Below are 60,448 nucleotides of genomic sequence, written 5' to 3' on the forward strand. Positions count from 1 at the left end.
TCTATCGCAGCTGATTTTGGGTGAGAGGTGGGACGCTCTCTGTCTGGACTGGTTACAAGTCAATCACAGGCCACTTACAGACAAATGACTGTTCACACTCACAATGTACAGACCACATACCATGCATATGTGTACACTACTCACAAATAGTTGGATGTATTCATCTTTCAAGTGGAATTTTAGGATGAACATAAAATGCATTCTAACCTTTACAGGTGGAATACACTCTAAAAACAGTTGGGTCAAAAGTAACCCAATTATGGATCATAAATGGACCGATCCACTTTATGGGTCAATCTGAGTTGTTTCAGACCAAATGACCCAATTTATTTTGCCCAAAGTTGGGTCAAATAGACCCAAATAGAAGATCCAGCTCATATTTATGAGTTGTTTTACACTAAAAGACCAATTTCTTGACTCAAAGTTGGGTCAAATAGACCCAAATAGAGGATCGGCCCATTTTTGACCCATAGTTGGGTTATTTTTGACCCAACTGTTTTTAGAGTGTAAACTTTTTTTTTTTGTAACTGGAGAACCCACGGGGTCAAATTTGGCCCCTATAAATTCTGCTACTCAAATAACAAAGACCTTTTTTTTTTTCCAGCAGTGATTTTGTCCCTGTGTTCTTGTTTCCATTGGCCAAAGTGTGTTTGTACATTCAAAATCCAGTTCTAAAATGCAACAAATAAAACAAATAAATGATATTGTTCAATGTAGCCCTGTATTTGATTGATTATTTTTCTTAAATTCTAAATAGGTTACTGACAGTTTTTATTATTCTGATTTTTCGAAATGATACCCCTAAATCTCAAAGGGTCAAATTTCACCCTAATCCTAAATTAGGGAATAAATGGTTAAAATTGAAAAAACATATATTTTGGTGTTCAGTGAATTTATAGCAGTCATTTAATGTATAATTCATAATTTTCCAAAGAAGAAAAGGGTTCTTGGGTTCTCCAGGGTTAAACTTTCAGTCCTTTTTTGGGGGCACATACATTTTTTCATCCATGACAATTTCCACAAATCTCCACTTCTATGCCTTTCTGTGAATCTCCAGTCTCTTGGTATCTATATTACAACTTGCTGCGGACACGCTATGATACTCAAGCTCAATGGTCACTTCCCTATGATAGCGTGAATAGAAAAAAATTACAACAGGTGTATAATTCATCAATCTAAAAAAACTGTTGTGACCCCCCCCCCCCCCCTCCTATAGTTCTTGTTAGAAAACAACAAGTTATGCGAAAGGACTTGTTACTGTTTGCATTGTTACGTACTGTTTATGACTTGCTTAGCTGTGAGGTTCATCACCAATGAGCATATGACGAACGCATACAGTTGCTCATCGATGTCAGAAGCCCCTCCTTCCACTTCCTTTCACGGTGATAACACGCAAGGTTATGACTGTATGTGAGAGAAAGTGCAGAAACAGAAGCCAAGTGTTTTACTTCCCTCGGGTTGCAGATGCCAAAGTCTCGTGACTGACATTTTCCGGTGGTGCTCCCATTGGGAGACATCATTTGGGGGTCTGCGTGCCTGCTGGGCTGCAGCACTGGCGGAGTGCAGCGAAGTGGAGAGACCCTTGCGAGGGTATATGATTTCCAGACCAGGATGCAGACACACTGATGAGAGAGAAAAAAAAAAACAATACAGTAATTTCTCTTTCATTTGTTTCCATTTTGTAAGGTATAACTTAATTAATGTTGTTTTGGCAGACTGCAATTTAGCTTAAATGTATATAATGATCTCATATGTTCTGTCTGTGAGCGGGGTGAAGTGATGCAAATGGAATTTTCTAACCGTCAAAGGTAAACCAGAAGCAGTGAAATGTATCATTATTATTTTTTAACAAAAACACCAATTCATCCATTTTCTTTCTTTTCCAATCACAAAATTGGCCCAGCAATTTTTAAGGTGAAGATAACTATTCTACAAATAAAAATATAACTTTAACACATTATTTGGCAAGGGTATGAATAAGTGCGGGTCCAGTTGCATAGTTGTGTATATATCTGTAAAGGCCTCCATTTTGGTGGTGATCCAAACAGTGGGAAGTACCTTGTCAACGTTTCTATTCATTTACTTGTTTTTGCAGTTTTTAGGGCACAAGCTTCCTTCCTCACCTTGAGATCCTGGCACACCAGCCAATTAAAAGTCAATGTATTGTGAAATTGACCCCATATGGCTCATTCACACCAATCCTGCAATAACAATAGCAAAAGAGTCCAATTAGTTGCCATAAATCACTGCAACGGCACTACATTTTTATTTCACTGTTTTCATCAGATTTATGTTAACTTACAAGCTGCAGAAACAATCTGAAGGCCAGTTGTGTCGAGATAATAAATGGGTCACTACACGTGAAGAAACAGTGGAACGTGACCTAGATTGAGAATGACCCTGAAATGACCTTTTAACAAGATCTTTTTACAGGGCCATGTGCTTGTCTTTCAGCTAATGATGCTCATTAACTGACAGGTATGCGAGCTAAGCGACTGAACATGCAGAGTGTTCCATCAATAGCTTTTGGATTTAAGGTTGAGATGTTTTCGTTTGATCTCTGTACATAAAACGTTGACATCTTGAGACGACACCTTCAACAACACAGGGACGACAATCACTCCAGGCTGTATCCCGCCTCTTGGCCAAAGCGATCTTGTATGAATAAATAAATAAATAAAATTACGTTACATCATATTTAACATTTTAATTGAATATAAATAGTATATGAATATAGTGTGAAGGTTATCGAGTGTGTTTGACGGAGGGCAGTTTCTTTTTTGTTTTGTTTTTTTTAAATCTCCGCCGGCTGAAGGATTTATTAGAATCACTCTTTCCATGTGAGGGACTCTCGACTTTCAAGGCCATGGCTGCAGCCTCCGTTGCCTTATTTTTGCACACCTGCCACTGAAACACAACCATTCACACATTCATGCCTATGGATAATCCAGAGTCTTCAATTTACTCAACGTGAGTACTTTGGAACATGGCAGAAAGTTGAAGTAACTGGGGAGAACCCACACAAGCACATGGAGAACACACAAACTCCACACAGGAGATTACAAACCAAGAACCTCTGAAATGTGCAGCAGGCAGTTTAATAAGTAGGTCACCGTGCTGCACGAGGAATTTATTGGCATTTTATTCATACCAATTAAAACATAATGATTTTGCATAATAATTATCCGGGTAGGGAACAGGTAAACATTAATAGCAGCACTTTCATTCATATAAATGTTTAAACAAGGTTAAAATAATGCCAACATTTAAAAAAAAAAAAAAGTTAAAATAATACACCAACGTGTCTGTCAGAGTGATCTGGGATCTACTTGTTTGGCCTGGTGGTGATTGATTGATCATACCTGTGGAGCTCCAACAGCAGGGAGCTATTTCACGCCAATCACTCTCACAGAAGCTACGATGACAAAACATGTCAAAACACATTTATTGATATTTGTCACTTCAGGTATGTGTTGTACAATCATTTTATTGTATGTATTTTTTTTTGTGAGTGAATGTACTGTAGGTCAGCAGCCAGCATATGTCGCGTCGTTAGCATTCGGCTAATTAGCTGGTTTACGGTCGAGGCAGCTAAAAGTATCACTGCGCATGTGTGTGTTCAGTTAGCCCTTATGAAATTGCCCCAAATCGTACAATAATAATTTAATGATATAGAAAATGCTTGTTGTGGGGGGCCAAAATCATAATTGTTACATTTCCTTCTTAGTTTACATAGCAAATGTTAATGTTGTGTAACCGGCCACTGAATGAACTGAAAGGATTTTTTGACAACTTGCAGTTAGTTTAGTAAATATTTTTGCTGCAGTCGGAGGGAAGACAGCCTCACTGTCGTTTTCCGTGATTATTGCCAAGCTAAACTCCCTCCGCCCCCATTCACCCTACATGTCTTGTTCTATTATGTAAGTTTTGGAAGCCTTACCATAGTGTATAACTTAAAGTGAATACCGGGGACATAGACATGATGGGCATGTTTCTCCATGAGCAATTTATAGTCAAATGTAAGCAGTTATCAAATGGGAATGTAGTTTTCCAACTACTCTTTCTTGGCTTATTTTGGCTTACAACGGTATCATAATGTCAAGGATGTGGTTTACGATTGTGTCTTTTATGCATGCAGCATTGTCAGTTTGGTAGTAGGGTTATTCCGTATAAAAACAAATAAGAATTTCCCCTTCACATCTCAGATTTTCTTAAAATTTTAAGTGTGGTTGGAAATTGGATTGCTGGTTGACCAATGTTTTATGTGATGACTCTTTTCTCAGATTTTTTTTTACAGTGCCCGTCACAATATCTACAGAAGAAGAAGTTCCACATACTGAAGTACAGTATCTATCATATTTTGAAAAAAATATGTTAGTTTAGATAAAATAAGAGGGAAGTGGTTGATGTAGATGAGAATCGGCACGTCCAAATTTGAGACCATGGTCCTCAGTCAGGAAAGATTCAAGTATGGCAGACATGTTCATGTAGTTTGCATTTGTTGATGAAACTTTCACTACAGCTTGTCATTGGTGTAGTCCTTGTAAATACATTTTTATTTACTTATTGAATAAGTGGTTCAGAAAATGGATGGATGGATATAACAAAAGGGAGACTATAATGACAATTTTTCATGCACAAAATTTACACTCATTGATAAATTCACTAAATTAGCCAAAAGTTTTTTAGCCTGGTGCGTCAAAAAAGTTCCAGGACGGGTGTCACAAAAGATCATTATTCCTGGAAGTCCTGGAACTTTTCTGACAACGCTCAATAAGATGTTTTGATGCTCTAGTCTTTTCATTCCATCTCCAACCACACCTCAAAATTGAAAAAAAAAAAATCTGATAGGTGAAGGGAAAACTCTAGGTTTATTTTACATGGAATAACCCAGCATGGATCTTCGTCCACGGCCCCTCACACCTGCGCTGACCAGATGAAGTATCAACAAAGTTTTTGCCTGAGGGATGAGAGAGGAGGTCAAAGTCTTTGACAATCTTAACGTGTGAAGAACTTGACTTGTGCCCATCACCTGTCAGCTAAAAATGCTCACATTGCTTCGGGGGCAAATGTATCAGCAGGTGAGTTCTTCTTCCTCATATCGTTTGTCTAATAGCACATTATGCCCAAGTCTATTTGAACGTTTTTGGAAAACAAGAAGAAAAAAACCCCCCAATAAATTCAATAAACAACCACATGAACGTTTTTAAAATACACCTAAAGCAATATATTCAATGAAATAGTTTTGCCAGGGTGATTTGGTACTATAATGTGATCAGTGACCCTGTGTGGACCTCAAGGCACGTGGATCACCACGTTTGTATATTTTTTGAAGTTTCGAATGTTAATCTAATTTCGTTTTTTTTGCACAGGGTTCAGGCAGCAGCCGCTCATAATTGATGCTGATTGTATCACTTTCGCACATCTGCCTCCCTGTGCACATGTAGTGCACGTGCGGCCAACGACACGAGTGGGGGAAAACCTATGAGGGTGTGCGAGCTCTCCATGTGCCTGTGACAAGGTAAGACATGATTATTTTTGAGATTTTATATCTTTTTGAAAACATCCCGGTTAGTGGCTATTGAGGTTTTTTATTTTTTTATTTTTAATTTTTTTTGTTGCTATCACTCATAAAGCTGTCTACGAGCTAAAAATCAGTTGCATGTGTCTGAGTATTAGTCATGTCTGTAAGTCATGGCTTCTTACAGTTTGCTTGCCAAAAGGTTATATAGCTCATACATCTGATCAGAGAGCTGGGATGGTTTGCTTATGTAATGGGGGAAATGAACATACTGTACTCAAATAATCGGTGAATTGCTATTTTTACGTGGGATTTTACACTGTTAATTAAACAGGATAGTAGAATCTGAATATTCCTAACTCCTGCTTTGACGAAGGTGTTGAATTGTATTATATACAGTCAACTCTCGGTCCATGAACTCAATTTGTTCTGAGACAAAAAATTCTCGTTGATTATGAAAATAAAATTAATCTGTTCTCGCCCCAGAACCAAATTATGTTTACCTTATTTTTATGGGTTTAGTTCAAAATAAATGCCATTTATAGCCCCTTTGATCTTTAAAAAAAAAAAAAAAGTACTGATGGTATATTTTGCCTAACCAGATTATGTGTAGCAAGATGGAAAACATCTACACCATTTTCATGTTTAGCTATTATTTCTTAAAAAAAAAAATCAATCAATCATAGCACTATGACTTCATTAGCCATATAGCATAATTTCCTTGCTCACTCTTCGGAATGATAATGGCTAGGATCAAACCCAAAACCTTCTAGGTGCAAGATCACCTGAGCCAAGCCACCCCCCCCTGTTCAAGTACAGTCCCGAAACGTCAGGAATTCATATGACGTAAATTCCCACGTATAGCTTCAGTAGAATGAGTCGAAAAAGGCTAGCAGCCGATGATATACAAAGTATGTCTGGAACAGCTGGACGTGAGGATGTATTGAAAGCAGATGTAGCCTGGAATGTCCACCACATGGAAAAGCTGATTGTAGCTATACCTCAGCACTAATAGGGCAACTAACAGCCAAAAGTATACTCAACAGAGTTGACCCTCTCCACCCCCGCCCCCGCCCCAGAAAAGCCTTCTGGAAAATTGAGGGATTAACACGAAGGAATCTGCCTCCTGTATGGAGCTCTTTTTTTATTTTCGTGTGTGGATGTTGGATCTTTTGGACCCCCTTGGTAGGATTTTTGAAATGGGGTAAAAATATGATGTTGGATTATAAAACGAGAACCTGCAAAATCACATAAAAAAAAAAATTATGTTGTGGGCTTGTTGGATGGCAGCCCCTCAAACATAAATCCATATGCTGTCTGTCTGGTCTGCAAATTATCTGCCGCTCAAAGAATGTCAGGACCGCAGTGAGTTGCTTTCAAAGTGAGTTTCCGTCTTTGGAATGATGAACACCTTTAACATGGGGGGAGAAGACCTGTCTGTGGAATGAAATGAAAACATGGAGACACCACGGACAAAGAATACAAATGTAAACAACACCTGGGATTCGGCAAGTCTACCCTCTTTTCAAGGAAACAACTCTGCTTGATGTGAACTCTGCTGTAGACTGGACGTCACGTAAATTATCATGAAAGGACGTGCCAGGGTGTTCTTTCAAAACTCTCGCACTGTATATCCAGAAATGACAAATGCTGGAGGTCAGAGACCCCAATTTCCTTCCTCCAGTGGTGTGAGCTTCACTCATATTTTACATTTGACGCAACTTGCCGGACTCTGAATGTTAATTGCATCTGGCGGGGCAACATAACATTTTACCTTAGGCTCAGTCGCTCAACAGCCAGGAATATTTATTGTGATTTGAACATGCAATCATGGAAAACTTGCAAGCATACCTTTTGCACAAACCTCTCTGTAGACATTAGCCATCCAAGTCGCCTCTGCTAAATCACTTAGCGCTTTGGTAGCTTCACCGACTTTGCATTGATCTCACTCTGGAGACGCGGAAAAGAAGGTATCCGCGCCACAAACGGGTATCAGACTGTTAATGGTTTTGACTTGACTTTGGCTCTGCGGTCCTGTTAATATATCCAGCATAAGTTTTTCACCAGGCTAGAAAAGCTCTCGTGACCGCCGCCTCACTCCCCGAATACCCCCGAGCTGACAACTGTCGTCCGTGACGGCGAAATCTTAGATGACATTACAACGTGATCCGCGGGGAAGCGTAACGCTGTAAACCGACGGGCCTGAGAGGTTTATAGAATTAGATCATGTCTTTTAGAGCACCGGGCGACATATTTGCGGTGAGTCTGACAGGCACATTAATAAAGATTCAAAGGCCCCCTCAATGGTGGCGTCATCTACCGTACCTCAGCTCCGAGATCTACAGACAAAATCCAATTTGCCCAGATCTTCGTTTAAATTAAGACGTGCCAAAATCGGTATGGCGATGCCTCCAAAACATCGCACGAGACAAAAGGGAAAATGTGTGATGCATTGCGCTGACACCTTATCAGTTACTCAGCTTGTCAAAGAAAAACTCATATGTTTTACCAATCTCCTCATCCAGAGAGTGTTTTTCTAGTTTAGCCCAAAAAAATGACATGCAATATTGGTAAGGTAATGCTCCATTCCATCCATCCATTAGCAAAACCAGCCAGTGAGCCAGATGTTTACTATATTTTGTCATTTTATACTATTATATTACTCATTTATGCCTATTTTATTAGGGTGAGTGAATAATAAGACTTTGGTTTGGAAGCAGAAGTCGTCCAACAGCTGAATCATTGCGGGAATATTTTGCATCATTGTTACCTCATCACTCAAGTCTTCTGAAGTCACAAGATCTTCATTGCCGTGTCTACAGTTTTATCTCTACATCCTGATAATGATTATCTGATGTATGACGATGATTTTTTTGGGGTTGTTTAAATTTTTAAATTTACATGAAATAACTAAGTTTGCGAAGCTAGCGAATGTTGATTTCTCATTGGGGTTCGTTCAAGGTTGTAACGCTAAACATTCTTTAAGCATTCGCCTAATCTCTTAATATTTTTCTTGTTTCTTTGAATATGTTAAAAAAAAATTAGCAGCTGCATTGGGATAGAAGCAGAAACATACAGGGCATTTTTTGTTTTGACGATTTGCGAGGTACCTTCAAGGACACTGACTGAATCGGAATTACATAAATATATTGTGACATGTTTTACAGCAACACATTTTATTCATGGACCTGAATGTTTCTCAGGAAGGGATGAGTACAGTAGCCTATTTTGTTGGCCTTTGCTTAGAGTATGACTGCATTCATGATGCTGTAGACAATTAAAGGCAGGGAAGTTTGAATTGTATTAAATGTTCCACTCATCAACAGGGAAATAATGTGCTTCCTTGTTAAAGAGACTCGTTGTAAACCGTGTCAGCGGGGATGCAAATGACACAACCGCAGAAGCTTCATTATTCTCCTACACGTGAAGACTTTCCACCACTTTTCACCATGAAGAACTGTAATAAAATTTCTCCAATTAGATGTCTGGAGTTAGAAATACCAAATACCAGCGAACCAAAATGTATGGAACTTTCAACCAAATGTTCTGGTAAATATGCCTCAAAGGTGGTACAAAAATGTGGTCGTAATTTCTTTCCAAAACTCATATGACGCACGAAGTACGACATATTAAACGGGCAGAAGGAGAATTATTGTGTACCTTATTACCATACCATATTAAGACATGTGTCCCACTGTACGCTATTTCCCGTCTCTTGACATCAGCAAATTTTTCGTCTTTGCCATCACTAGTACAGAGAGATCAGACAGATGAAAAAATAATACTGGACAAATTGCCCTGCAGAGCCCAATGCAGGAAAAAAAGGAGATGCAATATATTTTATTTAAATATCCACAGTAATTACATGGGCCATGAGCAGAATAAACACATTTAGTCAGCGTTACGAAGCTTTGGTTGCCACTATAAGTGTCATCAATGGGGTCCGCCCTTACGAGACACTGAACATACGCAGCAAACCAAAACATTATTCTCCAAATTTCGCTCCGCTTTTTATACCCGCAGATATTTTTGTGCACCAAATAAACGTGTTGCCTTACAGAAATAAAAATGTCATGGATGAGGTTCCATCAGTGCGCCGCATGATTATGGACCTTCCACAGCCAAAATAAAGTCTGTATTAGGCTTCTGAATACGTCTATTCAGTAGCTGAGTGCATTACCGTATTCTCAGAGGGCTTAAAAGTGATTTCGTGGACATTAACGTACATATTTGAAAGCATTTTTTTTTTATAAAATGTGAGTTTCATACAAATGTCCACCTAAAAGAATTGTTTTATCTTGTTTGTAGTTTATGCAATATTTGCCACATTTTTGCTTTGTCATGTCACTGTCAAACAGTTAAATGTAACATGTACTTTACTATGTCAACATTTTAATATCAATAATGTTATGTGAATATCTTTTTATATGCATCAGCAAGCATGTTCAGGTTAGCATTGCAGACAGCTAGCACAACCGTTCCTTATCAAGTATAGCATAGCTAGCATACTGGCTTTCAGACAACACAACTTTTACAAATATGCCACACACCAGGAATTAAAACCACATCCAAACAGATGTAATTTAACCATCACCAGTGAATCACCATTGCCATGAATCTGCACTGTCTGCCCTTTCTTACATCTGAGCTGGAACAAAATGTTACAATCTGTCCAGTTTTTCATTAGTAACTGTGATTAGAGCATTTCCTTCATCCAAACACAAGCCATTTTCGGAATCGCCCCACGTTTGGGATGTCTGAGAAGGAATAGTCATCTGGACCATTGGAATCATTATTTAGGTGTCTGCTCACAGTAGGAACAGTAACTGTGACGGGAACGCTGTGGCGAACCACAACTATGACTGGAGTGGAGCTACACATAAACACAGTTGACTTGTTTGATTCCACATTTGTTACGTTTTAAAGAAGTCAACTCTGGGTACTATATACGGAATATCCTCAGACCGATTAGAAGGATTTGAGTCAACTGTCTTAGCTTTCCAAAGTTAGAATTTCAGTGCACATACAGTACAATACCCTTTTCCCAGACTTAAACCCCCCCCCCACCCCCACCCCACCCCATCTCTATTCATTTAGTTGGAATTTTTCTGACGTTCTTAATCAGTCAACCTAGGCCTTACAAGGACTTAATTTAACGGGGCAGCAACATCTACCAAGTCTTCTGGTTCGCAGACTCACCAGAGAAGAAATAAGTTGCTGTGTTCCTCACTCATTATTACACTGCTCAGGGTGCAAACATCCCTTTTAATAAATAGAAATTGAATATTCTCCCCAACCCAAAAAAATGTCCCGGTACAGCTGAGCGAATTTTCAATTTGTTCCATTAAATACTAAGTATTGTAAGCCAGGTAGAAAATACTGAGAATTCGTTGATATAATCAGGCTTATTTTGTCCAATTATTGTTTTGCACATTTATCTCACAGCACTGTCCCCCCCCCCCCCCCTCCAATACGTAACCATGTAATGATGTCAATCCTGTCACTACTTCTAAAGGATAACACGCTGAGTTTTAAGGGCTTAGAAAGTGAAACAAACGATAAACACTTAGTGAAACATTTGCACTTCCCTGGGCAAATTCCCAGAGAGTGAGCTAGCCAATAAAATGACTCAATGTTTTAAGGCTCTTCTGAAATTCTACATCTGTGCAGGAACAAAATGCATTAGTTCTTGTTGGATGTAGAATTTCCCTTAAGTTTTAAAACCCATTTTCCGGTTCTATTTTTCCATTGGTATAGTTCATTTTATGATCCAATGTAAATGCTTTTTCATTTTATTAAACACAGGAATAATGTCCTTAACTGTCTGTTTTACAAAAATAGTTAATGTAGTTCGCTGCACAGCAACCAAGTCTTTCTTGTACAGGACACATGGATTCCTTGCAGTATTAGCCATATGGTATATGGTTAATATGTAGCACATGTGTGATAAGAAATGGCTAGATAGGGAAATTAATTACAGTATTTTTATTGGTACCACAGAATCAAAACCGTCATCCAAAAAGTTCTAACGTATTCTTTGGACTCAATATCAGTTGTACCATACTGTTGGTCAAGACGTGGGTGTCCCAAGGGTCTATCAACAATGAGGGGGTTCATAATGAAAACCAGACATTTGATTGAGAATCTCTGAGTCATATCTGTTACAGTAAAAACATAATCAGATAATCAAGATTTAAAGGGCCTCTGGGGCCTTACTGGACGGGTGGGAAAAAAACTCATTTTGACTCATTCAAAAGCCCAGTCTGCTGATTGTTGACTCTTCTTTACGGAATGAATTCTGGCATCAATTGTGCATGGTCTATTAGTGTTTTTGTATATTTACAGACAGGTGGCAAGTGAATGGAAAGAAATAAGTAGCCAAACATGATATGATGACAGTGTGCTGGGCACAAAGGGTCATAATGGTTAGATTAGTAAGAATGTAATGTCAGTGATTAATACCCACTGGATTTCAACCTTTTTATAGACCCCAATTCAGCCCCACCATTATCAAAATATGCACTCTTAACCCGATTGGCTAAATTTTAATTTACATAATTTTAAAACATTGGTTACAATAGCCAAATGTTAAAATGTCCTTCTAATATTTGGCTTGACAGTCTTTTGGTCATTTATTTTCATTGGTATTTAATTATCAATTAGATAGCAGCTTTGAGAGCTAAAGTAACTATCTTTGCACTACCGACAAACAGTTTACAACTACCGGGTTGTTAATGATGAACTCGGAATGAACACTTTTACTATTACTGGAGTCCACACAAAGCTTCTGGATTAGTCTCATCGCTTGAAGACTCTTTGTTAGTTTAAGAAGCCTTTTCATTTTCAGTGATATGTTACACAACGTGACATAAGTAATCTACATTGTTTGATTTCAAGATATCTTTCCAAAGATGCTTCAGATTATTTTGATTAAGCATCGTTTTAAAAGTTTTAGCGCTCTATGGGGTATACTTTGTTACTCTTTCCACCTTGCTACTCAGTAATTGCCTTTATAACGAATACACACTGTCATCTGCAACAGTTTTTCCAGTTTTGATTTGCACATCAAGGCCTCCATATTTTCCCCCTGACGACAAAAGCAAGGCGCTAGTAGAGTTTTATATTTGATTTTAGCACATAATGTTGGCTGACTGGTTTTCCTTCAATTTTTAGCCAATCTGTTGATTCATTCATACGTCCTTGCATAATTTGGCTGCAAAACCCCAATGATTATTTTCACCCAACTATAAAGGGTTTTGTTTGTTCCCAGCTGGATTAACAAACAACAGATTGTTCTGGTCCGTGTTCTCGTGGTGCCGCCAGGCCATGCAGACATTCCAGCCACCACCATTGACAAATCCTATGAGGCTCAATGTTTAAGCTTTTAGCATACACACGTCGTCACTGCCAAAACTGTTACGTAATTGAAAGCATGCTCTTTCTTGGACTTCCACAGTGGCTAACCCCCTTCAGCAGGACAAAATATGAGGACCGCCGCTGCCATATAAAGGCAAAGCGCCAGTGTCATCACAGAACTTCCCATAATCTTCTGAAGACGTCCCACCCCCTAGACTGGTGGTATGTACATGGAAAAAATGACTGCGATTGTTTTCAGCTATCTTTTATCAAAGGTGGCATGTTGTGTGTCTGTGCTGTTTGGCTGTTCTGCAGCTGTGTTCTCGCAATATTTATAGTTTAGGGCAGCAAACCTGCACTTTGGTGTAGTAGCCTTCTAGTTTGGGTTATAGTCTCTTTTACCTGGAATGGTGATAATGTTGGTGTGTGGGGAAAAGTACAATTTTGAAATTTATGTGAGGACATAGTAGCCTGAATCATATTGCTTGTGGTAGCTACCGAGCTACACTTTTAGATTATATTGATTTCATCTAATGATGATGACGTCTGAGTGTCTGTCCTCAGAAGCAGTAAAAAATAACAGATGGGCTGGTTTTTAATGTTGAACAAACACAGTCGCAAGTATGCATTCCGGACTGTTATCTTTTGGAACCGTCTTCAGAGTTCACGCACGCTTACACATAGGCATTCACCAGACTCTCAGCTGTGACTTAGAGCAGTAAAACTAACATCTGTGACAAACGGCATCACCGCGGAATGCAGATTTGTGTATGACTTCATTATGCGAACATTACAGTATCTCTCAATGTGTAAATGTTTTTTTTTAATGTGTTAAAGATTGGCGGGTGGGCTATAGAGGACGAGTACTTGCAGTCTGAAATCTGGATTGTGAGCTCAAATGTGCACTTAAATCAGGTAGACTTTAACTTTTGCCTTGCTGAGTAGTGAGTGGCTAAGAATTCAACCTGTGACCACATGACCTTAGACACGACCTTCTAAACAGGCATAGGGACAAAGGACAGTGTACACTTGTGTTTACCACTTGCGCTGTGATGGATTGTGTTCAGAACTTTCATGAGTATGTGATTATCTGTGGTTATTGTCTTGTCATCCATTTTGCAACATTTGAGGCACGGGAGCGGAGAAAGCACAAATAACGACGACGCCTGCATTCCAGTCAGGTGATCCAGTTTCACCAAATCAAGGCAACATATCAACATCCTGTTTGACTCAATGAACACTGGAGCAGAAAGTATGGAGATCAGTTTTGTTTTTTGGTGCCAGATTACCCGGTGTCAGTCAAATTTCTAGTTCGGGATTGTAAAACGGCTACAAGAGGGGAGCCGGTCGTGAGTACCAATGGAATCGATACTCACCTATCCCTAAAATAAGCTCATGCCCACTGATGGAAAGTTTTAGCAGTTTTGAAATTGTGACTGTAACTGGGATAGGTTCCAGCTCACCCACAGACAAGCGGTTTAGAAAATGACTAGATGATTGTTAACCTTCCCTGGAAAATCTTGTGAAATGCTCATCCCAAGTAGCTATTTGGTTGAGGTCAGGCTGGGTGTTAAATGTAATCTGCAGAATCTTGTAATTGATTCTGAATGGCTTGTTTGGGGAAACGAGAGCAGAGGTAATGTTTGACCTATGGATGTTTCTGGTTAGAATTACAGCAAGAGCATTTGGGACTAATTGTAAATGGTTCAGAGGAGATTTGCTGAGGCACGTATGGTGCGAGTCCCAGTCGTTTAGCTTTTAGAAAATGTGTGGAGGTCAGCAGCCTAGACATACATCAGCAAATATTTTTTTAATGATCGTCAAAGTACATCATGATATTATGCCTCAAAGTTTTTTAAGGTGTCAACAGTTAATTTATTAGATAATTAAAATCTTCTGCTTCTCAGCAGATTTAAAGATCAAATTGGAACTTGATTAAACAAGGCTTGAAAGAACAACCTGTAATAAATTCTGGTCAAACTCCCCGTTAAAGGGGAAGTCAACCCATTTTTATTTTTATTTTTATTTTTGACTGTTCTATGCAGCCCCACTAGTCTAAATAGTTCTCAGGTCACAACCAATCACAGCACAGCAACAGGGTTAGGTTAGGTGAGCTGTGATTGGTCGTTGCCTGAGCCCTGAGCAACTGTGATGTCATCTTCAGTCGACATCAAGTGGCAAAATGGCCGCCCCCCTGCGATGGATAAAAATGGCTGGATCTTGCTTCATAACTGTCAGTAAGGTGGGGGCTTTAGGACCCAGATGCGGGAAGGCAGAGCAAGGAGGCAGAGGTGCAGTCCAAAAAGAGGTTTTAATATCTAATCAAAAAAAGCTAACTTCAAAATACAAAATAAACTGAACTAACAAAACATGAAGCTAAACATGACAAAACAACTAAGGCGAGACTAACAACATGACATGGATTCTGATCAGGCAAAGAGGTCAGCGTGACGTGGCGAAAGACTTACGACCGTGGCAACAGCAAAAATGAACCGACACAGACAGGGGGGAGACAACCGACTAAATACACCAACACTAATGACATAACAAGACACACCTGGCTGAGGGCATTGGGTGACACATGAGGGTAATGGGGACACAGGTGGAAACAATCAGGAGTCAGGGTTGACACACACACCACACGAGGAAGGGCAAGTGACCAGAAACGAGAGGAGTCAGACTTTTCACAATAAAACAGGAAATGACAAGACAAGGGGAAAACACAAGGAAAACATGACAGGGAGTAAACAAGACTGAAAATAAACATGACAATAACTCTTATTCCATAAATGTAATATTAATCAGAATGTCATGTTTAGACTAGTGAAGTCACATATAACATATTATTGTGAAGAAATGTTTAAGGTTGACTTCCACTTAAAAGCAAAAACAAATGTATAAATTAATTTGTTTCTGAAGTGTGAAAGTAGCAATGGAGTTGGCGGCGTCTGCTCTTTAAGAGCTGATTTCCCACCCTCACTTTCTCTGCTTTTCCCTGTTGAGGTAAAAATGAGTCACTGAGTCAGCAGCTGGTCTCCATCATGCGATATCACCCAGGACTCTCCACACAACACCAGCTGCCCGATCATTATAAAGTGACAACATCACTTCCCCTTTGCCCTTTTATGGATACTTTCAGGAAAGAAACCTGCAATATTGGAAATGAGGGACCCAAAATGGCAACTTACTAGCACATTTGTATTTAATATTGCTCAATATAGTTGATATAAAATTCCAAAACAATTCTGACATGTTTTTTTTTTTTTTTCTTTCTTGCCAGGATATACTAAATAAACTTATTAAATGTCTGTTATCAGCTGCACACGCTGTTCTTTAATCTGGCACAACAAACATTTACATTAAGAAAAATCCTGCATTATTTGTTGCATTAATTAAGGTATTTTACCCCAACTTTGCTAATTCAAAAATATATAAATGTTATCATTTTTATATATATTTCTATTTAATTATTTCATTAAATAATGGATTGGTTGATTGATTAAAATAACAAAATTAGTCAAATTAACTATTTTTCATTAACTTTACATTTACATTTGTGTTTTGTTAAATTTGGTTTTATTCTAATTTGATTAATTATAAATGCAATTTAAAAATACAAATTAACTAAAATTGCCAATGATTGAATGAATGAAAGAACTTTTGTTTTGTTTTTTTAAACAACAAATGTGCTTGCTTATCTGTCTGTTTAAAAAATAAAATAAATGTGGTCTTAGATTACAAATATTTACCCACCCCTCCATTAAAGGCTTGATGTGTCACAATTACATGGTACAGTATTTATATTTGCTGATTGATTATTGATTCTGATGATTCAGAAAAACATCTTTATTTGAGCTCAGCTTTTTTTTAACCCAGATTTAAAAGCGGGAATTCAATGCAGATGGCGGAGAGTGCGCAAGCCGCCACTCTGCTTGCGCAGGAACGCTAATTTAAAATGTAAATAATTTCACTCTTCCTTGCTTATTTGATTTAATATTTATATTCATTTCAATTGACTCTTTCTTTTTGACTTGAAATGTAGAATTAATTGTAATACTTTGTTTGAATAAAACTGCATTGAAGGTGAATTTTGATCCAAGTTTTGGCACCCCCTAAAGGCCACGCACGCACACGTCGTATCTGGCAATCTCGGGGAGCCGATTCGAATAATAACTTTGGCGTATTATCCCAGTGTTGTAAACCATTTTAAATGATGCACAATAGGATCTAACTTATTAAACACTGACTTCTGACAAACATGCACTTCTTGTTGACTTCTGTTATGAGTAGGGGAATACCATAACACTCAATATAAAATATATTCTACTCTGGTTGCCAAACATTTAGGCTCAGTCACAGCATATGAGCAGTCAAACATCTTTTTTGAGTATATTCCAATTTATAGTTTAAGTATTGCTTAGTCATTAGTAAGCAAAATCAACATTCCTACATTTCCTGTTTTATTTTTACTTTGTGACATTATATACTGTTATAGATTGTTAGAACAAAACTTTTATTCAGGATTATTTGAGGATGAGTTCATTAGTTTTGGCAGTCATAATATTTGAATAAACTCAAAAAAGTTGAACTGTCAACTCAAGCCAGCTGCACTTTGTCATGTGGTGGACTTTTGTTTTGCCCAAATAGCAGGAACTCCAAGCAAAATGCTTGTTGTATTTTTAATTTATTGGATAGTTGATAAATGTTTAATGAAAACAAAAGGGAGTCTGCGTTTTTGTCAAGCCAGTGAATCCCACACGAGTGGATTCCGTTATTGAATGTTCAAAACCGCGGTGTTTATTTTTCCCATTCCATTCGCCGAAAGATCAGGCAGCTCTCTGTCTTGGTCCATCTCTCCTTCCTTCCACTTTCCCTTCTAAAGAAGCTCCTTTTGCCTCGTGCAGCCTATTAGTGGGCTTCCAGTGGAATCTCCTGTCCCTTCTGTTTGCTCGGTTGCAGGCGTGGCGGCGCAGACGTGAGCTGGAGCTGTCACTGCCCACTGTCACTTTACCCTCCGACGGCCCATTCCGCTTGATGTTTATCCACATGTCTCAGTGGAAAATAGCGGCGCAATTCTTGGAGACGGGCGGATCTCTCTCCATCCTCTTTTATGCTTTCAAGCAGATTAGTGGGCCGGCCCACAGTTTTTCTTTGCTTCATCTGGCCTCGTTTTTCAAAACAAAACAAAGCAAGTGGAAAGAAGCGGTTGTATTCTGACTTCTGGGGAATGTAATTACATCTCTGCGTTCTGCTAACTTGTTGCTTTTTGTCACTTAATAAGAAGTCTAATGGGATTCAGCGGCAACATTTGCACCAGGTCACAGAGTGTAATTAGGCACTCTTTGATCCAATACGTTAAGACACTTTTATACACTATTGATTGGTTCTTTTAATAGAGGATAATAGGCCATACCCATCCATTTTCAAAACCACAGCACCTCATTAGGGTTGCGTTGTTTGCGTTGGGTTGTGCCAGATGACTTCGGACAAGTAAACGAAGGACTGGTCACCAATCAATAGCAGGGCATGATAATCAATGAATTTGAAGAAGAACTATTGATTCAAGTAGTTTGCAGGTTAAAGAAGAATTGACTTGATGATGATGATAGTTCCATAATAAAAACAAAACAAAACAAGTATGAGCATAGACTGCCATTTCAATGATTACAAGTTTATGTAATCAATGCTTAACTGAGGCGCTTCCAAAGTTGTAAACCAAACAAACATCGTCATTAAAATCTCAACAAAATCAGTCATGCCAAGCGCTGAGCGCTCTTTCGGTTCAGCAACTTAACAAAAATTAATCTCTTCCTTTTGGAGTAATTTCTCAAGTTTGAAGTCTGGTCCACATGTCTGGCATCAGTATTTGTAATTGCATGACATCAACACCTCTGTATTAGAGTTGTGTTGAGTTGTTAAGTGCTAATACCAGCTGAGCATTTCCCTCAGTGCCTGCTTCAAGTAAATATTTTCAATGGATAGTTTAGCATCTTTGGGAAACACTTGACCAAGATTCTATTTAACTACTTATCTTAACAGACCACCCTTGTGAGCAGAACTGAGATCAAGCAGATTTCTGCCAACTTTTCCTCCTTTGACGCTCCTCGGGCTTTGATTAAAAACAAAAAGTGCTGATTAATTTCCAAACATGGTTTAATATGTTTGCCAGAAACGTTTATTGCTGTAAACACTTTCTTGGGTTCGACCTGCTATCACGCAAACATCTGAGAACCTGCGTCGGTGGCCATTTTATGATTTACTGAGGTCAATGTGAAATTCTAGGTCGATGTAAAATTAATCTGGTCTGGAGAGTTCAAAAACTTTTCTGGATTTTTTTTAAATTTTTAAATAATTTATTGTTATCTTTTAGGTAAAATAATCTGGGGGGGGGCTACAGGAACACCAAGAATTGTTCATCAGCTGTGACATTTTTGATTTTATAATGAATAAGAGTTGTTCTTTAAATAAGGAGCCGAACTACAAAATTCACAACAGGTGTTTGATCCATGAATGGACCAATAAATCCTGGTTCAATGAGAATTGATATAGCCAGTCTATTTTGACATGATGTACAAATTTTGACATTATGAGACTTAAGATGACACCTAAGAATCGAGTAACGTTACCTCTCCATTGCGAGGCTTTAAACTAGTCAGTCAGGTCTTTGATAGGGTATTACTTATTGTGCAAAAAGTGCTGAAACATTGAAAAGTGTTTGCACATGTGCATTGCTGTCCAGTGCACTGCAATGCTTCATCCATCTATGCATTCTGTGTACATCTTATCCTCACTTTTTTGGTAGGAAATTGCACCCAAAAGCCAAATATGACTTCCTTTTTGTGAGTAGTGTACCCAAGTGGTCAGATCCCCACTATTTTTCAAAGCAGGCAAGTTTCTGTAGAACAGGCTAACTTTTATTATGTGACTCTTTATAGTAGTTTCACAGTCAGTTATACCCAAATCCCAGGATAGTAACGGAAAAAGCTTTTATGGCATTGCGACAAAAAATTCTCACTCGAGGTCTTTCCCGTTCAGGAGATCATCACACACTCCATTGCAATATTCTGTACTGGCCAATCCAAAGTGATGAGTCAGTGAAGTTGCTGTTAATTAGTGCTTCATTTAAATTGAGACAATGTTGACAAAATGGTTTAATGCAGAAGGACAAGTTTCAGCATCTGCTGTTTCGCTCTCCTGTGGCCATCATCTTAGAAAATATGACTATTGGAAACCCAGCGGATGAAAATTCTTTGGGCCCATCATCTGGTCCTCTTTAACACCCAGCAGTGGTCCTCGTGTCATGCTTCGAACCAATAAGGCTTCTTATCAATTTTTTTTGTTTTTTGTTATTGTTGGACCAATTAGAATTTTTATTTATTTATTTCCACCCTACGAAGAAATCAGGTCTTTCCTTTCCAAGAGCAACAGTCTGTAAATGATAATTCTCACTAAAACTGACAATATTGCATGATTTAGGAAAGATTTACGAGCACTCGTGCTTTAGTGGCCAATATGCAGCAAAGGGACACTTATCATTTTTTGCTGGAGAAATGGCTTTCAATTTGTTCACAAGTGTTTGTCGTTTTTCTGCATGTGCATGGGAACGTGAACAATCCAACGACTGACCATTGAGAGGACAGTGCGAATGAGAGGATTACACGAGGAAGCAGATGCTTTTGAGTCAGGCAGCACAAACGGATGACTCACGCGGATCTGATTGACTGCTGTTTGAATGTATCAGCGGTGTGAAAATGGCGAGAATTTCAAGTCCCACATCTGCGCACTTGACAGGAGTCGTGTTTTGATGAATTACGCTCATTAAGCCCCAACGTCACACGAGCACAAATGTTCTCCTGGTGGTCTTTTTGAATCGGAATATGATGATGATGATTATACAAAACAACGGCTAAGCCCAATTGTAAATTCATCATATAGTAGGTACTTTTAGTTGCACTTGATTCTACTCTTACCCTCCACTCATGTGGCCGGGCTGTAAGGCACATTACAAACCATCTACTACAGGGGTCTCAAACTCGCGGCCCCCGGGACGATAATTTGCGGCCCCCGTCTTAATATGAAAGATTAATGTTCGTGCGGCCCGCAAGATTGATATGAATGACACTTGTTGTGTTCGGAGCTGAATGAACCAATCACGGTGAGGTATACGGCTCTGGAGGGCGGGACATCGGCCTGGCTGTCCAGTGCCTCGCTCACTCACTCATTCATTCCTCCAATCAGCTGGGCGGAGGAGAAGCCGTGAAGCCGATCACTCCGCTCGGCGCGCACAGTCCTCCGCTGCTCTCAGCATAGAACTGAATGAGGCGCTATGATCCGTGATCCAGCCTGTGTCTGTGTCTGTAGCCATCTCCGCGAGTGAAACTGAAACTTAACATTAAGTGCGTTAACATGACACTTGAGAAATTCGGAGAACTGCCGTAATCCAATACGATCGGAGAGCGAAAGTGCGCATGCGCCACAGACCCGCGCGACTGAAAGTTAAAGTTCAACCCGAGACTCATTCATTTGAAACGGAATAAAAATAATTAGTTTTCTCTACTTAGCCAGCCAGTGTATATCTACTGTATGCTCATTATTATTATTTTATTTTTTTATTACTGATTGATTTATTTTTTATTCATCTTTAAGTTAATTTATTTAATTCATTATTTTTTGTTAAAAAATAAAGATATTTGATAACGTTGGAATGTTTTATCAGCGCTTTTCTTGTGGAAATCCTGATGCGGCCCAGTCTCACCCAGACTCTGCCTCTAGCGGCCCCCAGGTAAATTGAGTTTGAGACCCCTGATCTACTATATATATTTAGACCTGTCCATTTGCACTTACTGCGATTGGCTGGCAAACAGTTCAGGGTGTACCCCGCCTACTGCCCGTAGCCAGCTGGGATAGGCTCCAGCAACCCCAGCGACCCTTGCGAGGACAAGCGGTTAAGAAAATGGATGGATGGATGGATGGATGGAATTTGCACTTATTATTGAAATATGACTGCCGAATGCGACTACACATGATTTATATCAACAATTTTATACACCGTAGATTATAGAGATACGGACGTTGACGTCATGCATCCCAAAATGGGCGTTAGCGAAGACATTTTGGCAGCATAGAAAATGCCTCTGCGCCACACTTAAACATTGATTGACAGCTGTTGTGCACCAACTGCCACACAAGAAGAAGCAAAAAAAAAAGTTGAGCACGCTCCAGGCTACCAAAAGAGGAACCAATGCGTAGCCAATGTTGCACTTTGTATATGGTGGCTGAATCAGCTCATGCTAACTGTTACCAAATGTAAAATGTGAGGGAAATAAATATATCAACTGACCAACACCATAAAGAAGACTTTTTAAGGCAGTAATGACGGCGGCCACGGCCGAATTTGCTAACGTACCTAAAAAAACACTGCGAGACTGAAACCGCTAACTTCGATGGCATTTTGACCACACATCAAGGGGAAATAAATCCGTATTGTACAAACTTGTAAAGCTTTTGTATAATCAGATTTGAAGCACGCAAGAGAGGAGGTAATTCCACGTAGCATTGTCGCTAAATTGGGGGAAAAAAAGTCCTCCTGACACTTCATTGGTAATCCAATGCTCTTGGCCAGATACTTGACGGATAAACGTTAGCTTTAGCCCTCCTCGCCGTTCTAGTCCTTTAACGTTGCGCCTCTATTATAACTTATTATTAGATAATGGGGGATGCACCAATCAATACCAGTATTAGTGCCGATATTGTACATTTATACTCAGACTTGTGAAAATGCTCCGATGCTACACACAAATACTGCCAAATACTCCTCTTACTAAATACTACTCTCAAATAATGCCCTGTAAAATGGATGATGAACAATTGTTCAGGCAACAATGCTGGCTTGCTATGGGCAAACATGGAAATCAGTTCTAATTTTATAGAGACAATTCACAGCAAAAGTTAACTCACTGTCTTCACGCATAAAAGCAACTTTTTAACTCTTTCACTGCCAGACGTTTTCAGAAACGGGTTGTCCCCACTGCCAGCCGATTTAAGCATTTTAAGTGATCTTTCAAGGTCCACAGAAAATGTTGTGTTTGGACTATGGAAACACACATACTACCAAATGAAAGATTGGACTCTCAGCTTTCATCAGAAAAAAAAGTTTGTTTCTACCTTATTCCGTTCTTCAGTAATCAACAATAGAAAATGGTTACTTTCACCGAAATTCTCTGTTTTGAAACAAAAAACGGAGAAAAAGAGCTTTTTGTAAAACTGTTATTTCATGCACTCTAGTGAATTGTACACTTCTTTTTGTCCATGAATGATGCCACAAACACCTAAATAGTGCTTTACTTCTGTAAAACGCTTTCACCAACAATGAAAAAGTGTTTTTTGATTGCAAAATACGTTTATTTACATTCAACAGTGTAACAATTTGACAAAACAATTTCGCAAACTATTTACAAATGTGTGCAACTGTGATACTACTTACAATTATGTGGATGTTTCAAATACAGTTTTTCTTTTTGTAACGCTCTCCTACGTGCAAGGAGACGCCAGGACTCGCACAACAGTTTACTTTCACTTTCGCATTGGTCCGTTTTGCGTGCAAACGTTACACTTTCTTGACGGGCTTTTTTTCCGGGGAATAAAAAGCAAGTAGCAGACTGTACACACTTCCTCCGATGAATATGCATTGGACTCGGGGCACTCTCCGTCGTCCGATCGAACGTCCGCCTGTGCGTGCTCGGTTGCGCTCCGCATTACGACACCGTCATAGCCGCCGCGTCAGCGGTTCCAATTTCGCCGTCAAGCTCGGATTCACCTTCATCATCATTGAGGATGATCATCGTCGTCATCAATGTACTATTTTAACGTTGGTCGATGCCTTTCGTCTTGTAAGTGTAGAGCTGCTTGCAAACGCTCGCCATTGCCCGTTCCCTCCTCCATCTAGCTCCATCTAACGTCTTCTACTGCCGCGTCAATGCTTCTCAACCACGGAGTCACCACCCTCATCTTCATCATCGATGATGATCATCGTCGTCAACAATGTGCTTTTTCAGCGATGCTTTTGGTCTTTGAAAAAAACGTCTCGGGCGTGAGCTCCTCGCGACCGGCCGCCATTTTTCCTTTGTCTTCCATTCTCATCTCCTGCTCGACGCTCTAGCTCCGCCTCTACTGACGCCCACCCGATCTTGTCAAAAGAGAGTCATCGCTGCCCTCTAGGGGCCAAAAATAGTCATTAGGCACAACAGACAGACTTTAAACTTTCACCAGACATGCGGAAGGGTTTCCTCTACCCGTTTCAAAAAAAAAAAAAAATCATTGGATGACGTCTTTTGACGTCATTGGCAGTGAAGCGTAGGTTTTTACTTGACGTCTTTAAACGTCAGTGGCAGTGAAAGAGTTAATTATTCAAAAAATGCAAAACTGGACCAATAGTTGCTTGCTTGTAATCTACATCGATAAATTCAAATATGCTGCATCCACAGCTGTACTAAAGTTGAATGTCTTCTTCCTTGCTTTGACCCATTCCTTGCCCCCTCCACGTTTCCTGGAAATAATCGATGCGGGCCAACTGTAACGCCGTGGTAGCCTTCGTGCTTATTATCCTTCTCCAGTATACATTTACTGCAGCGTCTGTACATGAACCTTTTAAAGAAACACAAAAAAGAAAATGTATCCTATTTTAAAAAGGTGTAGGTGAAATATGAGAGCAATAGTTGAGTCTATGCTAGCTTGTCATATTTTTGAGGGCAGAGATAATGTGACCAGTGCACAGATGGAAAGTACTAAACCGAACACAAGGGTAGATTCTCATCTTAATGTTAAACCCATCTTGAACCCATCCTCATTACTAGTTGGGAAAGAAAAAGCTCAGATTAGACATTGAAAATTCAATGTTGCCTGAAAAGATGAGTTTCTGACACTATTTCCCCCACAGCCCCTTTAAGACTCGAGATTTCAGACTTATTGCGTGTTTCAATACGGCTGTGCAATAGTGTCTGAGGCTTCCTTGCGCCATACACATATATATCCATTTTTTTCCTTGCTGGGAATCAACCTGTTTGCATCTTCAAAACTGAAAACATATTATGAAACCTCTCGTTTGATTGCGTTGTAGAAAGTGCTGCAGCTGTGACAAACGGGGAATGACCTTTGCGATAAAGTGAAACAGATTTCTGTAATCAGACTCTCAGTGGCTTTCTTTTCAAGGCGATCACACAAAAGACGGCAGCCAGTGTCTCCTGGTCGTTCCAAAAGCATTTAATCTTGTTCTCTAAGAGGCTGGAAAGTGAAGGATTTGGAGGTGCTGCGACATCGTAAATCGCCAACAGGCGCATGTCCTTTTTTCTCATTTTTCATCCCTCTTTCTCCAACCATGCCATATATCGCCTTGTACAAGTCTTGTAATTAGAATTTGGGATTTTGAGAAAGGATTAAAGATGACAATGAGTAATGAGACGCAAAAAAAATAAAAAGATATGGTGTGTGACATTTGCATGTTCTCCCCGTGCTTGCATAATTTTTCTCACGGTATTCCATAGTGATGTAGCCAAAACCGATTTGAATCAGAAAATCGGTTTTGATTTAACTGAACCGAATCAAATCGTTACATTTTAAAATAAACCATCCTTGATCCGTATTACATCTCATGTATCAAGATGTGTTTTATGAGAGATATACATCATGCAAATCAGTTTCAAAGTTGCTGACGATTTGCCGTTGAATAATTCGGTCTTTGGAGAGCTTTGCCGTTGAATAATTTGGTCTTTGGAGAGCTTTTACATGTTGTTACAAATGAATAATCATGGCAAAAGCTGCAGTCGTACAATATTAAATTGTAATCGCAATGACTCAAGCAGAATCACATCGTTCCACTTGAAAATATATCATTCCCATGAAATGATATACGGATGGGTTAGGGTTAGGGTTAGGGACTATGGAATCGTCTTTTATTGAACAGATACACACCTTCTAGCTTCCTCCCGTATTGCAAAAATGTCATTCTTAGGTTAATTGACGATCATAAATTGTCCAAACAATTGAACCCGCCTACTGTTGGTTTGGCAACTGTGGATTTGCATATTTATTTCAATTATTCAAAAAAAAAAAAAAAAGGGTTTTGTGAGGTGCCCTCACCCACTAATTTTACATGGAAAACATATAGAATCATCTTTAAAAAAAAAAAAAGAATTTTGCGGGTTCGATCCCCGCCAAAGCCCACACCACCCCTTTAACCAATTTCAATAGGCGTCAATTATATGCAGATTTGCAGTATTCCCAGCCTTGTCCCTATCCCTGTGAATAGCGGGGGTCCACTATACCTGAAGGTGTGTATGTGAATGTGAATGGTTGTTATTCAATATCTGGCTTCGAGGGTGTACCCTGCCTCTTGCCCAAAGTCAACTGGGATAGGCTCCAGCACACCCATGACCCAATACATACAGGAATTTCTCCATAAATCTGCATTTAAAATAGCTTAAAAAAAAAAAATCAGATGCTTTAAATTCACACAATAACTTGCATGAAACAGCACATACAGAAGAGAAGAAGGTCGTAAATTATTTTGGTCTCTGACTTCTTTCAGACGTTTGCACAACATTTTAACTCTGGAATGAAAGATTAAAAAAAGAATTGTGTGACTGATTTGTAGGTTTTTGTGAAACGGATTGTTTGTATTGCTTGAACAAAATGTACAATACTTGCTCTTTTGAGATCCACCTTATTTTCCACTACAGCTTTCTCCAGTACTGCACACGTGCTCATCTGCTGCTGCTGCTCAGCACGTGTTGAGCATGTGCAAATAGCATATTGGGTTTGTGGGATTCATCAGAACAATTGTATTCAAAATATGCGCCGCTATTAATGAAAACACAAAACCATTAAGTCTACCCTGTTCAACGTCAATGCATTTGTGTTGAATTGAGTCGGCGCTGGAGAAAATGTTACCTCGGACACATTTTAGTTGGCAACAATAGAGCGTGCTACCGCAAGCATTGACTATTCTACGTTGTATTGGTTTTCAGGGGGAAAGAAAATACCAAAGTCACATTTCGGAGGAATCCTGTGTTGCTCATTTCTCTGGAGTTTACAAAAAGGAGAAGGTGACCACAACATCCCCCTGCCCTCACTGCGTGCAGCTGTAGCCTCCTCTCAGCCGCAGCTCAGCAGCCTCAATAGACATCTCGTATGACTGCTGTCAACACGGTCATTAAGTCTTTCAGTGTGCGTCTGTTTAAACAAGCTTCTTCGGCAGCCGCTGGCCACACAAAAACCCTTTCTTTGCCACGCGATGATCTGCTTCTCTCAAATTCTTGCCAGGGTCCTTTCAGTGGATGGTCAAAACATATTGTACATCAAACAAACACTGAGGCTTGTGTTATCTGGTGCAGTTATTCGCAAAGGAATTATAGGAATATCTGCTTCTGTTACCACCCAAGAAGAGTTGGTTAAATGATTTTCACTCAACAAAAACATAAAGGCAACACTTTTGTGTTTGCTTCCATTTTTTATGAGATGAACTAACAGATCTAAAACTTCTTCCACATGCATATCAACAGTTCTCTCAAATATTGTTCAGAAACCTAATCTAAATCTGTGATAGTGAGCACTTCTCCTTTGCCGAGATAATCCATCCCACCTCACAGGTGTGTCATATCAAGATACTGATTAGACGCCATGATTAGTGCACAAGTGTACCTTAGACTGCCGCCAATAAAAGACCACTCTGAAAGGGGCAGTTTTGTTTTATTGGGGGGGGGGGGGGGACTCAGAAAAGTAGTCTGTGTTTTTTATTGGGGGGGCGGGGTTTAGCGAGGATGACTTCAGAAAGCCAGTCAGTGGTTTACTGACAATGAATATATTAATGACTTCGAGCAAGCACTTGGAGAAGATGTTGTGGTCAGATGAGACCAAAATCAAGCTCTTTGGCTTCAACTCAACTTGACGTGTTTGGAGGAAGGGAAATGCTGAATATGACACTAATATATATCTAGCCTATATTGACCATTTTATTCTGAACAATGATGTAGACCTAAGAACAGGGTCATTTCATGTTCTTTGGATTTATTCGACCCCGCTATTGGCAAATCAATAAATCCAGTTTCTCCAAATCCACGCAAAACTATAAACAAAAGATGAGACCAGACGGTGGGGACATGCGCTACCTGTCTGTCTGCGTCGAATTGCCGCATGTCACGAAGCCAAGGATATGTCCTCTAATGACAAAACCGACTGTTATTCCTGGACAGATTAGTTAAATATGTTCTAGTCTGTGATTTGAGACATCTGTGATTTTGGTAGCGGGTGCGTCAGTCAGTCCACATTAACAGGTTACTGAAGAAGATCATGAGTTGTTTTTTTTTTTTCAAGGTGCAATGGAGAACTAAAATTGGCCATTCATTTGGACCTAAAAGCGCTCCGTAAACATTGAAAATCAGTCGGGCATGATCACTCTTTCAAAAACAGCGCTGGATTCCATCCCTCTGAGATAATTACCATTACGGCCTAAAATGTGGGCTTTGACGACACAGAATGCATTCGGTCTTTCTACTTCACACCCAAACGCTATAACTTAAGTTCCCGATCAGTTGTCCTTCACTGCAGCCAAGACCTCTCATGTCATGTATAACTAGACATAGTCTCCATTGGTCTCATTTGCCTTAGAAGAAGTGGTTTTGTTTGACATTGCAGAGTGCCGAAAGATCCTTCACTGGATAAATACCAGTAGCCTCAGCGTTTTGTGGCGGTTCCGAATGATCCTGCAGCGGATCCCAATGGGAAATAGAGTGTTGAAATATCGCCGAACGTCTGTCGTATGGTTATGTCCTTGTCATAACACTCCTGCATTAGACATGGTATTGCTTTCTACCGGGCACATGTCGTATTGAATGGTAGCAGCAGGCCTGTGTTTAAAATGCTCAAAGGGCTTGTGGTTTCCACCCTCTCTTATTTGTTCCCCTGATGTGAGAGAGTGCAAAGTGAGGTCTCTGCACGTGCCTGGAAGTTTGGAAACAGTGTCCTGAAGACTCACTGGGGTGTTTGAAGTCTGGAAGGGTTGAGCTACCAAAACGGCAAATCATAACGTGATGATTTTAATGGAGTTCTCTTGTTGAAACTTTTTTTATTATTTTTTTATTTTTATTTTTTTTTAAACAGAGTGCATGAACACTGTACCATGATGTTCTAATAACGTACAGGTAGGTGAGTGACATCTAGATTAATGACCTTTCATTCATGTATTCATCCCAACAGGAAAAAGGTGTCAGTGAGAACTTGTGCGAGAACGACAACATACCCACAACCAAATAGATGGACAAGCTGCTTGTCACACGCACAATTCAGGACATTCGATAGCTTAACTGGCATTGTTCTCAAAAGCACGCTGGATTTGTTTTTTGGTCGGTAGTGCCAGACTGTGAAAGAAGACAGCAGCTCTCTATTTTGTTGTAACCAGACGGGCATGACCGAATCCAGAGTGCATGTTTTGGAGTTCACCGAGTGTGGCCCTACTTTCGTGATCCAGAACTTTTTCAACCAAGCAACATTCTCAAGTGCTACCAGGCAACTTGGTTGCATACCTCATTGTCGCTAAGCTCTAAGGCATGCTTACTGTCGAGACTCAAAAGTTAAAAGGAGTCCCAGCTGGTTAGCTGTGTTTTTCCTGACGGTCGCACCTTTCTCCAAAAGAGATTACCCGAACGTCCTCATGCCTGTTGTGACAACTTGACAGAAAATTTCAACCTGAAGAAGGTGGGTAGAGAAAAAAATGGAGCCATAGAATTGAACTGTGAAGTTACAGGAGCAAGACCATGGGCCTTCATTTGCATAGTTCAGATGTCTTCCTGATAAATTGCTGTGATAAGAATTAAGACGTGTGACTGTAATGGCAAGCAAGTGATGTTTGGTGAATTGCCTGTTCTGGGGTTAGAGCTGGAACATTTCCACATAACTGCGCACAGTTATACCTAATGAGAGTGCCAAAAACTCATCCATACCTAATATAAATTACGTCATCCTTTAAGTTTGATTTCCACTTTAAACCACAGTCATCCACTTAACGTCAAGATTAAACCGCTGCACTTTCTCTGTCACACCAACACAAACACAGTGTCACAAATAGATGTGATTTATGACGATGTGTTCTCAGAATCAGCATTTGAGGATTATTGGATGTCATTTACACCATTTCTCAAACCCAGCCAGGAGACCTCCCAGAAAAGTGTTGTGTATTTGCACAACAGGCTATATTTAGCTGTTTGTCACGGTGGTCCAAGAGTGGTTCATTTTCACGCTTTAGTTGTGGGGCAACACAGATACAGAACTGATCAAATATCCTCCAAACCCAGCATTTGAGGGCCTTGAATTCATAACATATGTTTCTGGTTCCCAGATAATGAACATTGAAGAGGAATAAAGGGATTTTGTCCTCTTTGCGTGTTCCAAAAATGAAGATAGATTTAATGTAAGAAAAATACACCTTTGCAAAAATGATTTTTAATCAATCAGAGATCTCTGGACAGATAACAGCCTCTATCATCACTTAAACGTCGTGGGATTCAGAGCGTCAAATGTGTCTCTTCCGGGTGGCGGACGGCTTTTATTGTTTAAGGACCTCCTCTCTTTTATTTGTAGACAAAACATATCTCTGAGTACTTTTCCAGAGCAGATGGCGTAAACAAGGTCAGATTTGGGCGTGTGTTCGGGACTGAATATGTTATATAGTTGAAGGTTCTACTTTTCCCCATGACAAAATCTCACAAACAAGTTGAACCAAATTTACGGTGGCCGTGACTGATGAAGAAAGTAAAGAGTGTGTGTGTGTGTGTTATTTCAAAGCAAATTTTGTTTTCAAGACCGAAATGTGCGTGTACAAAATAAAACAAGGAATTTTGGACCAATCAATGTGTACCAGCCTAAGGTCAGACCATACGAGATCAACATCATCTGCTCTGCTCAGGACACAAAACATTTCGACAAGGTTAATATAAAGAATTAAAATGTTAATAATGTGTAACAATGGTTAATAAAATAAAATGGAAGTATTAAAAATGTTATAATATCTATCAACATCACAAAGAGATCTGATCATGTATTCTAATGGAGTTTGTTGGTCTGACTCTTGAAATTAGATAATATTGGTTAGTAACTTATTTGAACTGGAAATGATCTGATACAAAGTCTTCATTAATGTTTTGTTTTTTTGGGTTGTGGACTGTGGAGGCAACTACATCATAATCTGGTAATGCCTGCAGTAAGTGAAACGACTGTAGATGTGTCATTACTCATGACTTGGTACTGATCAGGTTTACTGATGTAGGAGACATCATGTCAAGGTCTCGCGTGGTCTTCAGGAACATGGGATTTTTCAGTCCATAAATTGTCAGTGTTCACATGCAGTATGTATTTTTGTCTCTTTCCTTTGAAAAACGACTTCTTTTTTTTTCTTTTCTTTTTTTCTGGAGAGCTCAGTATTGATCAAAAAACTAAAACTACTCTTAACCCCCAAAAATGTATATTATTATCGTTGAAGACTCACTCCATAGGCAAGTTCGGTCCTAGAGAGCCGCAGTCCTGCATGTTTTTGGTGTCTCCCTTCTCGAACACAGCTGAGAGGCTCCTGCAGAACGTAATTATGAGCTGATGATTTGAAACACCTGGGTTGGAGGCAAGGAGACACAGAAAACATGCAGGACTTGCCTGGTCTAGGGTGTACTCGTCTCTCACCATAAGCCAGCTGGGACTGGCTCCTACTTCCCCCATGAACCTGAACTAGAGAAACGGTACATAAAATAAGTTCCGTTATAATTGGTCATTAAGATGAAATGAATTCCATTTCCAATCAAGTATCTCATGTCAACAACGTTTGATGTGTGACTCCACCAACACGTAAAATGCATTATTTATTTTTACAACCACGTAAAACAGGATCTGGCAAAGGCCTTTATTGAAGCAAATGATTGGTATAGGATGTATCAGACAAATAAATAAAAGCAAATGTTTTCCCCGTAAAAGCCAAATAATGATATCTGTCAACAACAGCTCTTAAAGGATATCACAATTTTGCTGTGGCTGTGTCACAACCACATCATCAATCATAAAGGGACAAATAATCTGTAGCCACAGTCGATGCGTTCTTTTTCCTGGATTGTGATCAGTGCCTTTTTCTGCAATCTAGGAAATCACAAATGGTGGCAAACGTGTGTACCATGTGGCACGCTCGTTATTAAAAGCAAGAACTTTCCGCATGTGATTTTCGGAATTTGGGCGATGACAAAGTGGAAAAATGGGCAGCTTTTATTGGACTATAAAAGTGATCGCATTGCATTTGTAAACAAGCGCAATGATCCACTCTGGGTTACATATATAGAGTTTGGCGTCCGATACCCTCCTCTCCTGCCGCACCGCCGGTGTACGTAGACTGCCCTGAACACAACCTTTTCCTCGTCTATCGCTCAGCGGGGGACAGCTAGCGATACAGCCTGAGCAGTTCAAAGAGTAGAATTTCAGCAGTGTTGATCATTGGCTACAGATACTGTTACAATAATGAAGCCGTTTGAGTGGCAGTTAGCCGTATGTAGGCACACAGAGAACACGTGAGCATGAGTTGTGCTTGTTTCTCTTTCCTTACGCCAGACACCACGGCACTGTGAGGCGTCGACATCAGAGAGAAGTTCAACAAAGGTTCCACAGATTGTCCTTTCAAGTAGTGGTCAACAGAGAATCCTTACATCTTATGGTTAGTAGGGATGCAACGATATCTAAACATCAGGATACGGTGTTATCACGATATGAAGCTCACGATGCGATAATTATCACGATATCGTGGGGAGGTTGGCGATATTAAAGAAATGTCACAATATTGTAAAAAAAAAAAAAAAAAAGAGCTCATACTAAAGAAAAGCACAATGTTTTGCTTTTGTGCATAACACAATGCCTATAAACCACCTACAATCTCTAATAACACTTAATATTGAGGCGCTTACTTGCTAATGCACTCACACATTGAGTTCCTCCACATATTGACTCGGTTCACAGGCATACTATGTTCATCTGACCATTAGCGTGGCTTAAAAATATAGAAGGGCCAAAACATCCCTAATACAAATTAAACTGCACAAAAAAAAACTACACAAATGGAAATCAACCTGACTTTTTTAACAGATTGCTTTTAATATCGTGACATGACAATGACGATATTGTGCCCGTTTTAATATCGCAAAATCACAATATTGCCGTTATCGTTACATCCCCAATCGTTATGTCATTCTTAATTTACTGTCACAATATCAATAAAAATACTAATGCTGTCAAACGATAAAAATTTTGTAACTAATTCATCACATTATTTTCCATAATTAATCGCAATTAATCAAATTTTTTTACTCCTCCTTCTGCTTTTTTCCCCCAAAGCTTGTAACAGATATTTACTTGAGTAAAATCTTGCATTTAATGTAAAGTCATCAAATAGATATTTAAAATAAAAGACTGCTCGAATAGCTTTCTTTGATTCTTGAATAGAATACTTCTCCTCTAAAATACAAAATAAATAATAAAATGTACTAATATTTTTTTCTTTGTGAGGTAAGTGGATACTTTGAGAATAAATTAGTTGAGTTTTTGTTTGTTATCTAAAATTGTTAAAAAATGACTAGCCAATTCTGCTATTGGGCTAACGCTATATGAAACAGCCTCAAAACACTGACTGTTGCCGACCTGCATTTGTTGACAATGTTTAAACCCAGAATATATTCCAGAGTAGTAAATAGAGATGCGACGTGAGAAACACTTCTCTAAGGAAAGTGTCTTCTGTCATTCTGCATGCGCCCAAGCCACAAGCATTTCCAAGTTACATAAGAGCCTTTTGTGTAGGCGGAGATTTCCATTAGTCTATTTGTTTTTTGCTCCCGTTGGCCGCTCGCAAGTTTCCAATATCCTGGTAGGGTTAGCTTAAAGCAAAATGTCATTTTAATGGAGTGATAGAAAAAAGACTTGATCGGCCTAAAAGTGTATTCTCAGCTTTTTGCTTTCAAAAAAGCTTAACCCTTTATCACCTGTCAACTCGTTTGGTTACTGACTGTAAGTGGGTGTTTAGAATCCTGAACTCTATTCCTATTTTTTTTTACTAGCCATTTGTCAAAGGAAAATTATGATATATAATCATCCAAAATGTATGGGATTATAATGACCTTATGTAAGTATTTTGATCAGAAGAACCCACAAAAATGAATAACAACTACTGTATATGCATAGTTTTCTTTTTCTTTTTGTTTTTTGGGAGAGCTCAATATTGTTCATTCGGTAATTTTACCAATTTGACATGTCATCATCATTGCTCTCTTTTTTTTTAATTTTTTTTTATTTTTTTTATAAATGTGCGTGCGTGCAAGTGTGTGTGTATTCATTAGTTCACCTAAAACCTATTAAAAAATCCCATACCGTTCACCTAAACCGAACACTTCCAGGCAGAGTCGTGAGGCCGTCAGGAAACCCGAGGAAGGATCAAAGAAAAGAAAGGACAGTGAAATAGTTTTCAAACATGAGCCTGTGATGCCCTGTTTAAATCAACATAAAGTACAATCGAATCTTATATATTGAAAACAAACTCTTCGGGCTGGTTGTCCGGCATTCTCTTTTTTTGGGGGGGTTTCGTTGCCTTATTTCTTGTTTGACTTTTGAAAGAAACATCTTAAACGTTCACCTGACCTTTTGCATGCAGCTGAAGCTATAGGCTAACATTTGGTTGATTATGTGCTACGTGTGTCTTTTGAGCTGTGTCCACAAAGCCATGTGTGGCATTTACAGAGCACGCAGCAGTTTTGATCTGCCACTGACTAAACTTGTGGTTGGATGACAAAGCACAAGGGTGCTGTTAGCGCTACCACATCTGACAACATTTGACAAGTGGAATATCTGGGAAAGTGTCCATAAGCCTGCAAAATAGAGAGTAATATGTACAATACAGTTGTTGTGTTGGCCTAGCAGTCTATTTGTGTATTAATGTGGAAATCTGCTCAAAGTAACCTTGCGATCAAAGTCCTCACAGCAAGACAGACACTATAAAAATGCACATTTAAGATCTGGGATTCGTTATACAGCCGCTTTTTTTTCTTTTCTTTCCAAATGTCCACCCAAAGAGAAAAACGTCGACTGTTAGACATTGTCAACATAGACAAGCCAAAACATCCCAAATTTATGCCATTGCTCTACACCCCCACACCTGGGAAAATATTAAATAATCTACTGGGCATAAGTCAAAATAAATATTTAAAATATAATATACACTATATTTATAATCATAGATATGTTTTGCCAATTAAGTCTCAGATGCTTTGCCGATTAATTAGAGCAGTGAAAACTTGTAACGCTTCATCACAGTTAAATAACACAACAACACAACAAACAGTCTGAGAAACATAATCCAAGAAAAACATTTGGAAATGGAATGTCAGCCGGGCCAAAGTCCTGCTTTTTGAATTGAGGGGATGTTGGGATCACGCTGCTCTTTTTTTTTCAACTGTCAAGGACATCAGTCTGCCTCAGCGTGAAAATTTGTGAACCTAAACACCCATTAGTCGAACACAGCTGCTTGATAAATTAAGCCCGCATTTAACCATAGCTATAAAATGTCGAGTATCGTGTCCCTGCTTGACCTAAGATATACAGTAGAAATAGAAATCATGATGGCATGAAGGCATTGGTCTTCTTCAGGACACCACGTGGCACAGCACTCAAGTGAAGTGAATACACTTTGGATCAGGAGTAAGCAAAATATGGCCTGAGTGCCATTAATGGCCGTCCGAACATTTGCTTTGTCATGTTTCATTTTAGTCAAGTGGTCTATTGTTAATAATTTCATACACATGTTGGTCAAATAACCAATGTTTACATATTCTTGTACAGAAAAACCAAGAATCTTTTTTTTTTCTGGTGAAATAGAAATTGTAGATATCAATATTTTACAACATTTATTAGTTTTTGATATATATATATATATATATATTTTTTATACATCATCCACAAATGTCTGCCAATTTATCCAATTCTAAAATCAAATGTGGCCTTCAAGCACATGAATTTGCCCACCGATGTTTTAGATGACTAGAAATGTTTACCCAGCAAATCTTTCTTCGACCACTCATTCTGCCTGAATGGAAGTTCTTTTTGGAAGTCGGGCCCGAGCTATATCTCAATGGAGGCTGATGATGTGCGCAGACCCCCAGATTCCAGCTGTGGATACATGTTAAAAGGATACAGAGACTTGATCTGCAGGCTTGACCTGGTGGTTCAGATGTGCTGAAAGTCAGACGGCACTCTTCACTTTAACCTCCGCATAGTGAGAAAATACTCTAAATTCCAGGGTACACACATCGCCGCCGGTGTGGTACTCCTCAATGTACGGGATCAGAATTGATCAGCGCTAAATTTATCCAATTAGCAAACAAAATAAAAGCTGTGATTTCTGCGCAATGTTTTTATTTCAGGAACCAAAATAAGAAAGAACACGACTACAAATTAACACACATAGTAGGAGCCACAATATGTATTTTGCTTGTGTTGTTTATTTTTGGATTCCATGCTTACTGTTGCACAAACTTGGTCGAGGGTTATTTACATTTTCATTTCTGTTGGAAGAATAACACAAAAACTGAAATTATTTGTCATTCTTTTCATTGTTAGAGGAAGTGTCCCATCATGTGAATTAGACAACATCCCGGTAAAGAATTTCTACTTCTCAGGTGCCTTTTTCATTCTAAGAATTGAATCCGCCGTAGTTTGATCTGCTTGCGACGGGCCCACTCAGAACTTTCCGTGCTATAGGAGTGTTAACACATACCTTGAATGGTGAACGTGTGTCCCGTGCATATGAAGCAAGCAGTTTTCAGCGGTCTTGCCGCTGTTCCTCTCTTGAGTTCCCAACAGCGCAGATGGCGGCCGGGCTCAGGGCCAGCGGGTCTGTGACTGTTTAGCGACTGGGATATACTGTAGGAGTGGGCAGCTGTCCTGGAATTGACAAGCAGACATCTTCCTGTCTGAGAGAAGAACTCCTGTAGTTGGTAATGAGTCACTCTCGCAGATGTATGGCTCCTTTGTATTGTCCGCGGATAGAAGACACAAAGTTCAGCACTCCTCTGCTTCCATCGAGGTCACAACTTGTAGAACTTCTTTCTACTTACTGCAAACTTGTGGACAATAGTAGTCGAAGGACAAACGATTTTTTAAATTTTTTTTTGCAATCAACTATAATTTGATGAAAGGGTCTCGTTATCACAGTTATTAACCGCTAACTGCACATTATTGGACATCATATTTTGACGACTAAGATTGAGCCCCTTAGCACCACTGCCTTCGTTCCTTGCATCAAGTCAGGTGGTCCTGCCACTATGAATCTTTCAAGACTAGTCAAGATAGTCGAAGCTAGTAAGGCTATTCTGTTAGCAGACCGGCGAGTTCAAAGTCGTCTGTAAATCGTCCGATGGGAAGGCGAGATGCCAAAAACGCGAGATTAGCAGTTGGTGGACTTCAAATCTCATGAACAAAGTTATTTTTGGTTCTTCTCCAGTTTTCTTTTTCAAGAACCAAAAAAATACAGCAAATGCTGATGATCTCAACAGACGCATGTGATGTTTTCAACATGAAGTTTATTTTCAACATCTCTATTATTTGTAATTCTGGTGTAGTATGTCCATTCTACCAGGGGAGTCAAGGATGTATGGAATTACATCCCTCAGCATCATGGCTATTAATCTGTGGTGGTAACTTTGAACTTCCAAAGAAGTGCCTGTTTCAGCTGCATCTCCTAATTAAAGGAGTTTGAATGGACACCGATTCCTTGACAACACCCATTGGTTTTTCAGAGGGGAGCTGCAGGATCTTAGTTTACTGCAGTTGCTGTCATTGCGGTCGATGACTGGAGCCACATTTGCAGAACTCCAGGGCACGTTGGGGGAGCCTGGGGTGAATTGAGATGAGTCATTAGAGGTGTACGCAGCTGAGTTTGATAGATTTGAAACACTTGTCACTCAACAAAGGAGGCCTTTAAATACACCCTTTTCAATTTTAAATCCTGCCGTTGTTGCATTGCAGGAGGCTAATGTTATTTCTTTCTATTGAGGTCCCATCATGAGCTACATACTAGATACAGATGGTCTTCAGTTCTTTACAGAGAACAGCAACTTTGTCCTTTAAAGGCCAAAGGACATGCAGAATGGAAATTGGGAATGGATGTCCAAAAATGACACCTGGAAATATTTCATGGAAAAGCTCTCCCTGATGCCCATTTACCAATCACGTTGTGGTTTTTAAATCCAGCTTGAAGACAGCGGGCGTTCTTCTACATGGGTCATTAATTGCCGACAGGGAGGATCATTTTACGTAATGTTATGTAAGGATGACATAAAATAGTGGTACTCAGCACGCTGGACAGCCACATACACGACCTTGAGCGATACAATGCAATTAGAGAACAGTAGTTAAAAGAGAGGCAAAAAAACAAGGGAAGATCATACAGACTATTTTTTATTAAGTCCAACGGCAAGGGTGTACCTATGATGGGGCAGCTCGAGGCAAGATAGAGATATAAAGACAAAAGAGCAGAATTTTCAAATGAGCACTGAAAGTGTTTTACTCTTTCACTGTTTTGAGATTCCCAATGACCCTAACAGATGCACGTTTCTGTGGGAGCCTGTGCCAATGCGGTGGAAACAGACAATTACAGTAGTTGTCAGGACTGCTTCAAGCTAGGGGTTGGGCGATAAGTCGAATTAATTTAAAATGTCATTTTAAAAAATGAATTATTAAAAATTTGCTAAATCGTGAAATTGAGTTTTATCTGATGGATTATCAATTTTTTTATTATTATTTTCTGTTACATCCAAATATTTTTGTGGGTTGAGTTTTACACAAGTGGCAGAATGCTGGATGGCTGGTACATACAAGACAAGACATGTTTACAATAGCTACCAACTCCTTCATTGTGGCATTTAAGCACGAATGAATGTTAAGTTTATGTTGATACTGATTTGGAATCTGTATACATTATTGTTGTCTGAACATTTTTGCACAGGAATTGTTTTTGATTAAATTAAACTTTTAAAGAAATATTTCTTGTTTTTGCTAGATTAAAATCATAATCGTCCTGAATGACTGGAAAAAAAATCTAGATTTTTTTTTGGGGGGGACATATCGCCTAAAGCCCAATTTCAGGTTCACTCTTGAACACTCTTACCATTATCCGATAAAAAAAATGCATACATGAGTTTGATGTACATTTTTAAGATTCCCACCAAAACCACCATTTTCTTTGATTCAACACACCACAGAGGAATCTAAAATCCATTTACCACCCACAACAGACTCAGTGCACTGTACACAAACTGTATCATACTTTACAATAGAATCACATTTTAATTTATTTTTTATTTGTGTGTATTTTGGGTCTCTTTAAGTGAAGGTGAAAGAATGTCATTTTTATTGTTATCAAATTTGTCTCCAACAGTATATAAATCTAAGTTGATTTGGTTAGGCCATGCATACAACTAACATCAGTTCAGCCAAGTAATGCATGCAGGTTTTGTCCCTGTGGTGTTCACATGGATTCATACCACCCTCTGCTGGTTAGAAAGTGCAAAGTAAAAGCCATTTCTATGAGTGCAAAGTAACAATGACCAGTCCAGGGTGTAATCAGACTCTCGCCCAAAATCAGCTGAGATGGAGTCCAGCTCACCCGCAATCATAATGAGTATAAGTTGTGGTATAGAAAATGGATTGATGGATAATCAATGAAATCTCTTAAGAATCCAAATGCTCGTTTAGGACTAATCATGCAGGATGTCTACAGCAAGGGTTTAAAGCCACGGAAAAGTTTCTCCATAATCAATGTGTGCAGTATATTTATGTAATCCATACTAAGTATGGGAGTCCTGCTTCACATGTGTGTCATCTTCTGATCTGTAACCAATCACTTGTTCCCATTTGTTTTCTTTTCCATTCAAATAAGATAAAAGATCGAAATCTGCTGGTTGTCACATCCAATGAGGATGAGTTAGTTGAATCTTAAACTGTCCCAATGAGACCTTCCCTCCACGTCACTTGATCCCTTTCATCATCTGATGAGCTTCGGAGTCCCCTAGATGCCCACTTAATCCTCATGTTGTATTCTTTAGGAAGCACAAGTAACTCCAATCACAGGACAATGTTTCGCCCGGCGACAGTGACTTCCATTCTTGGACTGATTAAACCACACAATGCTGCCTTGTGAACAAAGAGCGTCTTGATTGGGGCCTTTAGCATATTCCGCCGCTGCTCTCATCCTGCAGGAATGCTGACTGAAACATTCTGTGGTCAGTCCCGTTTAAATTGCTTTTTACCTCTTCGGCTTAAAGGTTGGGGGGAAAAAAGTGCAGCGATCGAGAGAGACTGGGCACAACACGGCGCAAGGAAGGAAAAACTGCTACTTTTTTGGACTTTAAACACCACAGAACAAAACGCACATTGACGGATGGAGAAGCTTGGCGTCTGTTATGTAACGCAGGGAGATTTTTCTCCATGTCAGGATGTGGTGCCAAGAACAAGAGGCTACTGTTAGTGGCTTCTTTGCGAAGCCACATGAGTGCAGATGGCGAGGCCAGACATGTAAACATTGAAGCCACCCGGGTTAAGATGGTAGGAGTCTGGCTTCAAGTGGGCGCATTGTGAAGGGAGCACGGAGAGTGGTCAGAGATTTGGATAGTGCTGGGAGGTTTATCAAATCATTCGAATATGTTGGTCAGCACCATTTTCAGAACCATGAGACAGATATGCAAACCACTGCCAGTATTAAATTAAATAAACAATCATTGTAAAAAAAAATATATAAGTAAAAAGGTCAGTTCTTTAACACTGGAGAACCCACGGGGTCAAATTTGGCCCCTATAAATTCTGCTACTCAAATAACAAAGACCTTTTTTTTTTGTTGACAAATTTCACTTCAAAAGTCCAGAGTGCCACTTCTGACCCCTGCATGGGGCCATCTAGTGGATGAATATTGCACTTACATGAGCCAGAGTGGTGGTGACAAGATGGCTGGCAACATGCTGTTTTGTTGAGCTGGAAATCAATCCAAACAAAACCATCTTCTCAGCAAACCATCAGATGGTAAATTTTTTTTTTTTTTTTTTTGTTAATCTATTTCATATCATGTTGCAGAATGCCTAGGAGTATGTTTTATATCTATATTTTGATAAATTAGCAACTCTGAGCTAGTTCAAAAAAAAGGGTTAAAATTGAAAAAACATATTTTGGTGTTCAGTGAACTTATAGCAGTCATTTAATGTATAATTCATAATTTTCCAAAGAAGAAAAGGGTTCTTGGGTTCTCCAGGGTTAACAACCTATCAGTTAGTCAAGTGTCTTTCAAGGTTTGTGCAATTTCCAGGCAATTTTGGCACATATCTGGATACGATGTACGGAAGAAGTGAGAGGTTAACATTTAATATGCACGGTTTATTGTAGATGCAAATGAGGACCGTCCATCCATGATGGTGGTCTGTGCTGGACCGCTTGCCGTTTCTTCGTTCCAAATGAAAACACAGCTTGAATGATTTATGGTCGTAATGTTTTGCTGATTTGATTAACATTCCCTCTGCATTTGCATTAATAAAGCTTATTTTAAGAAAAATGATATTAAAATGAAGCCCTCTAAATATCACAGATGGCAGCTGCAAGGTTTTCCGATGAGCGTGTACGATATTGGGACTTGAAATTTGGGGGTTTGAATGTTATTTTATTCCTGAAATGTTTGTGGCGACGTGACCCCGAGTCTCACCTTTCACCGCAGGCTTTTGGCATTTCACAAATATGCCACTAATGATGTCGGGCTTAGCCACAGCTGAGGGCCTTGACACCCAACGATAATAAATAGTGGAATGCCTTTGGGAACGGAACAGAAAAGGTCAGTTTATCTCATCTGTCACTGTGACATTGGTAGAAGATCAGAGTGGAGTTTAAAGTATTATGTGTTGAAGGAAATTTGCTGTCAGTAGTCTTTAGCGGGCAAATGTCTTATTAGGAAGAAACAATCTCATGCATGTTATAGGTTAAGCCTCCTAAAAGCAAATGTAGCAGTGGTGATTTCATGTCAGCTTAAAGAAACTAAGTATGAATAAATTAGGGTGCATTTTTATATTTTATATGTTACCATAAGTTAGGCAACAAAAAAAACGATTTGAGTTGGAAAATCAGCTTTGACTTGACGACCTGAATCGAATCATAGAAAATGGATGGCTAGATGTATGTTTCAATCATATTGCACCACATGTATCGAGATACTTATCAAATCATCTTTTGAGAGAGAGATACACCAGATTGGTTTGATGTCACTGATAATTTGTTGTTGTTATTTTTTTTTTTATTAACATGGATATTATGGGCTTAGGATTTTTTTTTTTTTTAAACATGTTTTTGCATTTTAATAAACGTGACAAAAGCTGCAGCCGTACTATATCGAGTCAAATCGTTTCCTGGGTGTCTTTCCTCACATGGTTTCTCTGTGCCCCGCCATGTAAAAAAAAAAAAAAAAATATATATATATATATATATATATATATATATATATATATATATATATATTTATATATTTATTTATTCGTGTGCGTGGGGAAATTTCTGTTTTTAATATATTATGGATGTTTGAATTGTTTAACACATTGGATTGCACTTAAATGTATGAAGGGTGCTATATAAATAAAGTTTGATTGATTGAATCAATGGATGGAACGCAGTCGACTCCCGGCCAATCGAAGAGGCTCCCCTCATTCCCCGCACATACAAGTAAACTTGTATGTCACGTGAGACATTGGAGACAACCCCAGTTGTGCATCTGTGTGTGGATGTTTTTGACATGTGGGAGGAAGCCAGATTACTTGGAGAAGAAAACTCCAAGACAGCACTGTGTAGCTATCAGCTATTATGTATGCATCTGTTTCTCAAGGTATAATGGACTCAAATTTGGAAGCCGCAGACCAACATTGTGAAGCCACCCTGGAGATCGAGTCTTCCCTTTACAGTGTTACTTATTCTCATCGGGACACCAAGGTGACATTTTTTGCATTCTTGTCCTCACTCTAGTCCTGTTTGTGCTATTAGTACAAATATTTCTTGTTTCATTTTCAGGCAGATTGTGCTAAAAAAGAGGAGATCAACAAGAAGAGGTATGGCCTCACCACATGTCACTCTGTTGACAGATTATTTGAATAATTCCCCCTGGTCATGTGTCCCGTCAGTCGCTCTGGCAACAATCCGGGCAGAGTAAAGCGAGTTGTGTCGTATAAGCGGAAGACGCGTCATTTGGTGGTGGCTCGGAAAAAGCCCCAAGGTTCGGGCAGGACACATGATGCAGCAAGGAAAGACGACAAGAATATTCAGCAGGACATGTTTGACGTGGACCCTCAGGTGGTGACTGCAAACAGCAGCACTGGAAGGACTGGTTCTCAACAGGATGAGTACTTGAAGCTTGCTGAGGTCAGAAATAAAAGTCAAATGTTGTCATTGTCGATTATTCTGAATCATTACAATCTTTTCCGATTTTTCCAGCTCACAAGGGATCACAGCACAATAACTGAAGTGCTCGTTGGAAGAAACCTGAGACTTAAAGTGGCCTTAACACTGTGGAAGAGACATTTTGGAGAGCTGATAACATACTTCCTGAGGTATATGTACAGCGTTTAAAAGATTTGTTAAGGCCTAGATACACTAATCAGATGTCGGCCAAATGTGACTATGACAAGTCACGTAGAAAAAATGACGTAAATACACATCCCCGACTATTACGTACCTTCAGCGCATGCTCGAGAAGTAATTCCCCTCCATACCATTGGCGGCGGTAGTCATTATTCCTAAAGGCAACCTGAAACCTCTTTACAGGGGTGGGATCTAAAAATTTGGAGCGTGTTTTGAAAGTGTTGTTAACCATGTCGTTAGCCAGCTAACGTGAAAAAGTCATTATATGTACTAATTACAAACAGTTGCTATAGTTCTCAAGTATAAAAGTATATCGTACCTACTATATTCATTTGCGTTAATTTGGTTTCAGTGAGCCCACTCACACCAGTGGGTTCAACCAAGCCCAGATTTTGATTTCCATGAAAATTGGTGTACTTGTTGATAATGGTGGAACAACTCTCAATCTCAAAATTTCGGTCAATCGGGGCAGGGGTTTGAAAGCTACGGCCTACCAAATTGAGACATTTTGGGCGAGCCGAGGATTTAGAAGATTGGTGCACATTTTTAGTAACTTTATCTATATTTTGACCTTGAAAATGATCTTGTGGATCGCGTGACCTCAACAATTTTTTTTCATCAAATGTAATCTCTCGGAGATTTAAAATGTTTTTGTTTCGCATCAATAAGAAGTCAAAGTATCCATACCATCAGCCAACCATCAATTATTCATTGAAAGCATTGAATATTCATTTAGTCCACTTGGGTCACGAAACAAACGTTCTCATACATTGTCATTTCATCTGTGCTACGCAGAATCCAAGACAACAGTGTCTTTGTTGACATTCTCCCTCTAATAAGCAAACGGTAAGCTCGGAACCGTAACAGTATGAATGACTACACGTTAAACAAATGTTAGATTAGTCCAATTTTTTCTGCAGCATGAATGACGACTTCTCCAACATCACCATCGGCTGTTGCGTGGACCTGTTCCCATTGGTTCGCAATGTCCTCATCAGTCCTTATGAACAGTGAGTTGTAATCATGAAGCTGCTGCACACCTGCTGATTTAAGTCCACGCACTTGTCTTGCTCCACTTAGATATGTGGCCGTTGGTTTAATGTGGATCCATTCTGTCTTGGAACGCTGGTGGGAACAGCTTCAAGCAAGTGGCTACACTGGATCCACTTCTTTAGATAGGTATGTGGTTTCAGTTCCCAATTTTTTTTGTATACAGACGCTCCCCAACTTACGAACGAGTTACGTTCCGAGCGATCGTTCGTAAGGTGAATTTGTTCGTAAGTTGCTTCAGTGCTATATTTTGTATTATAATTTATGTTTAAAGAGAATACGTACAGTACTGTACTACGTATGTTGGAGAGAGAGAGCGAGAGACACACACAGTATGTACATGTACGTAATAAGATAAATAAAATGAAGTTTAACTTACTTTTGGAAGATGTACTCGATGCTTAAGGATTTGATGGAGGAGGAGGAAGAGGAGGATTTTATATCATGAGAGGTTCTTCGTCGTCGCTGGAATGGGCTTCAAAAGTTACTTCCTCCTGCGTAACTTCAATGTAGGAAGAAGTTGAGGGTCGCGGAGAAGAAGATGAGGGTTGATGAGTATCTTCCTTGGAGGATTTACTAGAAACTGGCCGAAAGAAGCGATCTAACGACGATTGCACAGTTTTCTTCTTTTTTCATCATAAATGATGCGGTAGCACTGTATGGCATCATTCAATTGATTTGCAACCTTTGTGCAACGTTCAATATTTGGGTCTTGCTGCTCAAAGAGTGCGATGGCTTTATCTATGAGCGACAGGCGTTTCTTCTTCTTCCTCCTCCTCGACACGTTGCTGAGCCTCCAATGCTGGGGGAGCTCACAGCGGCAAGCGTCGGTATTAGCGGCGGAAAGAAGCACTACAGTACTTGGAAAAAGGTGTGCAATAAAAAATCTAACTTACAGCATCTCTTTCCGAACATTTTTTGACATGCGCGCAGACATGTTCGTATGTACCGTTGTTTGTAACTCGAATGTTAGTAAGTAGGGGAGCGTCTGTATCTGCTATCTAATAAGCTAACCTGTCAATGCACATTTCTTACCATATTTACGTTAGCGGTCCAATTAATCCCTGGAACTCGAGCCAAGGTCATGCATATTTGACACTTTTACTCCGCTTCAATTTTAACCGTTGCAGAAACTTCCCCGTCTTTAATCAGCAGTTGCTGCAGTTATGGCATCAAGAGCCTAAACTGAAAACTTTTCCTGGAGCTGCAGGAGACATGGCAAAGGTCAACGGTGCATGTTAGGACCATTATGCTGTCTTCAACCAGAATATTTCCCTGATAATAAACCGTGTTTTCCCAACAGGTCATTGACTCCTTCCTGTCTCAACTTACTTTCCATCCATGAAGAGCCAGAAAGCAAACTTTCCTCAAGTAGAAATCCATCCCTTGAGGTTGTGCAAATGTGCAATGGTCTCATGTAATTCTAAACTGAGAGATTTACTATTCAAAAGTTCTGTACAGTACATCTTGCTTGCCCTTTTCCATGTGCAAACGCTGCGTTTTTTCGCGTAAATGTTGGCGCGTTGCTGTCAATCCGTGACTATTAAATGTCTTCTTTACATTCTTTGTTACAGGAAGGAGGTCTGATATTTTATTTGCTATTTAACCGTGAATGCGTTTGAGCCGCTGTCAGTTATTAGGATCTGAACCTTGTGGACTTCGGCCTTCTAACCTCTTGAAGGACTTAAGAGTTGGCGAGAGATATGAGCTGACTCATCTTACCACTCATATGTGGGCTTTATCTGACTTGACACAGATAAGCGCAAGGGTTGGCGTCTGCCATTGTGATTTAAAGCTGAGGCTGAAGTCCAGCCGAGATTGAAAGGGACAGGCCACTGCTTTCGCATTTGTACTTTTTAGTTGTGCTCGATTAAAGCAGCAGTGGGAGATTTGCTGAAATATATATTTTTTTTACTGCGGTGACTCTAGTGAAGGTAAGATAATTTTTCGGGGCTAGGGCGTATGTGTTTTATAGTCACTTATGCTAAATCGTGTCTGCAGGAGGATGGCGATTTGTAAAGTTTGGCTCGTACGGCTCATGCTTTTGCTCTTGCCGCGTCTGTTTGGAGTCAACATGGAGCATCTCCAAGCAGAGAACTTGCATCTGCTGCCCCCCGATCAGCATAATGTGGTCATGAACCGCGGAATGGGAGGTATATTCCTTTTTGTGCAATTACGTATCACGGTGAAGTGGTACGCGATTATAAAGATGTGAACTCTGACTTTACAGCAGAAAAAAAAAACATTACGTGAAGAGATCTCATTATTTCCAAATTTGATCATAAGCATGTGTGTGCACTTTGTTTGACACCCCAGTGATTACTTTTAAATGCTTCATTAGTTTGTCTTTATCTTAGATGGGTTCTGATTCATGTAATGGGCAAATTCCACACTCAGGGCCGAAATGACTTAAAGTGACTCATGATTTTCCTGTGGCATCATTTGTGTGTCTAAAAGCAATACAAACAAATTGTTGTAATATTGTGGCAAATGTTCAAGGTTTCACGGAATTTTGCCAAGAGACGTTGTGCCATCAGTGACTCAGACTCAGCCATTTGCATCATTGCTGCGTCAGCAGTTTTATAGTCATAACAGAGTTTGATTGAAAAAGACTGGCTTATTAAGAATGCAATAGGCAAATGCAGAAATAGATAAAATCTCACCATATTGCATTGATTCCCGACGTGACACATAAGGAAAATAATCAAATTTCAAGTCAGTAAATTTATTGTTTTTAAAAGGAAATTTTATGTCTTTAACGTTATTGTGATTCCACTAGCCGCTTACCTGAACAGTTATGAACTAGAAAAATTTCCGTGGAAATTATGAATGGGACTGCTGACTCTTGCAAGGTGGAAAGACGCATGTAGTACTTGTAGCAATAGTAGTAGTAGCAAGTACTTGTAGTAGTATAGTAGTAGCAAGCACTTGTAGTAGTAGTAGTAGGAGCAAGTACTTGTGGTTGTAGTAATTTTAGTAGTAGTCAAATGGCCAAAATGGCCGCCGACTGAATAATGGTTTTCTTCTCAGAGAATAGAACATGCGAGTGCAATTAAGCCCTTCAAATGAACAGCTGTGATTGTCCCCCCACAGTGCTACCAAGAGATTGTCACGAAATGCTCATCAGCTCTTCAGGTCACGCCAGAGATGGTGTGTACCTGATCCAGCCGGGCGACGCCCCCATCGTTGTCTACTGCGCCATGCAGGAGGGAGGATGGACCGTAGTGCAGCACATCACCGTCAACAGCAGCGTCAGCTTTGACCGGCTGTGGGACGACTACAAGCTCGGTTTTGGGGACGTCGCTGGGGATCACTGGCTCGGGAACGAATACCTTCACCAGCTCAGCAGAGGCCCGGCACGCCACAAACTGGGAGTAAAACTAGTGGACCGGGACGCCGTGACAAAAACGGGAGAGTACGACCCTTTTCTGGTGGAGGACGAATCATCGGCGTACAGGCTGAGGCTGGGGTTGTTCCAGGGCACGGCCGTGGACGCCCTCACCCAGGACACGGAGAACTACCTGCACGACAACCAGAAATTCACCACCAAGGACAAGGACAATGATAACTACTTTCAGAATTGTGCCAAGTTGGAGTTCCAGGGGGTGGCGGGTGGAGGTTGGTGGTACGACGCCTGCGCCGGGGCCAATCTGAACCGCAGGAATGTCATCTACTGGCAAAAGGACTGCAACAAGGAGCGACTGTGCAAGTACGCATGGATGATGGTGAAACCATCCGACACGGTCAAACCTGTTCATTGCGGCAACTGTGGGAAGGATGAGCTGTGAAGACGTTTTGAGCGCCAGATTCGATGTGGCGCCGGGAAACGATCAAGCAGAGGTGGCAAAAGTACAGTACAGGTATTTGTACAAAAAAAAGTAAAAGTATTGATTCATTGCTCTATTGAAGTACAAAGTCAATTACAGACTCCGAAATTAGTACAAAAAGGAATCATTTCTGCCGCTTTTAATTGTGTACGGCAGGCTAGCTGTTTTAATAATATTAATTATAATGCAGATAGGGCACAGGAAATTCTAACCCGATTCCAGTCTGAAAACTATTAGCCAGAGGCTTGCAGGAGTACCCATTGTGAACAGCTAAGGTGTTAATCTACTAACTAGAAGGCATTTCAGTCATAAATGGTCAAATAAAAAGCTTACTGTAAAGTTATTTTTCGGGAAAAAGTTCCATATTGCAACTTAAAATACAGAGTCAGATACTTAAAAAAAAATCTACTTAAGTAGGTTTGTACAACTGCTGCTACCTAGAACAAAAAAAATGTATCAGACATCAAGTTCCAATAGATTCAGCAGGACATTTATTTGAAAATACATGAGTTTCTAAAATACAGAAACATAACCGCAACAAAGAAAAATGTCAAAATATAAAAACAACCATCTTAGTTTTCCTTATACATAACTTTATTACATACAGTATACATATTTGAAATACATCTTTAAATTCCTGTTCGTTTCAGCAACAAAAAAAGGTTGGTTTTGCGACAGTTAAAAAAAAGAAAAAAAAGAAAAGAAATAGCGACTTTATGCTTTTTCCTGTATTTACAAAAGGCTTATATGTCAGTGGTATAGTATAAAGCGCACTAAGGCTGAATTGTGCCCAGCAAAGCGGGATGCTGCCACAACTGCCTGTGCTTGCAAACAGCACAATAATTAGAAGCTAAATGTGGCACAAGACACGACTGCTTTCAACACAACAGGCTTCAACGCTGTACCCTTAACAACACAGACGCAAATCCCGCCTTGCTCTCATACGGCTCTGATACTACCTACGAAGCCAGAAAACAAGTGTCTCCTTTGGCCCACCATTTTGTGTCAAGTTGCGGTGCGTGAAAAGCACTAGAAATTTCGTTGAGGCCTTGTAATTACTTTTTAAATAGTTGTTTCTATAAGATTTTTGACATTAATTTAGTTCAATTGTGTGAATCGAAGGTCCTCCAGCATTCCAGCTATAATGTTGGTGAAAACCCATATGGACAAACTCTAACCTAAAGGTGAGCTTTTCACTCTACACACCTCACTCACAGTGGTTTTGAATCGTGTACAAACTGGCTCTTACTATTTAAAGTTCAATGGTATTAAGCAGCCTTATGATTGTAAATGCAAATGTTCACATTAAAAAATGTTTGACAAATTATACTGAATTTGCAATCCTTAACATTGGGGCCAATGAATGGCCATGACCAGCCTATTAATGTGGGAAAATGTCTTCCAGTACAGACGCTCCCCTACTTACGAACATTTGTGTTACGAACAACGGTACATACGAACATGTCTGCGCGCATGTCAAAAAATGTTCGGAAAGAGATGCTGTAAGTTAGATTTTTTATTGCGCACCTTTTTCCGAGTACTGTAGTGCTTCTTTCCGCCGCTAATACCGACGCTTGGCGCTGTGAGAGCTCACCCAGCATTGGAGGCTCAGCAACGTGTCGAGGAGGAGGAAGAAGAAGAAGAAACGCCTGTCGCTCATAGATAAAGCCATCGCACTCTTCGAGCAGCAAGACCCAAATATTGAACGTTGCACAAAGGTTGCAAATCAATTGAATGATGCCATACAGTGCTACCGCATCATTTATGATGAAAAAAGAAGAAAACTGTGCAATCGTCGTTAGATCGCTTCTTTCGGCCAGTTTCTAGTAAATCCTCCAAAGAAGATACTCATCAACCCTCATCTTCTTCTCCGCGACCCTCAACTTCTTCCTACATTGAAGTTACGGAGGAGGAAGTAACTTTTGAAGCCCATTCCAGCGACGACGAAGAACCTCTCATGATATAAAATCCTCCTCTTCCTCCTCCATCAAATCCTTAAGCATCGAGTACATCTTCCAAAAGTAAGTTAAACTTCATATTATTTATCTTATTACGTACATGTACATACTGTGTGTGTCTCTCTCTCTCTCTCTCTAAGATACGTAGTACAGTACTGTACGTATTCTCTTTAAACATAAATTATAATACAAAATATAGCACTGAAGCAACTTCCGAACAAATTCACCTTACGAACCATCGCTCGGAACGTAACTCGTTCGTAAGTTGGGGAGCGTCTGTACTCTTTTTTTTTTTTTTTTTTTTTGTGGAGATTTTCAAATGGTTACTACGAGAAATCGGTACTGAAAGCATTACATTCCAAAATATGCACCATGAATACAAACATGGACGTTATTATGCTCACGTTCAGCGTTTTAGAGCCGGTAGTTGGGAACCTTTTAAAAGTGTCAAAAATAGTTCAAGTAAGTTTGACGCCGACCATCGGGTTTTGTCCATACCAGTAGAGTTTCTCCTCAATCCGCTTCTTCTTCCACTGGCACAGCAGAAGCATGCGGAAGGTCTTTTGGAAAGTCTTGTTGCAGAGGGCGTAGCACATCGGGTTGACGGTGCTGTTGACGTAGCACAGCCAGTAGCCGAGGTGCCACAGCGAGAGGGGGATGCAGTCCGAGCAGAACGTAGAGATGAGCACCATGATGTTATACGGCGTCCACGTTAGGATGAAGGCCAGGAGGATGGCGCTGAGGGTCTGAGCCGCCTTCCTCTCTTTGATCAGCACCATCCTCTTCCTCTTTGTTATCTGGTTCTTCAGCGTGACATCCTTGGACGCCGAAGAGGCGGTCGGAACGTTGACGGACTCCGCCGAGGAGAAGGCGGTTTTGGTGTCGCCATTTTTGCTCTGGTGCGGAGCCAGGGTGTCTTTGACCACGGGTTTGAACTTGTACGACACGCACTTGCTGCTCCTCTGAGAGTTGCTTTTGGGCGGAGTTTGGAAGAAGCTGTCCTCGTCGTAGCTGCTGAGCTGTTCGCTCTCGCTCCCCGCCACGCTCTTGCTGCCCTCGCAAGCTTGGTTCCCGAACGGGGGCTGCAAGGCCCCGGGGGACACGGACCTGTCTTCGTCTTCTGAGGACGCGTAGCTGTTGTAGGTGGTCAGCTGACCGGCTTTGGACCACTCCTCGTTGGTGGAGGCGCCGGACTTGGCAACGTGGCTCCTGCTTGTGGACGACCACGAGGCCTGAGTGCGGTCTTCTGACGCAGACCTTAGCTTACAGCTAAAACACGATCGGATAATCCGAGGCTGGGTGACGTCGGGTTGTGCGGACTGGTTCGCTCCCTGAAGCTCTGCTAAATCTTTCGTCCGTTTTTCGGTTTCTTTATAGATCCGACAGTAGAGGATGGTCATGACTGACACGGGGATATAAAACGCTGCAATAGCTGTTCCGAATGTTATAATGGGCTCTGAGAAGAACTGAATCTGGCATTGTCTCTCAGGGACAGTTCTTTTCCCCACAAAGTATTGCCAGCAAAGGATAGGCGGTGCCCACAAAATAAGAGACACCAGCCAGGCCAAGCCTATCATGACGCCGGCCCGTTTCGGAGTCCGTTTGGCTCTGTAGGTTAGAGGCCTGGTGATGGAGAAGTATCTGTCGAAACTGATCACCAGCAGGTTCATGACTGAGGCATTACTGGCCACGTAATCCACAGCCAACCACAGGTCACAGGACAGGTTCCCTAAGGCCCAGTAACCCATCAGAATGTAGGAGGTGTACAGGTTCATGGAGAAGATGCCGATGATGAGGTCGGCTGCTGCCAGACTCAGCAGGTAGTAATTGTTCACCGTCTTTAGTTGGCTGTTGACTTTAAAGGAGAGCATCACCAGGATGTTCCCCACTATGGTGACGAGGCTGACAATGGCCGACACGCTCGCTATGGTAACCACCTCCCAGAGACTGTGAGTGACCACCTGGATGTCCATTGTACTGCTGTTTCCTGTGGCATTTTGTGCATGCTCCGCTTCCATAGTTGTGTGCTTAGTTGCTTTCCGACATAATGAAACACTTTGACATTTCCTATAAAGAAAAACAAACAAACATTGGTTATATTAGAGGAAATGTCTTTCATAGCCACTAGATGGCATCATTTCCCTTATGACCCACATTTAGAATACCAACACATCTTTCTTATAATACGGCTTCATTATTCACTGAATAGCTTGCCTATTGCTCAGGCCAAAATCATGTCATGTTTGAACTGCAGTCACATGACCTCAGTTGTTGTATAATAGTTCAAAATACGACGAGGCGCTTATTCATTCATATGGTTGTTATAAGAGCTCTCTAAGGGAAACTGTAAAAATAATAGGTAGCCTTAATTTCCAGTAACTAACTCCAAAATAGCTTAAAAAAAAAAAGATTTGAGGAGTTACATGAATAGAGAAAAACACAAATATACTCTAAAAACGAAAACAGAATGCACTGGATTAACATGAAAGAAAGAATTACAATTAGAGATGGGCAAGTATCGATATCAGGCTAATTTTAAGGCATTAGTAATCGTGACGCCTTTTACAATCAGGAACTAAAAATTAGAATTGATAAGAATAGAAAATTGCAATTAATTTAATGGTATATTGGAAATATAGGTCTTTTTTTTTTTTTAAATAAGCTGTCATTCTTTTTTGAGGACATTTTATGTATCAAAAGTGCTAATGGTATCGGCACTTGGTATCGTTAGCGACTGGTATCAGTCTGAAACAAAAGTGGTACTGAACATCCCTAATTACAACTCGATTCATTAATTCGTAACAGTCAACTCTTCATTTTATAGTACTTTTTTAGAGCTGCACTGCTTCCAGTACTTGTGTGGATGTCAGATGTTTTTGTCCAATCAGATTTCACTATGTCATTGTCGATCAAATCTGTCCAGTTCCAAAGTACCAAATGCACGACCCGCAATGGCTTCAAACAAATCCTGCGTCCCTAATATCTTTGAAAGTCCTGATAAACACAAACACAGCATGAAATACAGTGCAAGTCATACATTGCAAAACCACATAAACTCTTCGGCCAGCAGATGGCAGCCCTGAGCCTTCATGTGTGTAATCTCACCGTGGCTCCCCTGACTGGCACATTAATCATGAGTGAGCGGACTACACGTGTAGCGCTTGAAATTAATGTGCTTTGCTTCTCATGACCTACAAAAAGGCACAATTTCTTAATGTGCTGATTGAATTTGCATATGTGAATTTACAGAGACCTCAAGCTTTTCCCCTTGTGGCCATGAGATTATTTTATCATTTGTGTGTGACTGTGAGGGTAACCTTTAACTTGCACCCTAAGGCTCTCACACATCGACTTCAATTGAACCCCAAAACTTGCATATTGCTTTGCTTTTAATACAATAACACCTCAGCATTTCTAGAGTTACCTTCCAGGTTTTTTAAATGTGTATTTTCCAGAACAAAAGCAAGCTTAAAAATGAAAGCAATATCATCAGTAGAAAACCTTAATGCTATTTGAGAGATGTGTCCCAATGCAATGTTTTACCAAAATATCCCCACTTGACAAATGACTTCCACATGCTTCAGTATTCATTTGACAGCTCCAGCAGCAGCCTGAGGCTCACACAAATAACATTCCCATCTCCAGGGGGGGTTCCTCCACCAGGAATTGGATTGGAGCTCACCTTGTTGTACAACATTTCACATCACATCACTCCAATCTCTCATCGTTAGACTGAGCCATTACAGCAACTCCTTGCCATGACTTTACCTTCATATTAGGAAGGAGGAAACCAAGTCATGTAGGCCACCGGGAATATTTGTCCAATAACACAAAAACACGACCAACCAATCAAATGGAAGAATGCTGGGGTAAGAAAAGCTTATAGGATGATTTTGAAATCTGATTGGGTAAAGAAACAGTCTAATTGATAATGTGTTATTTGCAAGGAAAAATACTATTGATTCTGAAGGCCTAATGCAGAATTGATTGACAGAGTGCTACAAAATTAAGCAAACAAACATGTGCTCGTGTCTGGGGCTGCCTTGCTCCTCAAGACCTGGACGACATGCTATGATTGATGGAAACATGAATTCTGCTTTTTACCATACAATCTTAAAGGGTAATATTTGGCCGTCAGTTGATGACCTTCAGCTGGAGTGGCCTTGGGTTCCACAGCAGGACAGCAAACATTACATGGCAGGCAACATTACATGAGCATGTTGCTCACTTTTGAAATCATTTTGAACATGGGCCCAACGTATCGGCAAAATGACTCCACTCAAGGCAGCTCAACTAAGTTTCTTGTGATGTGAATTCAAAACCCTAAATGGTAAAAACAGTTCATTGTGCAGTGCAATGGAACAAGCTGTCAAAGGAAATAAAAACAAGTGCTCGCTTGATTACTTTTAAAAGAGCCCTTAAAAGCTGGCTGCAAAACAATGCATAAATATCCTCATGTAGTTGTGTTTTATGTCTTACGTTTTTATTTTTTTTATGTTGCGGACAACAATGGAAATGTGGCTTTATTGTGGTTTTGTCCTTGATGATGTAAATAAATAAATAATAAATAAAATAGACCCAGAACACACCAGCAAGTCAACTTCTGACTGTCTAAAAATATAGAATAAAAATAAAATAAAGAATCTTCAAGTGTTGCTGAATCTAATCAATTTTGTGCCAGGTAGTTTTCAATAGTAATTAACAACTAATAAAAAATAAATAAATAATAACTAATAAAAATTACCATTTAATAACTGGTTTGTATTTACTTGGGTTTTGTTTGTCTGACATTTAGATATGTTTGATGATCTTTAACATTACAACATACATCACAACACAAATGTAAATCATCCCATTACCCTGATGAAATAACACGTAAAAAAAAGTGCTCATAATAAGCACACTCAACCGCAAAATAATGTCAGTGCAAGCCTTTTTAATTGACCTAATAGCATGCACATTGCACATAATCCCACACACTAGTGCTTGAGGAAAGATATACGATGTATTACAAATCTAATCCGTCGTAATTGCATATTAGCTTTAGTAATCATGACATTTGCAAGAATTGATTGTTTTTGTGTGGGTTTTATGCAAATGATATAATTTGCTCATGAATTCTGCCAAGATTGGACTTTGGAGTGAGTTTGCTCAAAGTGAGGGGACGTGGGCGTGATGTGTGCCGGTTCAGATGGGCGCCATGTCACTTTTCATGCTGCCGTCTGTAATTAGAGCGTCATTTGCCACATACAGTGCCAACCATCCACTCGTACAATTCGGCGTAATTAGTTTGATTTGAGCGAAAGCGGCGTTAGTTCCTGCCGCAGAAAAGCAGCTGCCGATGCGTTTCATGACTCAGTTTGTCATCATTCTGACGATCGCCTTGCCTTCCCCTCGACCTGTGAATGAATGATTTACGGCAGAGCAACGTGTGATGATGATGATGCACTTCCTCCCTGCATATTCCAATTTTCAAAATCACATTCCCTGCATGGTCATTGTTTTTGTTTTTTTTCAAAAGAAAAGATTATTAAAAATAACAAAACATAATTAAAATTATAAAAAAGAAGAAGAAATGATTGAAAATGAAAAAAATATTAAAATATTTTTTTTCAAAGAAAAGAGTATTAACAAATTTAAAAAAATAATTAAAATTATTATTATTATTATTTATTTATTTAAAAAAAAAATGATTAAAAATTTAAAAAAAGCAAGTGACAGAATGGCCGCCCCCTGAGATAGATTAAAAACGGCTTGCTTTTGCTGTTGTCAGGAAAATAGACTGCAGGTTAAACTCAGGATTCATTAGACTGTCATTTTTTTCATACCTTTGAGAGAGTATATGAGCTTCTTGTCACTTTACATCGATAAGAATGAACTTGAGCGACATTTCCTTCAAAGACGGTTTGATACGTATCTCGATATATTTATAACTGGAGCTATATTTGGTTAAATTTGATGCACTCAGGGGAAACGTTTGTGGATGCTGGCGAACGTAGCACACGCGCGCTCCCGTCGGGGTTCGTTCAAGGTTCACAAATGTTTACAAATGCAATCGCTTAGAGTTTTAATGGCTTTTCTTATCACTTTTCTTGTGGCAAAAATTTTGAACATGTTCGAAATTTCCTTGCAACAAGCGAAAGTATTAAAACCGTTAAGAGCACGTTTAGCGAACGTTGCAAAATTGCTTTTCTTTTCTTGATAATCAACCGTTTTACTTAGTTCAAACTGTGCATCACAGCAAAACTATTGTCGAAAAACAGTAGGTGAGATTTTGGGCTATGGGACGCAGTGACGTCAGAACCCCAGTAGCGATTTCGCCGGCTAAAACGACATAAAGTAAGCCTGGTTTGTTTAAAAAAAAAATAATAATAATAATCGATAGAAAGTGCAACTATGTAAGACTGTCACCAACAAATTGCGTAGATGCATTTTTGCTAGCTGTTACACTGCCTTTGAAAAATGGTCTGTCAGCCGTTGCTAGCCTAAACCGGCTAGCAGTTAGCCGCTAACGCCAACAGCTGCTATGAATACCAAACTAATTAACTTTTTTTTTTTTTTTTTTTTGCATCCTCAGTTGAACGTCATTTCTGGATGTATTATTTTTTTATGGGAACATTTTAAAACAACACTAATACTTGACACTTTACACATGAACAATGGAAATTAGATGGCCGGTCACTTGGCTGATCAGGAGAAAGTTAAGCTAGCAGGAAAGGAACACAAGTTGAAATAAGCTTTACCTTCATTTTCCTGTGTAATTATAAGCATCCCCCCCCCCCCCCCAATCAATTTGTATTAGCAATATATTTTACTACCATTTTTAAAGCCTAGTTAATTTGCACCCACTCTTGTGTTGTAGAGAGTAATCATGTACTGTAGTTGTCCGATCTTCATATAAGTGGGAAAACCGTACATATTCACATTACGAATCCGCGTCGAATCACTGAACTCGCCCACGCAAAACCAACACGATTCATCCTCTTGACATCCTGGCAGTATCAACTTAAATATTGCATTAGCTCCATATGCATAAGTAATGCTTAAGTTTCCTTCAAAGTCAAGCAGAAGTGATAGAATTCTTCATCTCATGTGGTCCTGCAACCAGGAAGGGCCATGCTTAATAACCTTCTCCGCATTCGCGCCGCAGCACAACAAATGCTGATTGCATATGTCTGGCATTTGTGCAAGGACGGTCAGAAGATGTAGAGACCGAGAAGAAGAGATTAAAAAGGGGCCGGTCGAATGTGTGTGCGCGCGCGTGTATGATACACAGAGAAGCCCAGAGGTATTTGGCACAATGGTTATTGCATCCTGCAGCCAGCCCACTGACCCATAGTGAGCACTTGTGCCCACAGTCGTATGTGACAGTGTTGAGCAGCACCTGAGAAATGCATTCTGTGCACTGGAGGAGAAACGATCGCAATCGTGACTGTTTCTACGTAGGAGCACGCTAGCATGCAATCGGTATTTTCAACAGTTATGCTTGGTGGTGTTTGAAGTGGAAATCAACCTTAAATATTGCTTGACATTAATATGTTATATGTGACCTCACTAGTCTAAACATGACATTCTGATTAATATTGCATTTTTGGAATATGAGTTATTTTTATCCATCTTAAGGGGGCGGCCATTTTGCCACTGTCGACTGAAGATGACATCACAGTTGCCCAGGGCTCAGGCAGCGACCAATCACAGCTTGCCTGTTTTCTGAAGCTGCGCCGTGATTGGTTGTTACCTGAGACCTGAGCAACATTGATGTCACTTTCAGTCGACAGCAAGTGGCAAAATGGCCGCCCCCCGAAATGGTGAAAAACGGCTGGATTTTGCTGCTTAACTCTTATTCCACTAGTGCAATATTAACCAGAATACCAGGCGTCTAAATGGTTTTTTTTTTGTATTTTGGTTTAAATATCAGTTGCTTAACTCATTCACTGCCAAAAACGTTAAATAACGTTTAGTAAAATCCTATGGAGGAGTGCCAAAGACGTTAAAAGACGTTTTTTTTCAAAACAGGTGAAACTAACCATTTTCTATTGTTGATTACTGAAAAACGGAATAAGGTAGAAACAAACTTTTTTTTCTGATGAAAGATGAGAGTCCAATCTTTCATTTGGTAGTATGTGTGTTTCCATAGTCCAAACACAACATTTTCTGTGGACCTTGAAAGATCAGTCAAAAATGCTTAAATCGGCTGGCACCCACGGCATCCCTTATCTGAAAACGTCTGGCAGTCAAAGAGTTAAAGGTTATAAGAGTATACATTTACTATTTGCTACTACAGTCGTGTTAGCAATAGCATAAAGCTAGCAGGCTTTTTATGTGTTAGCGTTAACATTTCCGCTCTGTATTGTCATAGCTACTACAGTCGGGGCAATCTACTCTCTTCTTGACAACTTTAACATATCCAATAATATATGTGGCACCTCAAAATGTTTACTGATTTGAACACAATTTCTCAGTAGTGGTAGGTGTGCAATAGTCAGCCGCTGATTGCCATTTTTGTACAGTTCAGCTGCATGGCTAGGTGTGCGCTGGGTTAGCTATCGCTAATCTCTGCGTCTAGGAACAGTTTTGGTTTTGACACGCGTGTCTCCATGCAGTGTGGTTGTCGCTTAAAGGAAAAGAAAATAGTAGATTTTTGCTCGAGTTGCTGCCAATTCATGACCAGCAACCGCTCCAAGGAATATTTAAATCATGGTGGACGGGTTTTATTAATATACCACGGTAGAAACGACAATGTGCTGTGAGTCACTTTCTAAATATGAAAGTGTGTGTCTGTCCATGTTTGTGCCTCCGGCGCTTCTCTTCCTGCCTTACAACGTGCATATGTGAATAGTGTCATTGCGTTCAAGATTATTTATTTTTTTATAGCAGACGTTAAGCGCATATATTGTTGGTATTGTCTACTTTGTATCCTTTTCTGCCCCTTCAGCTAAGTATTATTTCAGTCAGTGCAATAAAATAAATCGGATGTGCAAACAGCACCTGTAGGTAGACTCACGTTTTTGTGAAAGGAATAAAAAAGTGCTTTTCTCCATTTGTTAAACATTACAAACCATCCATCTAGACGATATTGACTTCTAATCAGGCGTTATTGCGTAATCCTCATTTGCATATTTTGCATTTTCCATGAAACGAAAGGCGCATTTGCTTCATAGTACAGTATTTGCTATTGATGCCACTTTTTTTTTTTGTTCTACAGCAGGTTTTCCAAAAGGTACACACCTTTCCGTCAGCGTTCAATGAGGCAAAAGTGCACATTAATAATACATGCTGCCGAGACCTCTCAGACATGCACTTGCGCTGCTATTTCCTGTCAAATCCAGGTCAAAGCCTTTGAGCAATCATCGAGAAGTACATTATTAATCACTTCCGACTTGCCCGAAACGTTGACACACAAAGAAGATATCCGCACATGAATAAATACTCACAGAGGGCAGAGTTGCGATTTAATCCCTTTGTTTTGCCCAGGAAGTCTTCTCGGGGGTCAAGTGTGTTCATAACAGAGATGTTGAGGAGTCCCGCTGACTTGGAACGGGGGGGGGGGGGGGGGGGGCGGGATGAAAGGAGGCGAGGACCACGGCTGCTCCTCACCATCACCTTCCGTGCAAATATTCCGAAGTTGCATTCAGCGTGGAGAACTTTTGCTGGCAGTGCCTGGATGATGTCGAAACAGAACCTGCCGCTGCTTTTTCCGCCTCCTCCTCCTCTTCCTCTTCTACTTGTACGACTGCTGATGATGTCGTTGCAAGTGGCTGAGGGACACAGAAGGGAGCCGGCGCTCGCACGCCGCCGGGAGAGCGAATTCCCACAGGGGCGACTGGTTCATCATGTTTCGGGACAGTGAGCATGCAAGCTCCTGAACCGCGCAGCGTGAGAGTGGAAGGGGGGAGGGAGGGCGCGGTCGGTTGTGGTCAGATGATTAAACAGCGGTCCCCACCGACCGGTTTCACATCAAGCAATATTTTGACAAGCAGAAAAACAAAACAAAAAAGTCTTTATTACATAGGAGGGTTAGTTAT

At 40.0% G+C, this 60,448-nt stretch overlaps 3 protein-coding genes across 14 annotated transcripts; 2 read left to right on the forward strand and 1 right to left on the reverse strand.

The window, feature by feature from the left end:
• The first annotated feature begins 3,327 nt into the window (after positions 1–3,327).
• LOC144044333 (KATNB1-like protein 1) lies at positions 3,328–46,335 on the forward strand. 12 transcript variants are annotated; one of them, XM_077558714.1, is made up of 15 exons: positions 3,328–3,466; positions 4,284–4,341; positions 4,852–5,081; positions 5,373–5,521; positions 12,978–13,099; positions 42,840–42,943; positions 43,022–43,059; positions 43,132–43,369; positions 43,442–43,557; positions 44,384–44,434; positions 44,509–44,598; positions 44,669–44,767; positions 45,769–45,862; positions 45,942–46,029; positions 46,213–46,335. In XM_077558714.1, the coding sequence occupies exons 6-14, from the start codon at positions 42,845–42,847 to the stop codon at positions 45,981–45,983; spliced, it is 867 nt and encodes a 288-aa protein (XP_077414840.1). In that variant the 5' UTR covers positions 3,328–3,466; positions 4,284–4,341; positions 4,852–5,081; positions 5,373–5,521; positions 12,978–13,099; positions 42,840–42,844; the 3' UTR covers positions 45,984–46,029; positions 46,213–46,335. The 12 variants fall into 12 exon arrangements, with proteins under 12 accessions (XP_077414840.1, XP_077414891.1, XP_077414799.1 ...); XM_077558765.1 differs by having other exon boundaries at positions 45,769–45,875; positions 45,942–46,215; XM_077558673.1 differs by having other exon boundaries at positions 45,942–46,215.
• A 308-nt stretch (positions 46,336–46,643) lies between these two features.
• Positions 46,644–49,790, forward strand: LOC144044393 (fibrinogen-like protein 1-like protein). The gene is made up of 2 exons (XM_077558779.1): positions 46,644–46,791; positions 47,732–49,790. The coding sequence occupies exons 1-2, from the start codon at positions 46,644–46,646 to the stop codon at positions 48,424–48,426; spliced, it is 843 nt and encodes a 280-aa protein (XP_077414905.1). The 3' UTR covers positions 48,427–49,790.
• Positions 48,940–59,975, reverse strand: chrm5a (cholinergic receptor, muscarinic 5a). Its single transcript, XM_077558664.1, has 2 exons — positions 59,858–59,975; positions 48,940–52,490 (listed from the first exon to the last, which is right to left on the reverse strand). The coding sequence occupies exon 2, from the start codon at positions 52,439–52,441 to the stop codon at positions 50,882–50,884; it is 1,560 nt and encodes a 519-aa protein (XP_077414790.1). The 5' UTR covers positions 52,442–52,490; positions 59,858–59,975; the 3' UTR covers positions 48,940–50,881.
• Between the last annotated feature and the right edge of the window lie 473 nt (positions 59,976–60,448).

The sequence above is a fragment of the Vanacampus margaritifer genome, chromosome 1 (genome assembly GCF_051991255.1).
Source record: "Vanacampus margaritifer isolate UIUO_Vmar chromosome 1, RoL_Vmar_1.0, whole genome shotgun sequence".
In the NCBI taxonomy this organism is placed as follows: Eukaryota; Metazoa; Chordata; class Actinopteri; order Syngnathiformes; family Syngnathidae; genus Vanacampus; species Vanacampus margaritifer.

Bases quoted from the DNA above. Each gene is read 5' to 3' on its own strand.
- LOC144044333 (XM_077558714.1), top strand. From the start codon at position 42,845: ATGGACTCAAATTTGGAAGCCGCAGACCAACATTGTGAAGCCACCCTG. The intron at 42,944-43,021 runs GTGACATTTTTT...TTTCATTTTCAG, and splicing joins ATTCTCATCGGGACACCAAG to GCAGATTGTGCTAAAAAAGA. The intron at 43,370-43,441 runs GTCAGAAATAAA...CGATTTTTCCAG, and splicing joins AGTACTTGAAGCTTGCTGAG to CTCACAAGGGATCACAGCAC.
- LOC144044393 (XM_077558779.1), top strand. From the start codon at position 46,644: ATGGCGATTTGTAAAGTTTGGCTCGTACGGCTCATGCTTTTGCTCTTG. The intron at 46,792-47,731 runs GTATATTCCTTT...GTCCCCCCACAG, and splicing joins CATGAACCGCGGAATGGGAG to TGCTACCAAGAGATTGTCAC.
- chrm5a (XM_077558664.1), bottom strand. From the start codon at position 52,441: ATGGAAGCGGAGCATGCACAAAATGCCACAGGAAACAGCAGTACAATG.